Source organism: Mytilus edulis, chromosome 8 (assembly GCF_963676685.1).
Source record: "Mytilus edulis chromosome 8, xbMytEdul2.2, whole genome shotgun sequence".
Lineage (NCBI taxonomy): Eukaryota > Metazoa > Mollusca > Bivalvia > Mytilida > Mytilidae > Mytilus > Mytilus edulis.
The window spans coordinates 4,511,352-4,583,440 of record NC_092351.1 but is presented as its reverse complement, the minus strand read 5'-3'; the positions used below and the strand labels follow the sequence as shown (position 1 = coordinate 4,583,440).

At 33.0% G+C, this 72,089-nt stretch overlaps 1 protein-coding gene across 1 annotated transcript; it reads left to right on the top strand.

Moving 5' to 3' along the window:
• Positions 1-25,733: 25,733 nt before the first annotated feature.
• On the top strand, positions 25,734-68,189 carry LOC139484645 (cholecystokinin receptor-like). The gene is made up of 3 exons (XM_071268470.1): positions 25,734-26,580; positions 65,746-66,120; positions 67,159-68,189. Exons 1-3 carry the CDS (start codon positions 26,235-26,237, stop codon positions 67,659-67,661), a joined length of 1,224 nt encoding a protein of 407 aa, XP_071124571.1. The 5' UTR covers positions 25,734-26,234; the 3' UTR covers positions 67,662-68,189.
• Positions 68,190-72,089: the final 3,900 nt, after the last annotated feature.

Sequence of the window (72,089 nt, the reverse complement as noted above, 5' to 3'; positions counted from 1 at the left end):
GGGAATACAACTTTAAAATTTTGATGGATTCAGTCGAGGATTATGCCAGGCAATGGGCTAAGCGCGAGAAGGAAGACGTAAACACTCTTTCCGAATGGATTAAGGCAGTGAGGTCGTTGATACAAATCAGAATTAAGAAACTGAATGGGTCCATTAATGCCCATGCTACGTCAATCTTTAAAGACCCAAATGTTGCAAAACACCTATCCGACCTCCATGACAAATATGTTGTTGTCCCCGCAGATAAAGCCCCAAATAACATCGTTTTTGTGTGTAAAAGTCACTACATCAACTGCTTGATAAACGAATTAGGTATTGACAATTTACTTGGAAACTCAACATATACCCTCACGACACTTACCAGAGAGGAAATCCTGGATAATCATAGGTCTGTTCTATGTTCCTTTGGAATTTCAACCAAAGATGAAGAACTGGATCTTTCATCACTGTATTGGATACCTAAACTACATAAGTGTCCTTAAAAACAACGGTATATTGCTGGGTCTTCCAAGTGCTCCACGAAACCTCTTTCTAAATTATTAACATCTATTTTATCAGCAATCAAAGACGGGCTTCAAAGTTATTGTGAAACTGCCTATTCTAGAGGTGGCGTGAATCAGATGTGGATACTTAAAAATTCAAAAGATCTTTTAGAGTACATACAATCTAACTCTCTTTCATCTTGTAACAGTATTAAGGTGAAATACCACCAAATCATGGTACGTCACATCCGGTTGTATACGAAAGTAGGTCTAAAAAATACTCCCTTGAATTTGACAGTTGTAGGTAATTAATCCTACATTTTATTGCAGTAAAAACATTTCTGTGTCATAAACATATGTCTTGGGTATTTCAAAACACCATTATTTTTTATTTTGGATTTCTATAGAAAATTTTGTGATCTTGAGGTTAAATGGTGACTAAACCTTGTACACAGATAAAATAAGGGGAGACATTTGATTGGTTAACTTCCAATGATGGTTATTTTCTTATATGCAATGAAATGTTAAGTGAATTTTTTTCTATAGTACTGGACAGGATAAAACTTTACTCATGCCAAGTATTTCTTTATTTGAAACAAAGATAAATTCTGCACATTTTTTTGAAAAGTGCAAATTTAACAAAGACTAATAGGGGAAAATCAATGGTGGTATTACACCTAATATGGGAAGCTGTACATGCACCTTTGACCTTGTGAGTAATCTCATGTGTTAAAATTTCTTGCTATTTAAGTGAAATATTACCAAAAATGAAATATTCTGAGTGGATCGAGTCTTCATCTTACAGTATTTATATATCTCAACTTACGGTGTTTATATATCTCATCTTACGGTGTTTATATATCTCAACTTGTACGATTCGCTCGTGTATGTAACACTGTTTTAGATTTTAACGAGAGAAATTTATGTATTACACCAGGGTTTTCGATATCACAAACTAGTCAAAACATTTACTAAATTTTATCATCGGTATAAAGACATCATTCGTAAATATAGCTCAACATGCAGACTTCTAATACGTTCAGGTATTTCACATCCAATATTTTATGGAAATATTCTTTATAAAGCACAAAGGTGTCAGTATTCACCTCAGAAACTTACAAAACCTTTGAATAGACTTATTAAGAAGGGATATAATTACGATACTGTTGTCAAGTCATTAAAGATTGTATATTTTGGCGTAAATATTGAGTCACTGATAAGGTCTTTGCATCGGAACTAAACACATTTATTCTAAAAACAGTTTTTGGCATGACACGGGTTATGTTCTTCTCATATATGTTATGATGGTATGATACTAAACCCCTAACGGGAAGGATTGTGCCTGATGTTTATATGATGAAATCATAATCTTTCAGTCAGTTTAATTGAAGTCTGGAGCTGGCATGTCAGTTAACTGCTAGTAGTCTGTTGTTATTTATGTATTATTGTCATTTTGTTTATTTTCTTTGGTTACTTCTTCTGACATCAGACTCGGACTTCTCTTGAACTGAATTTTAATGTGCGTATTGTTATGCGTTTACTTTTCTACATTGGTTAGAGGTATAGGGGGAGGGTTGAGATCTCACAAACATGTTTAACCCCGCCGCATTTTTGCGCCTGTCCCAAGTCAGGAGCCTCTGGCATTTGTTAGTCTTGTATTATTTTAATTTTAGTTTCTTGTGTACAATTTGGAAATTAGTATGGCGTTCATTATCACTGGACTAGTATATATTTGTTTAGGGGCCAGCTGAAGGACGCCTCCGGTGCGGGAATTTCTCGCTACATTGAAGACCTGTTGGTGACCCTCTGCTGTTGTTTTTTATATGGTCGGGTTGTTGTCTCTTTGACACAGTCCCCATTTCCATTCTCAATTTTATCCAAATCATATTTTATGATAAAATTGTCTTGAAATAGGACTCTACCATGAGTATTCAGTTGATAGTCTTTTTTTTTGGGGGGGGGGGGGGTCTCCATATTTCTTATATTCTGCTATGATAGAACATTATCCTAGGAAATACTTAAATAAATATATAGTTATAAGTACATGAAATTATTTTTAATGCTGTCAAGATAAATTATTCACTAAAAGAGAAGCCTTTTATGTCTGGAACGCGGCGTAAATTTAATTTTTACGTTAGGACTTATTGAAACCTCCTTGGAGACAGTAAACTTTTATATGGATTGTTCATTCTGCTAAACTGCTTCAATTACTCATTTCTTATAATATTTCTACCATAAATGAGTGAAAGTTACCCCATTATTTTTATTTTTTGGCCTGAAAAGTTGAAATTTGAGGAAATAAGAGGTATAAATTGACCAAAAGAGACCTTATCAAGAAGACAAAGAGGTCCATTAGTGGTATTTATCTTCCTAAAATCATCGTGTGTATCATATTTAACTGTTTGTAGGCAGATAAGATAGATATTTGATCATTTATTGGTCCACACTTTATTCTATCTTGATGCGGCTTGGTTTGGATTTGTCGAAGAAATTTTGCTCGAATCGCTGTAGATGTCGTCTTTCATTATTTCATTTCTCAAACTATTGAACTGATTATGTCAAAACTTGACAGATATGCTTGAAATAACCAGTATATCAAAGGAAAAAAGTTACATTGAGTTTATTGAACAATAATGTCTTCTTTAGGTGTAATACCACCAAATCATGGTACGTCACATCCGGTTGTAAACGAAAGTAGGTCTAAAAAATATTCCCTTGAATTTGACAGTTGTAGGTAATTAATCCTACATTTTATTGCAGTAAAAACATTTCTGTGTCATAAACATATGTCTTGGGTATTTCAAAACACCATTATTTTTTATTTTGGATTTCTATAGAAAATTTTGTGATCTTGAGGTTATATGGTGACTAAACCTTGTACACAGATAAAATAAGGGGAGACATTTGATTGGTTAACTTCCAATGATGGTTATTTTCTTATATGCAATGAAATGTTATGTGAATTTTTTTCTATAGTACTGGACAGGATAAAACTTTACTCATACCAAGTATTTCTTTATTTGAAACAAAGATAAATTCTGCACATTTTTTTGAAAAGTGCAAATTTAACAAAGACAAATAGGGGAAAATCAATGGTGGTATTACACCTAATAAACATTTGACTTTTCTACTCTGTACACAAGTATTCCACATTCCAAACTAAAAGACAAATTGAAAGAGTTGGTATTACTTTGCTTCATAAAAAAGAATGGCCAACGTAGATACAAGTATTTTGTCTTAGGGAGGGATAAATCCTACTTTGTAAAGAATCACTCTGATTCAAACAAAAAATTCTCTGAAACTGATATTATCAAGATGCTTGATTTCTTGATTGACAACATATTTGTTACGTTCGGAGGACGTGTTTTTCAACAGACTGTCGGCATTCCAATGGGAACAAACTGTGCCCCTCTACTCACCGACTTGTTTCTTTATTATTATGAGGCACACTTCATGCAGAAACTTCTTAGGAAGAAAGATAAGAAGTTAGCAATATCCTTTAACTCTACTTTCCGCTATATAGATGATGTTCTTTCACTAAACAATTCAAAATTTGGTGACTATGTGGAACGCATCTATCCAATCGAACTAGAGATAAAGGATACTACAGATACAGTTAAGTCGGCTTCATATCTTGACTTACATCTAGAAATTGACAATGAGGGTCGGTTGAAAACAAAACTTTACGACAAAAGAGATGCTTTCAGCTTTCCAATTGTGAACTTTCCATTTCTAAGTAGCAACATTCCAGCAGCACCTGCATACGGGGTATATATCTCCCAATTGATGGGGGCTTGCATTTCCTATCATGATTTTCTTGATAGAGGTTTGCTGCTCACAAGGAAGCTATTACACCAAGAGTTCCAAATGCGGAAGTTGAAATCATGCCTTCGTGAATTTTACAGAGGCCATCACGAGTTGGTTGACCGTTATGGAATAACCGTTTCACAAATGATATCGGATATGTTCCTTACGTCGTAACTACAATCCCCTTCCCTTTCATGAATATGACCTACCGAATTAGACTATTTACCGGATTTGTAATCATATAAGCCACACGACGGGTGCCACATGTGGAGCAGGATCTGTTTACCCTTCCGGAGAACCTGAGATCACCCCTAAATTTTGGTGGGGTTCGTGTTGTTTATTCTTTAGTTTTCTATGTTGTGTCGTGTGTACTATTGATTTTCTGTTTGTCTTTTTCATTTTTAGCCATGGCGTTGTCAGTTTGTTTTAGATTTATGAGTTTGACTGTCCCTTTGGTATCTTTCGTCCCTCTTTTGTTATAATTCTTTGATTTTGTATTTTAAATTAAATATTGACATTCCAATGCTAAGCTTTCAACTCCTTTTGTTTTGATAGAGGGTTTCTAGTTAAAACAGAACTATTAAACAAAGGGTTTTCAATAGTAAATATGTAGAGATCCTTTAGAAACTTTCCCGCACACAATCATGATTTGATGACTAAGACATATGGATTAATTTTATCTTGCTATCAGGTTAAAAAGTTTATCGCTAAAGCCCTTCTAAAACAATGGAATCGTGATCAAGACTATTACAAAACATTGTTCTGTTCAAACTGCTCACAATTTTTCTGTTCTACCAGCTGAGCTCAGCTAGAATGGTAAATATTGGCTATGGTATAATAATAAAAAAGATAGTTTGTTGGTTCTGCTCTAATCTGTATTTGGTACGCCATAACTTACGTATTTGAAAAGCCAAATATAAAATATATGACACCAATACGTCTATACTTTTTTGACAATTTCAAACCAATGAAAATGGCTGTTATATGTTCTTCATTTTTCAAGTGAACTGTTAATCTTTCATCATGATTATCATACTAGTATTTAGTAATAGAACTTCATTGTCATAGAAGATGAAGAAAGCCAAAACCATTTCAGTGAACTAATATAATGGTGTCTGGGTATCGATGTGTTGTTTAAATTTATTAAATTGTTTTGTGTAATTTATAGTCAGACACGACATTAGAGACCCCTGAATCAATAACAATTAATGATCTGTCTGTATTTCAATATCACAAAACACAAATATTGGTACGACCATTATTATAACCTACTCCATCTGTGTGACAATATACCAAGTAGTCTGAAGTATAATATCTTTAAACACTCTTGTTTTTATTTTATGAAAGAGACGAATATTTTTGAAGACATTAATCAAGATTAAAATTCAAACAAGCAAAGGAAATAATTTTGATAGGAAGGAATTTCTTGACATGAAGTTATCAAATTTGTCAAATTACACGACATGGTTAGAGTTTAAAAAAAAAACAAAAAAACTTTGATTCAGCGGCAGTGAGTATCTGTATGGTATGCAAACCTATTAGGAAAAAGAAAATTTTAACTATGACTATTATTCTTTCAATGTCAAAATTTTGACATTTGCAGTCTTAAACTTTTTTCGACTTTAACTCAAAATTTTCACTTTTCAAATCTTGCAATTTTGACTATGATTAAATGTTAAAAATTATTTCATAACGTTGATGGTCCTACATATGTACCTGTATGAAACATAAGACAGGATATATGCTTCAGTGATTTATCAACTCCCAAATCTCACCAACATAAAAAAAATAACCCAAACAAACACAAAATTAAACAGGTTACCGAACAAAAAGGCAGACAGAAACAGTTATAAAAATTAATTGTGAATACCAGACATAGACTTTTACAGGTGGCCTCCGAATTCATAAAAACTGCATACTACATGTGTAGCCACAGAAAGGATTTCTTGGCGTCAAACAAGAACTTGGATATTTTATTTTTGTCAGACATTTTATCATTTTATAGTGGATTAGGAAACAGGTTTTGCAACTTATATCAATCCCTCTCCACTTTGCGGGTGCGAGTGCTTCCTTGTAGCGGCATCAGCCTACTCTTTTTCGAAATCTACAAGGGTGTCTTTTACGTTCAAGATATATTGCTCTCTCTCTCTTAACACTGGGTCAGCCAATTATCGTCCCCTTCCGACGGACTATCATCGTTTCTCAAGACCATACTCGGAAAGGGTGTCGAGGGAGAGCCGAAAGTTCAGTTAAATTCATTTTATCATTTAAACCCTCCTTCCATAATCAGTAAGGAAATGTCTGTACCAAGTCAGGAATATAACTCTTTTGATGTGTTTGAGCTATTGAGTTTGCCATTTAAAAAAGGACTGAATTTTCATTCATGTTCGTTTTTGTTTTGCTTCTTTTCAGTACGGTATGCATAAGCTCATTATTGAAGACCGTACTGTGACCTATTATTGCTTAAATCTCTGGTCAAGAAGTGTTTCATTTTTAGTCGTACTACATCACCTTCTTTTCATATACTAGTAATTTATAATTATTAAAACTTGATTATGAAACCTTATATCTTTACAATCAACAAACTAATTTTCCTATACTTTCTCTTAAAACAAAGCGTAGAAGCCACACAGTTGTGTTATACTTTTGTCTAGACATAAGTATTATCCGCATTGTAAAGCACAAATTATATTGGAGTCGATTTCTATATCCCATTGTCTTACATAACATAGTAAACGAACAGATGCGTAAAAGAATAAAATTATTTACCGTTTAATCTTAATGCCATTCTAAAATTCTACTGGGGACAGTTTTAAAACAGTGTTTGCTTCATTTCATCGCCAATGAAATTGAAACACAGTCGTTAAAAGTACAATCCAAATTTTTCTTTAAAGTTTTGTAACTTTTTTTTAGTTCTTTTTACGTTTTTTATAGTTGCAAATATGCAAGATAAAACATTCAGACACTCTTTTTATATGGCAAGGAAACATGTATAGCCCACTCGTATACATAACTTCTCGTTCTAATCAAATAAAAAAATCCTTTTCGTCATAAAAATCGAATTCCTGTTAAACAACATACTCACAGTAAATCTTGATACAACATAAAATATATGCCACATCTATCCGATAAAACGTACCAGTAACGTCAATTTCCGAAAATAACCTAAGACTAATATTTCCTTCTTGTTTAAATTTCCGTAAAACGTCAAGTAACGGAAGGATAACCAATTAATCTGTCTGATTATCGAACAATATTAAAAAGACGACATTGACAATGTTTTAATTTGAAAGGCTCCGTTGTTTCATTAAGTTAGTATTATAAGGAGATTGGCCACTGACATAAGAAAACATCAATATAAAAGGAGATAATAAAAAAATAGAGAACGAGTTCAGTATATGTTATAAGTATTTTATTGGCATTTATATTGTTTAACTAGGTTCTTGCTTTTATACTTATAACACAATAAAACTAAAATCATTAAATTGAAAATATAACGACAGCATGTACATGTTGATTGCTATCAAAATTATTGTTATGTTGGAGGAGTTCACTGAGGTGAAGACTCGGCTGACTTAAATTAACAACTATTGATCACCTTCAATAAAAAGAAGCCATACTACCTATATAGTCAGCTATAAAAGGCCCCGAAATGACATATGTAAAGCAGTTTGAAGAAAAAACTAACGGCCTAATAGTTACCAAAAGTACCAGGATTATAATTTAGTACTCCAGACGCGCGTTTCGTCTACATAAGACTCGTCAGTGACTCTCAAATCGAAATAATTATAAAGCCAAACAAGTACAAAGTTGAAGAGCATTGATGATCCAAATTCCAAAAAGTTGTGCCAAATATCGCTAAGATAATCTATGAATAAGAAAAATTAATCCTTAGATTTTTGAAAAATTCAAAGTTTTGTAAACAGGAAATTTATAAAAATGACCACAGGATTGATATTCATGTCAACAGCGAAATGTTGACTACTGGGCTGGTGATACCCTCGGGAACGACCTTATTTATGTACAAAATAATGAACGAAAAACAAATACACGTATGATATACAGCAACAGACGACAACCACTGAAATAAAGGCTAGCATTATCCACATTTCGTAACTATAAGGGGAACGGAATGTCTACATGAACGTATAAACTGAAAATAGTTTCCCTATTCCTTTTAGCAGTATTATCACAGTACAACATTAGAATATTGTTCATAATGACATTTTAATTAACAATATCTCTGACGGAATATAATACATACAATTTTGAAATGAATTGCAAAATTGTTTGTCTAAACGTGACATTCTTTTTTCAAAAATATGGAGAGTGCATATGTATCAATGTAGGAACTAAAAACACAATTGTTATTGAAATTTGTACACGCATCCCTGTTTTTGGTTATTTATTCTCCAAAGTACATTATATTTACATTAGGAATACAATTGAAAATATAATACAGATTATGTAAGTTTATTTGAAGCAGTTCTGCTGTTTATATGGAAACATTAATCTATAATGCCTTATTGTGAAAAATGTACATAATCTACAAAGTCTTACATTTACAGTAAACATGATTAAAAATAAATGTTTATGGAGAAAACAATGAATTCCTTTTGTAATTCAATTGGCTATTTTTTTTATTCGTGTATTTTTTTGTAAATAATTGAAATGGTGACAAAGACTTCAAAATGGCCGTGTGTTTTCAAGTGAAATGGCAGATTTTAACACCACGGGGTTGATGATGAAGTCGAAAGACAAATATACCTAACTAGATTAATCTGAGGTAGGGTCATTCTCCCTTGAAATTCTGTCACATCAGGACCATTTCCTTTTTTTTTAAATCCTCACTCGCATCCTTAAACCACGACACTCTAGCTCGTGTTAGTCTCGGGAGTTTTCTGCGGCGTCTATTTCGCTGAAATAGTTTATATTATTGTTTAGGAGGTAGCTGTAGCCCGCATGTGGATGCGTTGATGATTTTCTCGCTGCATTGAAGACTCATTGCATTGGTGGCTTTGAGGCTATTGTTTTGCTCTTTGGTTTGACAAATTCCTTGTTTCCATTTTTTGTTATATGTTATGAATGTATAAACATATAAAGGTGTTGCATATACGAGCTCATAAATATTTCTTTAACTCGAATTATTCATACATTTGCGTCTCTTTACTATCATGACATTAGCACATTTTCCTTTTATCAGAAGACAATACGGAATTGATATGCCTGGAAGTCCAAAGAATCCATTTATCTTGTGAATCTTAATCAGAAATAATAGTACAGATATTAGCGATGATAAACACGATCTTATTCATTATGTTTTATTTGTTCTCTTCCGGAATAGAAAAACCTAAGGGAAACCAGATAACATGCTCGGAGCCTCCTATAATGGATGACCATTGAAATATCTAATCCTCTTATAAATCTCCCGCCTTAATGTACTGATGTCAGCTAGGAAAACAACAGATCATATAAGTGGAAAGTCTTGTAGTCTTTTAAGATGGAACGAAGCTGCACACAATGAATGCTAATTAATAAAGCTTTGAAAAGTCGACAAATGAAGTCAACATGGAATGATATATTCATGCAAAACAATAATCTTTGTCTATAAATAGCACTATCTCTTATAAATTACGACCAATGTTAATATACTGAATACACATATAAAATTGAGAAAGGAAATGGTGAATATGTCAAAGCGACAACCATTCCATCTCGTGGCCAGTACACATAAACCTTAATGTATTGCAATATAAGATCATCGTGTAATATTCTATCTCCTTAGGCGGATCTAGAGGCGGGCCTGCTCGGCCCGGGCCCCCTTTCGTGGAAACAATTTGGTTGATAAAAAGGGAATCACTGAAGAATGACTGGAGTGCTCCCTTAAGGAAGTATGAAAAGTTCTTGATGCGCCACTGATCTCTACGTTTAGTATTTTATTACACTTTTTGTTAAAATTTCAAGATGACACCAGAAAATAAAGCAAAGAATTTTAGAAGTTTAGTTTAGTCTAACTGTAAATTGTATTTTTGGGTAGTTGGTGATGGTGTCACATATTCATAAGTGCTTTACTAAAAAATAATTTAAAAAGCACGAGGTTGATTGCATTGGAACTGTCATATCTTTTGCCAATTTTAAAGAATTTCCGTATTTCCGGAGTTCGGTATTTTTGTTATTAATTTTACTTTTTATGGTTTGTGAATAAATTGCCATTTAATGGGCTTCAGTGGAAATTATCTGAAAACCTACTGTTGGCAAATAAATAACCATTCAATGAATGAAGTCACATAAATGTTCATGTATTTAAATAACAAAAGAATAATCGAAGATTTAAAGTCTACGAGGTGATTAAGTATAAATGTAAACCTTTAACAAAGGATAGCATCGTTTACATTGATTATATCAAAGGCACAGAAAGATAGACTTTAATAAATAGACACACAGTCAACACTTCATTGATAGAACAATCCCTTACAGATTCAGAGCAGCGCTATTCCGCTGGTAGACCGGTGCACTTTGTTAATACTTCATTGATACAACAATCCCTTATAGATTTAGAGCAACGCTATTCCTCTGGTAGACCGGTGCACTGTGTTTTCACTGTGTATACTAGAGTTGTGGAATGTTTGTATTGCGTCCGCTCCCATGTTGTGTTTGGTGGTCTTAAAAAAACAAACAAAAGACCCCTAAAAAAAAAAAAACAAAAACTAAAATTTATCAATGCAGTTTTTGTCAACTTTCTATTCAGATCCCAAAATGTGTCAAAATTATACATACTTCGCTGTTAATTACAAAATAAAGGTCAAATGTTCCCAAATGTGCTGTTGTTATGCATGATTCCTGATTTACCGTTGTCCTTTCTACATACTCGCAGTGTAACTTACCAAAGTATACACAACAGTGTAATAAATGTAGCGGAAAAAAATTTATAACCGAAATAAGAACTCTTGGAACATTTTGATAAGCGTTGCCTTTTAGGGAAGTTGGCTCTGAAGGTATATAATTTGATAGCTCAGTAACAGACGTTCGAATATTTGTTGACATGGCAAAGGCCTAGGTGAACTTCAACTGTCCTCTAAAATTTTGTTGCGATGCAGGTTCATTTTCGTACGTTTTAACTATTCTATTATTTGAAAATGAGAGTTTTTCTTTACGATCTGATCGACATGTGATGGGTATCAAATTAAACATTGCAGCCGAATGCAGTGGAAATAAGTTAAACAGATGCTATCACATACGAATGATTCCCAATTTCTACTGCAGATACATCCACACTATATAATATATTCTAAATCGAAGCAAAATGAATGAGCCATGATAACTAAATTAAACTTAATAGTCTAATGCATAATATAATGTGATTTTATTAAAAAAAAAAAATTATATGAGTATGCGTTTAAAGCGAACAAATTAATTGGATACACTTTAAAAACCAAATTAAGAATAAAAAGAAGCAAGGATTGAAAGACCATATTATTCTGATGACTTAGGTTCTGATGATGATGTTTCGTGCAAGTATCATTTAAAGAACCTTAGTGAGCACGCTCCCAAGTCCCCACATTGTCACTGGACAAATAAATAATTGTAAGAAAAAAAATTGAATCATACTTTCCTGTCGATATACACATCTACATAGTATGTCCTTATTATCTTCAAAGTTTCATGAAATTTTGAGGTGTTTCAGAGGAGTTGCGATGACAAACTGTTGCAGTAGCATATTGAAGCAAATAAGTTCAAAGGGGCGTAACTCCTAAAAAAATCTGAATCATAATTTCCTGTTGATATGCACATCTACATAGTATGTCCTTTTTATCTACAAAGGTTCATGAAATTCTGTTTTGTGGTTTCAGAGGAGTTGCGATGACCAACTGCTGCAGAAGTATATTGGGCCAACTAAGTTCAAAGAGGCGTAACTCCTAAAAACATTGAATCACAATTTTCTGTCGATGTGCACATCTACATAGTATGTCCTTATTATCTAAAAAGATTTCATGAAATTCTGTTGTGTGGTTTTAGAGGAGTTGCAATGACAAGAACAGGAATGACAGACTGACGGACTGACTGACGGACGGACGGACGGACGGACGGATGGACGGACGGACGGGTCAAAAACATTATAGCCTTCCGCAACTTTGTTGCGTGGGGTATAATCACTCTTTCCAAAGATACCGTAATCTGTTTGAAGTAATAAAAGAATCTAGAACATATTTGAACATTGGGAGATTTTATCGATTCAAAAGCTTAAAGTCTCCGAAAATAAACAGTTATGTTTAAAAAATAAAGTTTTCGCAAAGCTCGTAAAGCCTTTGCGTGACATTTTGTATGCGTAGTGTATTTTTGACAAAAGCCAAAGAAATGATTACTATCTGCAATATCAAACCAAAAACGTAATATTCTAGTATACTGTTAGTTTTGAAAAAGGTCCATAGTTTAAGACTGAATCGGGAAATTACAATTGAATCAAAATATGTCATTTTCCTTAAAATGAAATAATGATATCTTGACCGTTTCGCAACAGATTATGCAGGTGTACTTTGTACACATACATGAAGGAAAAGATGAAATGAGTACTCAAGCGCATTATTCTGTTGTGCTCCTATCGATCATGGCTTATTTTTTGTTAACCCTTTATTGTTATAGAAAAATGCTTATACTATTAAAAGTGCTGAATAACTTGAAACATTTTACCATCTTTAAAAATATGGAGAGTGCGAATGTATCAATGTAGGAATTAATAACACAATTGTTATTGAAATTTGTACACGCATCCCTGTTTTTTGTTATTTATTCTACAAAGTACATTGTATTTACATTAGGAATACAATTGAAAACATAATACAGATTATGTAAATTTGCCTGAAGCAGTTCTGCTGTTTATATGGAAACATATTAATCTATAATGCCTTATTGTGAAAAATGTACATAATCTACAAAGTCTTACATTTACAGTAAGCATGATTTAAATAAATGTTTATGGAGAAAACAATGAATTCCTTTTGTAATCATTCAATTGGCTATTTTTGTTATTCGTGTATTTTTTTGTTAATTAAAATGGTGACAAGACTTCAAAATGGCCGTGTGTTTTCAAGTGAAATGACAGATTTTAACACCACGGGGTTGATAATGAAGTCAAAAGACAAATATGCCTAACTAGATTAATCTGAGGTAGGGTCATTCTCCCTTGAAATTGTGTCACATCAGGACCATTTCCTTTTTTTTCAATCCTCACTTGCACCCTTAAACCACAACACTCTAGCTTGTGTTAGTCTCGGGAGTTTTCTGCGGCGTCCATTTGCTGAAATAGTTTACATTATTGTTTAGGGGGTAGCTGTAGCTCGCATGTGGATGCGTTGATGATTTTCTCGCTGCATTGAAGACTCATTGCATTGGTGGCTTTGAGGCCGTTGTTTTGCTCTTTGGTTTGACAAATTCCTTGTTTCCATTCTCTGTTATATGTTATGAATGTATAAACATATAAAGTTGTTGCATATTATATTCAGTTTGAAACCGTTATTTTACTTATACGAGCTCATAAATATTTCTTTAACTCGAATTTTTCATACATTTAAGTCTCTTTACTATCATGACATTAGCACATTTTCCTTTTATCAGAAGACAATACGAAATTGATATGCCTGGAAGTCAAAGAATCCATTTATCTTGTGAATCTTAATCAGAAATAATAGTACAGATATTAGCGATGATAAACACGATCTTATTCATTATGTTTTATTTGTTCTCTTCCGGAATAGAAAAACCTAAGGGAAACCAGATAACATGCTCGGAGCCTCCTATAATGGATGACCATTTAAATATCTAATCCTCTTATAAATCTCCCGCCTTAATGTACTGATGTCAGCTAGAAAAACAACAGATCATATAAGTGGAAAGTCTTGTAGTCTTTTAAGATGGAACGAAGCTGCACACAATGAATGCTAATTAATAAAGCTTTGAAAAGTCGACAAATGAAGTCAACATGGAATGATATATTCATGCAAAACAATAATCATTGTCTATAAATAGCACTATCTCTTATAAATTACGACCAATGTTAATATACTGAATACACATATAGACCATTCCATCTCGTGGCCAGTACACATAAACCTTAATGTTTTGCAATATAAGATCATCGTGTAATATTCTATCTCCTTATGCGGATCTTGGGGCGGGCCTGCTCAGCACGGGCCCCCTTTCGTGGAAACAATTTGGTTGATAAAAAGGGAATCACTGAAGAATGACTGGAGTGCTCCCTTAAGGAAAGTATGAAAAGTTCTTGATCCGCCACTGATCTCTACGTTTAGTATTTTATTACACTTTTTGTTAAAATTTCAAGATGACACCAGAAAATAAAGCAAAGAATTTTAGAAGTTTAGTTTAGTCTAACTGTAAATTGGATTTTGGGGTAGTTGGTGATGGTGTCACATATTCATAAGTGCTTTACAAAAAAATAATTTAAAAAGCACGAGGTTGATTGCATTGGAACTGTCATATCTTTTGCCAATTTTAAAGAATTTCCGTATTTCCGGAGTTCGGTATTTTCGTTATTAATTTTACTTTTTATGGTTTGTGAATAAATTGCCATTTAATGGGCTTCAGTGGAAATTATCTGAAAACCTACTGTTGGCAAGTAAATAACCATTCAATGAATGAAGTCACATAAATGTTCATGTATTTAAATAACAAAAGAATACTCGATGATTTAAAGTCTACGAGATGATTAAGTATCAATGTAAACCTTTAACAAAGGATAGCATCGTTTACATTGATTATATCAAAAGCGCAGAAAGATGGACTTTAACAAATAGACACACAGTCAACACTTCATTGATAGGACAATCCCTTACAGATTCAGAGCAGCGCTATTCCGCTGGTAGACCGGTGCACTGTGTTAACACTTCATTGACACAACAATCCCTTATAGATTTAGAACAGCGCTATTCCGCTGGTAGACCGGTGCACTGAGTTTTCACTGTGTATGCTAAAGTTGTGGAATGTTTGTATTGCGTCCGCTCCCATGTTGTGTTTGGTGGTCTAAAAAAACAAACAAAAGACCCCTAAAAAAAACAAAACAAAAACTAAAATTTGTCAATGCAGTTTTTGTCAACTTTTTATTCAGATCCCAAAATGTGTCAAAATTATACATACTTCGCTGTTAATTACAAAATAAAGGTCAAATGTTCCCAAATGTGCTGTTGTTATGCATGATTCCTGATTTACCGTTGTCATTTCCACATACTCGCAGTGTAACTTACCAAAGTATACACAACATTGTAATAAATGTAGCGGAAAAAGATTTATAACCAAAATAAGAACTCTTGGAACATTTTGATAAGCGTTGCCTTTTAGGGAAATTGGCTCTGAAGGTATATAATTTGATAGCTCAGTAACAGACGTTCGAATATTTGTTGACATGGCAAAGGCCTAGGTGACCTTAACTGTCCTCTAAAATTTGGTTGCGATGCAGGTTCATTTTCGTACGTTTTAACTATTCTATTATTTGAAAATGAGAGTTTTTCTTTACGATCTGATCGACATATGATGGGTATCAAATTAAACATTACAGCCGAATGCAGTGGAAATAAGTTAAAGAGATGCTATCACATACGAATGATTCCCAATTTCTACTGCAGATACATCAACACTATATAATATATTCTAAATCGAAGCAAAATGAATGAGCCATGATAATTACTAAACTAAACTTAATAGTCTAATGCATAATATAATGTGATTATATTAAAAAAACAAAAATATATAAGTATGCGTGTTAAGCGAACAAATTAATTGGATACACTTTAAAAACCAAATTAAGAATAAAAAGAAGCAAGGATTGAAAGACCATATTATTCTGATGACTTAGGTTCTGATGATGATGTTTCGTGCAAGTATCATTTAAAGAAACTTAGTGAGCACGCTCCCACGTCCCCATATTGTCACTGGACAAATATATAATTGTAAGAAAACAAATTGAATCATAATTTCCTGTCGATATACACATCTACATAGTATGTCCTTATTATCTTCAAAGTTTCATGAAATTTTGAGGGGTTTCAGAGGAGTTGCGATGATAAACTGTTGCAGTAGCATATTGAAGCAAATAAGTTCAAAGGGGCGTAACTCCTAAAAAAATCTGAATCATAATTTCCTGTTGATATGCACATCTACATAGTATGTCCTTTTTATCTACAAAGGTTCATGAAATTTTGTTTTGTGGTTTCAGAGGAGTTGCGTTGACAAACTGCTGCAGAAGTATATTGGGGCAACTAAGTTAAAAAAGGCGTAACACCTAATTAAAAACATTGAATCACAATTTTCTGTCGATGTGCACATCTACATAGTATGTCCTTATTATCTAAAAAGGTTTCATGAAATTCTGTTGTGTGGTTTTAGAGGAGTTGCGATGACAAGAACAGGAATGACAGACTGAGGGACTGACGGACGGATGGACGGACGGGTCAAAAACATTATAGCCCTCTGCAACTTTGTTGCGTGGGGTATAATCACTCTTTCCAAAGATACCGTAATCTGTTTGAAGAAATAAAAGAATCTAGAGCATATTTGAACATTGAGAGATTTTATCAATTCAAAAGCTTAAAGTCTCCGAAAATAAACAGTTATGTTTAAAAATAAAGTTTTCGCAAAGCTCGTAAAGCCTTTGCGTGACATTTTGTATGCGTAGTGTATTTTTGACAAAAGCCAAAGAAATGATTACTTTCTGCAATATCAAACCAAAACGTAATAGTCTAGTATACTGTTAGTTTTGAAAAAGGTCCATAGTTTAAGACTGAATCGGGAAATTACAATTGAATCAAAATATGTCATTTTCCTTAAAATGAAATAATGATATCTTGACCGTTTCGCAACCGATTATGCAGGTGTACTTTGTACACATACATGAAGGAAAAGATGAAATGAGTACTCAAGCTCATTATTCTGTTGTGCTCCTATCGATCATGGCTGATTTTTTGTTAACCCTTTATTGTTATAGAAAAATGCTTATACTATTAAAAGTGCTGAATAACTTGAAATATTTTACAATCTTAAAAAATATGGAGAGTGCATATGTATCAATGTAGGAACTAATAACACAATTGTTATTGAAATTTGTACACGCATCCCTGTTTTTGGTTATTTATTCTCCAAAGTACATTGTATTTACATTAGGAATACAATTGAAAACATAATACAGATTATGTAAGTTTGCCTGAAGCAGTTCTGCTGTTTATATGCAAAAATATTAATCTATAATGCCTTATTGTGAAAAATGTACATAATCTACAAAGTCTTACATTTACAGTAAACATGATTTAAAATAAATATTATGGAGAAAACAATGAATTCCTTTTGTAATCATTCAATTGGCTATTTTTGTTATTCGTGTATTTATTTGTTAATAATTGAAATGGTAACAAAAACTTCAAAATGGCCGTGTGTTTTCAAGTGTAATGACAGATTTTAACACCACGGGGTTGATGAAGAAGTCGAAAGACAAATATACCTAACTAGATTAATCTGAGGTAAGGTCATTCTCCCTTGAAATTCTGTCACATCAGGACCATTTTCTTTTTTTTCAATCCTCACTTGCATCCTTAAACCACGACACTCTATATATATAGCTAGCTTGTGTTAGTCTCGGGAGTTTTCTGCGGTGGTCCATTTCGCTGAAATAGTTTATCTTATTGTTAAGGGGGTAGCTGTAGCTCGCATGTGGATGCGTTGATGATTTTCTCGCTGCATTGAAGAATCATTGCATTGGTGGCTTTGATGCCGTTGTTTTGCTCTTTGGTTTGACAAATTCCTTGTTTCCATTCTCTGTTATATGTTATGAATGTATAAACATATAAAGGTGTTGCATATTATATTCAGTTTGAAACCGTTATTTTACTTATACGAGCTCATAAATATTTCTTTAACTCGAATTATTCATACATTTGCGTCTCTTTACTTTCATGACATTAGCACATTTTCCTTTTATCAGAAGACAATACGGAATTGATATGCCTGGAAGTCCAAAGAATCCATTTCTCTTGTGAATCTTAATCAGAAATAATAGTACAGGTATTAGCGATGATAAACACGATCATATTCATTATGTTTTATTTGTTCTCTTCAGGAATAGAAAAACCTAAGGGAAACCAGATAACATGCTCTGAGCCTCCTATAATGGATGACCATTGAAATATCTAATCCTCTTATAAATCTCCCGCCTTAATGTACTGATGTCAGCTAGGAAAACAACAGATCATATAAGTGGAAAGTCTTGTAGTCTTTTAAGATGGAACGAAGCTGCACACAATGAATGCTAATTAATAAAGCTTTGAAAAGTCGACAAATGAAGTCAACATGGAATGATATATTCATGCAAAACAATAATCTTTGTCTATAAATAGCACTATCTCTTATAAATTACGACCAATGTTAATATACTGAATACACATATAAAATTGAGAAAGGAAATGGTGAATATGTCAAAGCGACAACCATTCCATCTCGTGGCCAGTACACATAAACCTTAATGTATTGCAATATAAGATCATCGTGTAATATTCTATCTCCTTAGGCGGATCTAGGGGCGGGCCTGCTCGGCCCGGGCCCCCTTTCGTGGAAACAATTTGGTTGATAAAAAGGGAATCACTGAAAAATGACTGGAGTGCTCCCTTAAGGAAGTATGAAAAGTTCTTGATCCGCCACTGATCTCTACGTTTAGTATTTTATTACACTTTTTGTGAAAATTTCAAGATGACACCAGAAAATAAAGCAAAGAATTTTAGAAGTTTAGTTTAGTCTAACTGTGAATTGGATTTTGAGGTAGTTGGTGATGGTGTCACATATTCATAAGTGCTTTACAAAAAAATAATTTAAAAAGCATTAGGTTGGTTACATTGGAACTGTCATATCTTTTGCCAATTTTAAGGAATTTCCGTATTTCCGGAGTTCGGTATTTTTGTTATTAATTTTACTTTTTATGGTTTGTGAATAAATTGCCATTTAATGGGCTTCACTGGAAATTATCTAAAAACCTACTGTTGGCAAATAAATAACCATTCAATTAATGAAGTCACATAAATGTTCATGTATTTAAATAACAAAAGAATACTCGATGATTTAAAGTCTACGAGGTGATTAAGTATAAATGTAAACCTTTAACAAAGGATAGCATCGTTTACATTGATTATATCAAAAGCGCAGAAAGATAGACTTTAATAAATAGACACACAGTCAATACTTCATTGATAGAACAATCCCTTACAGACTCAGAGCAGCGCTATTCCGCTGGTAGACCGGTGCACTGTGTTAACACTTCATTGATACAACAATCCCTTACAGATTAAGAGCAGCGCTATTCCGCTGGTAGACCGGTGCACTGTGTTAACACTTCATTGATACAACAATCCCTTACAGATTAAGAGCAGCGCTATTCCGTTGGTAGACCGGTGCACTGTGTTAACACTTCATTGATACAACAATCCCTTACAGATTAAGAGCAGCGCTATTCCGCTGGTAGACCGGTGCACTGTGTTTTCACTGTGTATGCTAAAGTTGTGGAATGTTTGTATTGCGTCCGCTCCCTTGTTGTATTTGGTGGTCTAAAAAAACAAACGAAAGACCCCTAATAAAAACAAAACAAAGACTAAAATTTATAAATGCAGTTTTTGTCAACTTTCTATTCAGATCCCAAAATGTTTCAAAATTATACATACTTCGCTGTTAATTACAAAATAAAGGTCAAATGTTCCCAAATGTGCTGTTGTTATGCATGATTCCTGATGTACCGTTGTCATTTCCACATACTCGCAGTGCAACTTACCAAAGTATACACAACATTGTAATAAATGTAGCGGAAAAAGATTTATAACCGAAATAAGAACTCTTGGAACATTTTGATAAACGTTGCCTTTTAGGGAAATTGGCTCTGAAGGTATATAATTTGATAGCTCAGTAACAGACGTTCGAATATTTGTTGACATGGCAAAGGCCAAGGTGACCTTTAACTGTCCTCTAAAATTTTGTTGCAATGCAGGTTCATTTTCGTACGTTTTAACTATTCTATTATTTGAAAATGAGAGTTTTTCTTTACGATCTGATCGACATATGATGGGTATTAAATTAAACATTACAGCCGAATGCAGTGGAAATAAGTTAAAGAGATGCTAGCACATACGAATGATTCCTAATTTCTACTGCAGATACATCCACACTATATAATATATTCTAAATCGAAGCAAAATGAATGAGCCATGATAACTAAATTAAACTTAATAGTCTAATGCATAATATAATGTGATTATTTAAAAAAAAATTATTATATGAGTATGCGTGTAAAGCGAACAAATTAATTGGATACACTTTAAAAACCAAATTAAGAATAAAAAGAAGCAAGGATTGAAAGACCATATTATTCTGATGACTTAGGTTCTGATGATGATGTTTCGTGCAAGTATCATTTAAAGAACCTTAGTGAGCACGCTCCCACGTCCCCACATTGTCACTGGACAAATAAATAATTGTAAGAAAAAATTGAATCATAATTTGCTGTCGATATACACATCTACATAGTATGTCCTTATTATCTTCAAAGTTTCATGAAATTTTGAGGGGTTTCGGAGGAGTTGCGATGACAAACTGCTGCAGAAGTATATTGGGGCAACTAAGTTCATAGAGGCGTAACTCCTAAAAAAATTTAATCACAATTTTCTGTCGATGTGCACATCTACATAGTATGTCCTTATTATCTAAAAAGGTTTCATGAAATTCTGTTGTGTGGTTTTAGAGGAGTTGCGATGACAAGAACAGGAATGACAGACTGACGGACTGACGGAATGACGGACGGTACGACGGACGGACGGATGGACGGACGGACGGACGGACGGGTCAAAAACATTATAGCCCTCCGCAACTTTGTTGCGTGGGGTATAATCACTCTTTCCAAAGATACCGTAATCTGTTTGAATTAATAAAAGAATCTTGAACATATTTGAACATTGGGAGATATTATCAATTCAAAAGCTTAAAGTCTCCGAAAATAAACAGTTATGTTTAAAAATAAAGTTTTCGCAAAGCTCGTAAAGCCTTTGCGTGACATTTTGTATGCGTAGTGTATTTTTGACAAAAGCCAAAGAAATGATTACTATCTGCAATATCAAACCAAAACGTAATATTCTAGTATACAGTACTGTTAGTTTTGAAAAAGATCCATAGTTTAAGACTGAATCGGGAAATTACAATTGAATCAAAATATGTCATTTTCCTTTAAAGGAAATAATGATATCTTGACCGTTTCGCAACAGATTTTGCAGGTGTACTTTGTACACATACATGAAGGAAAAGATGAAATGAGTACTCAAGCGCATTATTCTGTTGTGCTCCTATCGATCATGGCTTATTTTTTGTTAACCCTTTATTGTTATAGAAAATGCTTATACTATTAAAAGTGCTGAATAAATTGAAACATTTTACCCTCTTATAATGGAACAATATGCAAAAACTAATCAAAATTCGCCAGACCGTCGCAAAATATCTTTTTTAATATCTTTTTCAAGATTAAATAATTTTCATATTAACCTAAGATCATGATTGGTTTATAATACTATATGAACTATTAGATAGTTGTTTTTAAGGGACATTTTTGCACAGACTTTTGTTTATGGTCTATGTCTAAATCAAACTGCGAGAAAAGTTCTAGCTACAATTTATAATTATCACTGCAATAGGTGCAAAATTTAAACACCTTGGGTTATTTTTGCATGCATTATAAAAAAAAAATTAAAAAAATTGACGCAATTTCTCGAGAGAAAAGAGGTAATGTTTTAGTATTTTCTAAAAAGTATTTTCTAGAGTAAAGAATAATAACAACGATAAAAAAATGATAAAACACCCAAATCTCGACCGTAAAAGCATTATCCTTTTTTCTGGTTTCAAAAGAAGACAGCCGGGATTTGGCTCTATCTTACTTGCAACGACAGTATACTATAGTTGTTAACAATTGACTACATGTATATCGTTAAAGCAAGTTAGACCTGTATTCTATTTGGATTTCCCCCTTTTCTTTTAAATGTGGAACGGGAGGGTGGCGTTTTATTTTTTTTTTGATGTGGTTGGTTGCTTGCTTGTGATTTTGGTAGTATTTTGTTTATTTTGTTTTGTTTTGTTTTTTCTGTTGTATTGTTTTGTAACAACGTTTTGATTTTTAATACAATAAAAAAACTAACAATGTTTTGACGCTAACAAAATGGTCTCAGATTTTCAACAACAGTTTCTTGGAAATAATGGATACAAAGAAAAACAAACCAAAGAACTAGTCTTTAATAGAAGCATGATTTGTGTATTAGTTGTTAGTGGCTTTGAACTAGCTGTCAGTAATTGCGAGTACTCTCAAATATGTACATAGTGTCTTTTTGTTGTTAGGATGTTCTTATTTTCTTCTAGCTCGATCTGTTACAGTTACACCACTGTCCCGGATTAAGGGGAGGGTTGGGTGCCCTTGCATGTTTAATCCCGCCACATTCTATATGTGCTTGCCGCTTGTCCAAAGTCAGAAGCCTGTAGTTAAGTAGTTGTTGTTTGTTGTTTGTTGCTATTGATCATTGTGCGTTGTTTATTTATTGTTTTGTTCAGATCTGTTATTGTTATGTCGCACCACTGTTTCAGGATTATATATACGAAGTTTTGGGCGCCCACAACAAGGTTTACCCCCACTACATTTTGTATGTTCCTGTCCAACCTGGAGCCTGTAATTGAGTGGTTGTCGTTTGTTGCTGTGTTATATACATGTACTTGTTTTGTTCATCAATTTGTACACAAATAAGGCCGTTAGTTCTCTTGTTTGAATTATTTTACATTTGTCATCTAGGGCCTTTCATAGCTGCCTAATATGCAGTGTTAATTTGCTCACTATTGGCGGCCGTATGGTGATCATGACCTATAGTTGTTAATGTCTGTGTCATTTTGTCTCCTGTGAATAATTGTCTTATTGGCAATCATATCAAATCTTCTTTTTTTTATAATAACCAGCACTTTTTATTTATGATACACCCAGGAAAGACATCGTTTTACATGTATAACGCATACATATTATTGCTGTCGAAATGTCCTTCACCGCTATGTTAATGCTGAAAAAATAGCTTATGTCATAAACTGTAACTGTGGCATGATAGTAAAAATATGAACAAAGACCATTATATAGTTCCCGCAACAACATGTTCACACAAGAATGGCGACATAAAATGGTCAACTGCATATAATAGAAAACATGAAAGTTTTTGGTCAAATTGGTCAAATGGTCCTAGAGGAACTAATTAAACAATTTGAAAATGATACAATTCGATAGGACACACTATTATGCCTTTTAGATCTCGTTTTTTGGCTTACTCGACGAAAAACTTTATATAATGAGTCGCAGCTGATATTTGGCAATATTATCTTGCAGACAACTCGATAACCTGCATTGATAAAGTCAACATTAAAACAAAAATGGCATTATTCTTTATATATAATCCATATTTAAGTGCTGATCAGTTGGTGCTACAATGCTGCTTGTTAAAACAAAAGGTGGGTTAAAATGCTATAAAGCAATACATCCATAAGAACGGAGGCATACATTAAAATTGTCTTTAATAAAAGTAGCTTAAGCATATTTCTTTTGAAGAACTTGACTAACTATTTACCCCAAAAGTCGTCAAGGTAATTTACGGCTTCAACTCCCGGCGTGCGCTAAATAAGTCAAAAATCAGAATTTTAATTTGTCACCCCAAAATATGAAATTTCTAATATTGCCTCGCCTCAATTATAAATAGAATTGTATGCCAACTTTATTTTAAATGCATGTAATAGTTTCAGACAAAAAGAAAACAACAGAGACGACTTAGATACAAGATATATAATGTGAGAGCAAATATATATAAGAAATACAATAGGCTTTATCCGAATAACCATTACTTTTTTACCTTGATAAACCGCCCATTTACAACAGTATGTTGGCAATCCGAAAATACATAATAATTGACAGATAATAGAAGTGGAAATAATTCAGAAGATAAGTAGCACATATTATAAGATATTTTAAGCATTAGCTACACCCGGAGGATGTTTGTCCTAAAGAATGTATTCAATTAACACCAATTAAGATATTATTGTCAATACAGAATGATAGTTTATGATAATTAAGGAGAGGTGCATGTCTTTTAGCGATTTGATGATGATTGATAAAGGGTATTCAGTTTCATTTAACGACATCTTGGCGTAAATTGAATGTTTTGTAGAAAAGTTGAACAACAATAGCATGAAGTTACGAACTGAAAACAGACGGTAAATCATCAAATATATATAAGACCCTTGCTGATAAAACACGTTTTGTCTTTCTGAAACTATTCATACATGTATTTAACTTTAATAGATCAAGACTCCATTTTCTATGTAAAATGCTCTTGCTAACAGATTTGTAAACACAATAAATACGTTCTTTTGGGATCGTGAATAGTAAGAAATAACGCATATTTATCACATATTTGTAAAAATCCTTTTTTGTGGGATGGTATTGAAATAAACGAATTATAGCCTAAAATAAATTCTGAAAGAAGACTGACTAATCATGAAATATTTCTTCGATACTGGTTTCGATACCATGGACAGTAAAATATTACGTAAATACTAATTAGCACATATTTGTTCCAAAGATATTGAAATAAACTGCACAATAACATGAAACAATATATTGAAAGTAAAATAGCCAATCATTATCTTTTCAATACTGGTTAATCATCAAATATATAAGATCAATGCTGACAAGGAGTTTTGACATCCTCAAATCGTTATATCGAACTTTAATCATAGACATATATTTCATAATCTATCTGTAAGAACTGAAGATCTTAAAGTATTCTCGTTTTATGCTTAACATTTTTGAACAGACCTACATGTGAAAAAAATGTATGCAAGCAAATAGTTATTAAAATGAGAAGTACACATACATTTTTCAGGTAAAACATAAAACAAGGAATTGCGGTGTTTATTCCTATACTGTTATAACATAAGCAATATTTATTTCAAATTCAAAACTGAAATATGTCGTCGATGACATGTTTATTATATAGTTAAATCACCTGGAATGTAAACATGGCATTGCAAACTTAATTTCACGTGCACTATAACCCTATCCCAGTCTGTCAATTTAGATAAGAGATCGAAACTGTTATCTATATTATACCGATTTACTGCCTATTGGATTAAAGATATAAATGCAGTACTTGCTAATCATGATGATTTACTTTTAAGTGACGATTAACTCGACCTTTCGTCAATTGCATGACCAATACACAGAAGTGTTTATGATTTAACAGATACATGTACATAACATTCCCACAAACGTGACAGAACCGACACGGGGAATCTAGATTACGGTACATTCCCACAACGTAGTAACACCAACAACGAGAGTTTATCATTACTTTCCCTATATTAACTGCATCAGTCTTATTGGAAACGGTCTTAATATATATTTCAGTGATACATTTGTTCGGGGAATACTATGATTATATTTGTTCAATACAATGAAAGACAACATATCCTAGGACTGACACGACAGAAGTCCGTTTATAATTGACACAATTATTGCGAACCTCCAGGTTCACGCTCCATAAACTCATCGAACGATTAATAATCTGGTTGCTTCTCTTTAAGCCTAGCAAACGTTTACATTATCACAAAAGTAAAAGAAAATTATTGTTTTTCTATATTTATATTTACATTTTCCGTTTGACAATTGATAATTAATTTAAATGAATATTCATAGAATGATATAAACAATGCAAATCAATGAATGAAGAAAATTAGAAGTTATCGATCTGAAAAAATCTCATTAATTTGAAGGTACTTCTTGGAGCAGCACATTTCGCAATATACAAGATAGTAAATAACAACGAAAAGATAGAGAGAAAACTCAGAAGTATGACTGCGACGAACATTACTGTTGAAGACCTAGGTACTATACTGAACATATCTATGACTACCCCACCGTACCGACGGAGACCGATACGTTTTGATGCGAGCGGAGAAATAAGGATACCCCTTTATGTTATTATATTTCTGTTATCAGTCATAGGAAATGTGTTGGTTATCTTGACTTTAATTCAGAATCGTCGGATGAGAACAGTGACAAATGTGTTTCTATTAAATTTGTCCATCAGTGACCTGTTGTTGGCCGTGTTTTGTATGCCGTTTACTCTCATCCCATCACTTTTGAGGAATTTCATGTTTGGAGAAGTAATGTGTGTCCTTATTCGATACTTGCAAGGTACGTTATTGTAATTTATCTTCTTTTATTTTCATTATCATTGTATTTTTTTGTCTTATACGTTTATTTTGATTTTATATGTGAAAATTTTAAAATTTGGTCGTGAAATTCAGAATATTAGAAAATCAAAAGTAACTCCTTTAAAAAGCTATCAACGATGTTTGGTTATTTGGATATAGGACTATGGCCATTGTTATATTATGGTTCGTTTCTGTGTGTGTTACATTTTGGCGTTGTGTTTCCGTTGTGTCGTTTTTTTAAACTATAGGACGTGTCACGGTACTTATCTATCCCAAATTCATGTACATGCATTTGGTTTAGATGTTATATTTGTTATTCTCATAGGATTTTGTCTAATGCTTAGTCCGTTTCTGTGTGTGTGTGTGTGTGTGTGTGTGTGTTACATTTTAATGTTGTGTCGTTGTTCTCCTCTTATATTTAATGCGTTTCTCTCAGTTTTAGTTTGTTACCCCGATTTTGTTTTTTGTCCATGGATTTATGAGTTTTGAACAGCGGTATACTACTGTTGCCTTTATTTACGAGTAAACATTAAATTCTACGAAATCAAAATATACAAATGTACGTATAGACTAACAAATTACATACAGTCTTTTTTTGTTCATCAACGATAACCTTTAAACCAAGTTAGAAAGAAAAGCTGGAATATCACTTTTTTAAAGTCTTGTTCAGAAATATTAAGTGCACATATATACATGTAGGTAGAATTATTTCTTCAGCTAATAAATGAAAGTAGACACAAAAAATACAGTTCTAAGTGATTTAAATATTTTGCATATAAATGAATACATTTCAATTGTTAGATACCGTAAACAGTTTATTTGTCAACGACCTGAACACATACAAAATAATAAGAACATTTGTCTCCTTTGATCAAGATACTGTTGATATAAATTTGAAATGAAATAAATGTGATCGAAATCCGTTTTCATTTCATAGGAGTGCACGCTTATCAATCGTGTTATTTTATTAACATTTTTATTTCCAAGAGCCATAACTCAAACCATATAAAAATATAAAGATGTGGTATAATTGCTTATGAAACAATTATCAGCTAAAAAACCAAATGACATAGAAGTTAACAGCGTTAGGCAACCATACGGTCTGGTCTTTAACAATGAGACAAACTCATAGTCAGCTTTCATAGGCTTCGAAATGACAAATGTAAACCAATTCAAACTAGAAAACTAATTGCCTGATTTATGTAAAAAACGATAGATCTACACGAAATGCAAATATAATATAATTATTTTTCGTTTAAATATATTCTCATTATCAAAAAGATAAAAACGAATAATAAAGACTGAACGCCTAGGAGAGATATACATGTAACCAAAAAATAATTTCACTGACTCTAGCTTACGCGTCATTGCCACGATTGAAACTTTCTCTTAATGTCGGGCATGAAAAATAAAAAAGCAGATGTATATAGAAGTAACTACAGACGCTATTTACAAAAATTGTATTAATTAGTATGTGTAGATGACGGTAAAAATCACATCCGCTTCCTTCTTGGACAACGACTTTACATGAAAACATAATAATGAATTATTAAATAGGTGTTACTAGTAAACATGTAAACAATCATACTAAGTCTTGTAATAATAATTCTTTATTCCGTAAGCAAATATACAGCTCAAAGGATGAAATACATACACAAATTTAATAAAGTTTACATAAACATATACAGCATTAATATATAGCGGAGTTTGGCATACAATTTACATTTGTAATAAAGGTACATAACAAAAATCAAATGTAAATATAGAAACGAACAAAATGTTTTCGTTAATAACCACATATTGTTAGAGTACATTCTGTCTAAGAGTCTTCATTTCTTAATTAGTGACGCTACCACTGCTACTGAACTTTTTGTTCTAATTGGACTGTCAGTCATTGATTAGTGCATAACGAGTGGTCTGCTATGTATTTTTTTTTCATGTATGACGTAGCATGGTAAAAGAGAAAATATTCTAAAGCAACCTCTGTTGTGACTTTTTGTATTTTAAAAAATAAGAAAGCGTCATGCATGTAGATATACAATTATATATATATTTTTTTTAGATGTTTACTAGTTTAAGACATCTGTATTTGAGAGATTAGTATTCAGTGAATTTTGATTTTGATTTACATTTCAATTTTATTCTTTTCTTTCAAAAATGCGTGAATTTTGGGAAGAACGTACTCTATCCGTAGTCTCAGTTTAAGATCTTTTGAAATAATAAGAAATGGCAGTAGCCTAGCTATATCCAAAAACATTTGCTAAACTAAAACACGAATAAAATAACGTTCATGCTTATATAGTGTATACCAACTATTTCCAATGCCTGACGCCCCATGTCATGAAGCTACAAATATTGTACATGCGTATGCCTACACGTTGCCTTGATGGTGACCCATTTTAAAATCCTGCATCCGCAACTGAATGCAGACATCTTTATAAGTTTTGAAATCACGTGACACCACAATGGGCAAATACAATGTATGTATTGCACTGAGATAATTAGCAATATGTCAATCCATATTCTTTCAATAATCCTATTACTTTATTAACAGTTCGAAGGCATAAGAAACTAGAGAAACGAACCACATTAAAAAGTTTCCTCGGCAGATATAATAATTTGTTGAAGAAATCAGCTTTTAAAACATTATGGATGATTTCCTCAAAGTTAACAAAAAGATGCTCGTGGCTGTATTATAATTTGTATATCCTTTACTGATCATATTTCGTACTGTAACTTGTCATTAATTCAATAGGATCCAAACGTGGCATGATTATCAATGAGACAACTCTCCACAAGAGACCAAAATGACAAAAATACAGTATAAGAAATAGCACATTAATCATGACAATAGAATAAGTAGACAGATCTCTCATAAGCAAAAAAAAAAAACCCTAACTGTAAAAATATAAGGACCTGTTACTTTATGTTTGTTTGTTGATAAAGTCAATATAAATAGAGTGCCGATGAGAAAACTTTCCATTCAAGTCAATATGTATCAAAAGTAAAAACAATTATAGGTCAAAGTACGGTCTTCAACACGGAGTCTCAATGGCTCACACAGAACCGCTAACTAAAAAGGGCCCAGAGATTGATTTTTTAGAGTATTTAAACGATCTAGTCTAACGATGTATATTGCAACAAAAAGTACCTGTTTGCTGAGTGAAATATTTCTAAAGATTGACAAAATGCCTAACATCACATATAACTAATGAGACATGGTCCTGCTTGTACAGGAATGCGTCGTTCTCGTTATGATACAAATATCGAAAACTGCATCCTGGAATATAACAGAGAAATAGAATAATTATTAGTTGAAATACGAAAATTATTCTCTGCGGTTACAAAGACAGTGTTAATAAATATTCCGTATCAACTTCACAAATTTTACATGATGGTCTTGAAATACGGTACTGACGATGTTCATCATCTCAAATACATGTTATAATTTATTTTTATTTGTAAAGTATCACTGATTGGTCTATTTTTGATAATATCCAATTGAATGACCTCGGTATTCATTAATAGTTATCCCATAAGGACGCGGTGTGTCAGTGTAAGATCATCCCGATGGCCGGAGGCCAGAGGGTGATCTTACACTGACACACCAAGTCCGAATGGGATAACTATTTTACATCCCAGCTGATTAAGAATATACGAAAAACCATTTACAATTCATAAAATCTAGTTTAGAACGCCACACAACCATTATAATATACTTTATATATTACTATATGATGTATACCCTTTATGACCCCCAAACACGATGAGTAGATATCAAATAATGTCAACTCGCCCCACTGGCCAATCGTCCCACACTATATCGCCACTTTATGAAAAAATCGCCCCACTCTTGTAACCGACTCGCCCAACTTTAAAAAAGTGTAAAATCAAATTGAACAATCAGTCTTACAACTCATTTATTTAACGAAAAGGGTTTAAACCCCACTGAGTAAAGGTCTGTCAACTCGCCCCAGTTATAAAAATATCTTGCTTCCTTTAAGTATGTTAAATTTCTGATAGTTCGTATCCAGTCGTCCTGGTGTAGTGGTATGTGTCGTGGCTTGATATGCTAAAGGTCTTGAGTTCGAACCCCAGCATATACACTGGATTTTTTCTACGTGGATTTTGATAGATAGTCTTCTCCGTATAATTAATTATAAGTTTTATACTGGATATGTCATTCCCGCCAAAATGTTACAGAACAAAGGAAAGCATGTATAACAAAGAAACTTAAACTGGGGTGATCTGGGAGGGGTGATCCGGCTCAGATCACCCCAGTTAGAACAAAGGAGCTGGGATGTAATAACTCAAATCAATGTGTAATGAGTTATATTCTAGTAATTAGGATAATAACACAATAAGTACTGCTGTACCACTAATTTTGTCATTTTGACCTATTACGTCTGTTATATACAGGTTTAGATTGCTATAAAACCAGGTTCAATTCACCATTTTCTAAATGCGTGTGCCAAGTCAGAAATATGACAGTTGTTATCCATTGGATTGATATGTTTGAACTTTTGATTTTATCATTTAATAAGTGACTTTTCGTTTTGAATTTTCCCCGGAGATCGGTATGATTGTTATTTTACTCTTTTATATATGCTAAAGGTATTGTTTAAGTTTATCTTTCAAATGGAATAAACAAATGTACAGGCAGACGACAATTGCTCACTGTTAGTCACATCATTCTGTTCTGGTATTTTAATTGTAGAACAGTATTAATCATCTAGAAAATCTCTATAAAATGGGCTCAGTGTGGATGATGTTTTGAATTTTTCAGTGAAATATTATACATTTATTTCCCGTGCCAGAGGGAGATATGAAGATTTGTTCACCAAAGAATAAAGCCCTCGTGAAATTTGATTTTTCGAGGGTGAACAAACTTTAAGCTTCATATCTATCGAGGCCAAGGAAGCATGTGATAGTCTCAACCAATCAAATATTGTATAAACTATCAATATGTATAAACAATGGAATAAATTCAGATATTATATATACCAGCAGGCAAAATATGCACTTTTCATTTGTCTACAGTCGACACCGTTACTGAAAATGATAAAACAGTGAAAACGAACAGAAGATATTGCAAAAGTACATGTTTGAGACTTTCAATTGATTTATTAAAAAATTTAATAGCTCAGAGACAACTTGTTCTAACTGAAATATTTGTAGACATTTTTTTGTCCTCTTTGATAAGGCAAATTAAAATTTTGGAATACACATAAAACTAGAAAGATGGCAGTCGTTTACTAACAATTAGTATCCATTTGGTATCTCCCACCTCTCCATGACATCATTAACATTTTTTCTCGACCTAAACGTTATTGATAACATCTTCTGTGTATGTTTGCTTGAATCAGTGTGGTTCTTCCAAAAAATATGTATCACAATTTTAATTTTGCCGGATGTAACGCGCTCATAGAAATAATTTGCTCATGTGACCGTGACGTCATTAACGTATTTACATGATTTACTCCGGTTTAAAATGGCATTAAGAATTAAATTATAAGAATTGACTGTAATATTTTATCTTGAATTTCGCGAGTTATTCAGTGTGCACCACATTATTGATGTTATTTCTTATAGACAGAAACAAATGTTACAGTAATTCCTTAATGATCGTACGTAAGGAGTCTGTGTTTGCAATTCCAATATTTTGTATAAAAGCACTGTTTAATGAGTAGATGAATCAGATCTTTCAATTTAGCTTTCATTGGGGATATTGTTATAAAGTGTAGAAATATGTAAAACTTTGATTTAACTAACAATTTTGGTCAATGATTTGAGAGTAACTCATGAATCCACATTTCATTGAAACCGATTGGTTGAGTGCACCATAACACGAATTTTTAAATGTTGTGAAAAAGTTGGAAAAACAAAAGTAGTTGTTAATACATATGATTGATAAAAGATCTAAACGCTCCGATGATACAGTTTTCTTTATAATTCTTCTGTGATGTTAATGTATCCAGTATAAAGACGGGACATTTCCTGCGTCATCTTTATGTTATATCAAGGGAAGGATGAACAGATTTGTGATATTCTCAATATGTTTCCATCGAGAATACCATAGGGGTATTTGTGGATATTAATGGCCTTGTCAGTTTATTCTCGACTTATGAGTTTGAATGTCCCTTTGGTATATTTTGTCACTTTTATCCTATTTTGTGACACATACTTTAATTGAACGTATACAGCATTGCGACTGGTCATAATGTAATTCCGTAATTACGTCCTCAAGGTTAATCTAAATGCGATAGTTCTACAGCCTTAATTATAATGTTGATTGTTTTGTTACAGTTGTATGTTTAGTGGAAATAGTATTGTTAAATATGAAAGACAGACAATTCAAACCATACTTAATGTTGAGTACATAATCTAAATAGCCTTTAACGTTAATTGAATTGAATTGTTGAACATTATTTGTTTACAAATACCGTTTTGTAGTTTGAAACATTTTGTTTAATATTTGAACACGCAGTTATGGGTACAATTAGTAGAAAACTTACAATTCTAAATGCATCAACGCCTAAATACAAGTCATTCAATAAACTTATTATAACTTTTTAAATAAGATTCGTCTAGCAAGTTATTTATTTAAGCAGTCAGTATAGTTTAATATCACATAAAACTGCATTGCTCTCAATTAAAGGAATAATATTTGAATTCAAATTATCTATTTGAAAGACACTGACACACTTTCATTTATTACAATGATCAAGATACAAAAAAGGAACATTAAACCTAATATAATCAAGAGACTGTTACTGGTCATATAATATTATTTGGCCTTTTTAACTTTTTTTGGATTCGAGCGTCATTGATGAGTCTTTTGTAGACGAAATGCATGTCTGGCGTATATACAAAATTTAGTCCTGGTATCTATGATGAGTTTATTAGTATTAAGATTTCAGATTCCAATGACTGTTCTAATAGCTTTATTTATCAATCTAGTATAAAAGAGACGGGGTTTTCTATAATTTGTATGGGTTTCCAACCATACCAACAGAAATATAAGGTTTGATACATTTTCAGCCATCGCAAAGGAAAATATTAATTTTCAGTTAAATAATAATAACGGAGTACAATGTATATACAGTTTTGCTACATATATCGAAAACCTGTATACAAAGTAAAATATATTTGAATTTGAGGATTCTCGGTGCACTTTCGTGTCATAACTGGTCCATTCAGGTACTTGTAAATGAGATGTCGATGTAGGTCTTATTTCAACTGGTTCTTTACATTCGATATGTCATGGTCCAGTAAAAGAGGGACAAAAGATTTCAGAGAGACCAGTAACAGTCTCTTGATTATATTAGGTTTAATGGTCCTTTTTGTATCTTGATCATTGTATGCATGTAAAACTTTTATTATCATTTATTCACTTAATTATCTATCGTATGTATAGTAATTATCATTCTACAATAAATAATATTCAAATTTAATACTTAGCATCCCAATACACATAAAAGGTGATGTATGAGGGTAATCAGTATCAGGTCACCTAGAGGCATCCGACGTGTTTCTAATGACCAACCAAAACATGTTATACAATCGAGGCAACAGTAGTTTAACGAGAACCAAATCGTTTATAGCAATTAATAAAGTAGACATAAATCATGATAAGTAATTCGGTGATTTCACACTCCAGAGAAAGACGACGGGAGTATGGAATGTTTCGTTATGTTGCCAATTGCTGATAGAGTCTAAATGTTCTAACAAATATGTCCACCCAGCTGCTTGTTTTTTGTGTTTAGGATCGATGTGAATTGGTCCAGGGATGCAAAGTAGATATTGAAATTGATTTATATATTTTATCAACATTTGATTGGGAACTTATGTAAACAAAGTAAAATAACAACAACAACAACAAAAAACGAGCTACAAAGAAAATTTAAAACGGAAAAGCTCTTGTCAACTGACAACAAACTCAATGTCATGATCAAGTTCTACTATATTTTACATGTACTTTCAACTACATGTTCGACTTTCGTTGTGCACTTAGTTAAATTAAATTATTCGTTTGTTTTGATTTATACAAAAATGTATTAAATATCTATGTATGTTTACATAGTTGTGACTCCTGGATTGTCACGTAAACCAATTATGTTTGTTTTAGTTGCTTATACAATTTTTTTCTGACAAAATGGTAACCCATTTCATAGGAGGAGGTCTTACAAGGTAGCTTCGGGAAATGCTTGTATTAAGCTAGGAATATGACATTTATTTTTTTAATCTTTTCATTGATTGATATAGTCGAACTATTGATATTTTCAGATTTAAAGGACATCATCTTTTTTTTTACTTACCTTGAAGTTTGGTATTATGTAGATACAATTTTGATTTTGGAAAAGAATAAAATTATAAAAAAAAATTCCAATGATGTATAGTACAGGGGAGTTTGTAAATAATTGTCAAGTATTTCCTTCGATGACAATGATTTTATAGATAAGATGATGATGATGATGAATAGCTTTTTTACATCCAGAAGTAAATATAACATGCACATTAACATATGAATGTTAGATGAACATGAACCTTGCTTTTACCAGATCTGCATTCATAGCCTGGTTTATTATGCTAGTTCACAAGGTGGCCATCTATAGGACGACTTGTACCTGAGACATTTTTTTTTCACACCGAGTCCAACAGTCTTCATTGCGCGATCAGTAGAGTCGTACGTCTTACCATAGCACAGTCTGAGATCAAACCCTCAACTTCCCACACTCAATGCGAGATTGTAAACTCCTACTGACATTGAATTTATTATTCTTATCTATTATAAAACCCCGAGGACCAAAAAGACAAATTAATTTTTTCTTCCTTTGAAAGTTACTCATATAAATTTTGAACCAAAGAGATGGATGATAGATTCCTATCACTAACAATAAGTGTATCTTTTCTATTCCCGTTTTTATCAGGCAGTAAGGCAAACCTTATATTCACTTATTAAATATTGTTATTGTTTATTGTTATTTTGTTTAAATCGCTGTAAAAATTGTATAATCGTTCATTTGTATTCTTATGAGAAATGCTTTCATGACAATCAACAAATTGAAAATGTAAAATTGGAACAATTTTTATTATAACTTACGTAAAGAAAAGATGTGTAAATCACTGGATCTTTGTTTCGTTATTAAAGAATATTGGAACCTTTAATATAAAAGTATAAAACAATAATTCAATTAAGAAAGTACATATTATGAAAGATAAATCACATCAAACAGTAACTTGTTCTTTAAAAAAAAGATACCACAAAATAATATGCTTACCTAATCAAATATTGCAAAAATTTCTTAAAACATCTTTATCATTGTTATACGTCGTTTGATGTCATTTCCCTTGATATATGGATTTGGTGTAAAATAAATATCCTGATTTTTTAACCATGTTCTTTTATAAATATTGGCACAGATTGTCATTTTAAAACTAAAATGCTATTACCACCGATGATAGTTTCAATTTTCAAATTGTTAACCTTCCATTTCTCAGCAGTAACATACCATCTTATCAATCTTAAGAAATCTCAAGAAGTACTCTTATTAACAGAAATGTTGTCCTTACACAAAAATACGTGATCGTCTTCATTTTAGAGAAAAGGCGTTACCCTGATATTTGTTTGTCTCCCTAATTGTATCTTCTTTAAAAAATTATTAGATTTGACCATCGATAGAAAACTGTATTCTCAATTATTAAAACAGAGGTGACTTTTGAATAGATGTTTAAGAAACATACATATATTACTACATTTTTGAATTACAAATTGAAAAGAAAAGGACAGTGTGTCGATTATAATGGGGCAATATGTAAAGTTGGGATTAAGATTTATTAATAAAAACAATTTGGAGTATACACCAATGAGATAGTAACCCATCGACTTAATAAAAAGATCTTCATCTTAAGATTGTTATATATACAGGAGTTTTGTCAAACTCAAATTTCAATATAATTAAAAATATAACGTAAATCTAGACATCTAGCCATTGACATATGTCCAAGTATCTTTTGTAACTCTATATTAAAAACAGTTAACCAACGAAGTTCTTTAATAAATAAAAGAAAATAAAAAAAATAAAGATCAAATAATAGTAAAAATATGCGTCACATATCCGACTGCAAATAAATACAGATAGCAGTATGTGATTAGTTCCGGGGTTTCACCCTTTTCCTCTTTGAATAACCTAATCAGAGTAATAATAAACATACATATAAGAAAGTATCATTAATGCCGAGTTATTTACAGCTTATTTTTATCAAAAGGAGAAATAAGTGAAATAATTTAATCTCCTCATTCCGATAAACATGTTATCAAAAAACAGATAAGATATTGCTTATAGGTGGTTGCCACAGCTGTTCAAACGAAAGATACGTTAAACAATTACTGTTATTTCTTATATTTACCAATACATTCCCTTTATTCTTGATCTAACTGTACTCTCGGTGGTTTATTTTTGTTTATTTTCCAATTCAATCTGATCGTGTTTACACTGTTTGATGTCATGATACTTAGACCGTATTCACATTGACCTAAACTCGGTGTTGTGTAAGTGTAACTCACACGTAAACTAAACAAAATTACGTTCCCATTGATAAAACTCAATGTTTAAATGTAGTGTAAAACATGTTTTGTCTATGTACTGGCCAGAGAAGACAAATAACTTCAATATGTTTCATGCGTACTTTAATTCGTTACGATAAACTGTAAAACAAAGAAAAACAATAATCACAAAATGTGTCTAGAAAATAGAAAAAACATTATTAATTCACATAAAGAGTCCAATGAAATACTAGCAAATACAACCAGTGAAAATCGTCAGAATATACTCATATTATTACACAATAAAAATCCTAATGTTTATGAATTAACGTAATCTTGAAAAGGTAAATAATGAATGTGCGTGTTGAGTATTCATCTTTAAAATAACTATGAAAAATAACAATAAGTTACTCTTATAGCAAATCACTTCTTATATCATGAGATTGCAACATAAAATTCATGTCAATAATCAATTGTGAAATTTGTTAATAGCACGTAAAAATATGTAACACAAGCCGGAGCTTTTAGCTCAATTACGTGGCAATAGCCATCACCAAATATATGCAAATTACTAATGAAAAATCTATACAAAATAACTTTAATAAACCTTTCAAATGAGCTTCAAAATGAGTTATTACTTCTCAAATGTAAATCTTAATAGATGCAAAGTGTTTTATACATGTACGATACATAGAATCTGTGAAATGACACAACTGCGTATGCAAATTAAAATGTACAATAAAATGCAAGTTTTCAGTCTCATTTACCCAGTGTAATATGAATATCTTATTCTATGCTTATTTATACAATTATATGAATATTATTTAATAGAGAATTCTTACCAAAACAGAAGTATCTAAACCAAATTTCTCAGTACATATAAATTCATCTTAACTCGTGTAATCAAAAATAGGTATGCTTCCGGTGTGTGGAAAGCAAACGTAGTGAACTACTTAATGGTCAAGTCGGCCCATAAGGGGTCGGCCCTAAAGCAAAATATGACCTCTACATCCCAGCCCTCTAATTGTGGAGCTACATGCGAAACAATTAAAAAATACATATATAAAAAGTCTGTACTCAAAATCATAATAAAGTCAAATTCACAATGTAGTTAATCACACTCTAGAGTAACACACAGTTTGTCTACTGGACGAGTAAGTACATTGTTTCCAATCTTTACTTTCACTTGACGCACGAGTCCGTTGCGGTCTGGAATTATTTCAGTAATCCGCCCCATGGGCCATGAATTTCTCGGAGCATTTGAGTCAACCACAATCACAATGTCCCCAACCATTAAATTTCTCCTCTCTTTATGCCATTTCTGACGTTCTTGTAACATGGGAAGATACTCTCGCACCCAACGACTCCAAAATAGATTTGCAATATACTGAATTTGTCTGCATTTTCGACGGCAATAATTGTCCGTTTTACTGAATAGTCTAGGAGGTAAGTATGCTTTGCGTTTCATAAGCAACAGATGATTTGGCGTCAGCGCTTCCAAATCACTTGGGTCATCTGAATTCATCGTATCAATGAATCGTCGTAAAACATTGATATATGAACTAGTATCTAAGGATGCAGCTACCTCCAAATGAATAGCTTTACTAGACAGGTAAGTAAAAATCGCACCATAGCGTTTGATACGACATCTACGTTGTTTCACTTCAAAAGGACCAAAATAATCTACTCCTACTCTCGAGAAAGGTGGTTCATCAGGCGTAATACGATCTGATGGCAAATTAGCCATCTTTTGTTCACCTACGGGCGCACTTAAACGACGACACACAACACATTTTGATATCAATTTTCTCACAGCTGAGGGTGCATTTATCAACCAATAAGTTTCACTAGGGTGAGCTAGCAAATGATTTCTACCACTGTGTTGTAAATCGGTGTGTATTTTTCTAAGAATCAATTCAGAGATGTGGTGACCCTTTGGTAATATAATCGGATGTTTACATTTTCCCGGCATGTTTGACTCTATTAAACGTCCTCCTACACGTAAAAGATCCCCATCTAAAACTGGGTCGAGTTTTCGGATATTACTTGTAGCCTTGACTGTTTTGTTACCGGAAAGAGTGTTAATCTCATTAGTGAATTCTTGTCTCTGGACGCAAACTAAAATTGAATGTTCGGCGTCCTTTAAATCCTGAAGTGATATTCTTTTAGTATCTTTCGAATCCGATTCCTTAACAAGTGTCATTTTGTAGTCTTCTTTCTTATTACTGACACGTCTAAGTAACTCCTTACGAACTTTAAGTATCCATCCTACGCTTCTTTTAAGAGAATACCACGATAAATGATGTTCAAAAGGTCAAACCTATTGTCCTGATTTGGTTGACTAGTTACAATTGTACTTACAGATACCTTTTTAACTTCCGGGTCACTAGTGCAAACGATATCTAAGTCACAGTTCAATGAATCGGGTCATTCATTTGTCGATTTTAACAGCAAGTCAGGAGGAACAATCCATTGATCCATTCTAAGAAGATCTTCTGCGGAAACACCTCTTGGGGCTAGGTCTACGGGATTCAATTTGGTACTTATGTAACGCCAGTCAAAGATATTAGAGCCTTCATGTATAACTGCAAGTCTATTGGCTACAAATGTATGAAATCGTGATGTAGTATTCTAAATATATCGTAAAACTGTCATACTATCTGTCCAGAAATAAGATCGCTGTACAGGTATCTCTAATTCTTTCAAAATCATTTTGTTAGTTCTCACGGCTACTGTAGCTGCGGTGAACTCTAACCTTGGAATTGTAATTTGTTTCAGAGGTGTGACTCGTGACTTTCCCATGATGAATGAACAATAAGTGTTACCTTCTTCGTTCTCAATGCGCAAGTAACTTACTACACCATATCCAATTTCGCTCGCATCTGCAAAGTGATGCAAATCAGCGGCAACTATTTCACCAAAACCTGACGGTTTTAAACATCAGTTTACTCTAAATTCTGACAGTTTTACAAGGTCACAAAGCCATTGAGTCCACTTTTCAGATAATACTTGTGGGATTGCATCATCCCATCCAATACCGAGCAGACAAAGTTCTTGTAGAATACTTTTGCCAACTAGACAGAATGGCGCTAGAAATCCAAGCGGATCAAAAACACTACTTGTCATTGATAAGAGACCACGCCTTGTTGCTGGTTTGTCTTTAACATCAATGTTTGTACGCCTAATGCTCTATGTATTGGTAAAGAGTCTTGATCTAAATCTAAGTCCTTTATTTCCTTAGCTCGTTCTTCAACAGAAACAGAATTAATCACATCTCTGTCGTTACTAATCCACTTTGCTATGCGAAAACCACCCTGTTTTAATAAATTTTGAATGTTACTGATTAAAGCAATAGCCTTGTTTGTGCTTGAAACTGATTTTAGACAATCATCTACATAAAAATTCTTCAAAACAGTGTCAACAACTTGATTGTCAAATGTACCCTTTAGCTCTGATGCAGTTTTTTTAAGGGCATAGTTTGCGCAACTTGGCGAAGAGGTGGCACCGAAGAGATGAACTACCATTTTGTACTCTACAGGCTGTTTCGAATGATCACAATTTTCCCACCAAAGAAATCTAAGAAAGTTTGAATCATGAGAAGGCACACGGACTTGGTAAAACATACTATCAATGTCTCCCATGATCGCAATTTCTTCCTGTCTGAAGCGAATCAGCGTACCAATGAGGGTGTTTGTCAGGTTTGGTCCTTGAAGTAATTGATCATTTAATGATGTCCCTATGAATCTAGCTGCACAATCGAATACAACTCGTAATTTCATTTTCTTTGGATGAAATACACCATGATGTGGTAAATACCAGATACTACCATCATTTTGACCGTTGTCTTTCTCTGGTACTCTTATAGCATAGCCTTCGTTTATTACTTTATCCATGAATGTGACATACTGTTTGTGAAAGTCATGATCTTGTGTGAAACGTTTTGAGAGCGCAATGAGTCTCTGTTCAGCTTGTTTTCTGTTGTTCGGCATTTGTACATCTTTTGATTTAAATGGCAAGTCAATAACGTAGTGTCCGTTTACCAATGAACTTGACTTTGACACAATGTCTAAAAACTGTTTATCTTCTTTTGACGGTTCATTTTCGTCATCAATTGTCCTCTCACTAAAGTCATACTTAAAATGATTGCGAAGTTGATCCTCTAGACTAGGAAAAATCTGATTTGCTGTGATCCAATTACTTGATACAAACATTCCAACAACTTGATCGGTATTTACGACATCAAGGAGACATAATAACCCAGCCCAGTAAAGTTTTCATTGCAAATGGGCTATTATTAACACTAGTAATTACATCCCAGGGTTTCATAGCTCTTGGAACATTTCTACCAATCAATAGTCCAACATCACAGTTAACTCTGTTAAGTGGCACATCACACAAATGTGGCCATTTCTGTAAGTCATTACTTGAGACAATGTCCTTTCTGGAAACAGGCAAATTAGGTCTAGTATAGATAGGTGGCAAGCTAATCGCATTGTTTCCATTTATGTCGCAAACTTCAAGCCCTGAAATTACTGAACTGTCAACAACTTTTTCTTGTCCCATTGTGAGCAGATTTATTTGTGTTCCTTTTCCTTCAACATTGAGAAATCTGACAACATTCTCTGTACAAAATGAAGCTGTACTTCCAGAGTCAAGAAATGCATATGTCTCAACATATTTGTCACAGTTAATCGATTTTAATCTGACTGGCACAATTGGTAAGGCTTGACATCTTGATTCTCCAGCCCTCGTATGTGTACTAGCATTAATAGACAACGTGTTCGTAGTCTCTTCAAACACACTCTTATTTGACTCTTCGTTTTTCGGTTGATCAATTTGCCGTGGGTTAATGTGTAATATTGTTGGATGAGTTCTATGGCAGTTGGCACATGTAGCCTTATGTTAACAGACAGCCTTCTGATGACCAGACTAAAGACAGGCAAAACAGAGTCCTTTTATTTTCAAGAAATTGAAACGTTCCTTTAAATCCTTTTTTACAAAGGTTTTACAGTTGTGAAGCGAATGATTCGTTCCCTGACAAAATAAGCATGGTGTCACAAATGCAACCCTTATATTACCTCTTTGTGTAGTTTGTTCATTAGTTGGCTCCTTTATTCCTGTTGCAAAGTTTTTACGGACAAAAGTTTTTCCTGATGCCTTTGGGCTACTGTCAGCCTTTTTACCACTTTAGTTTGTTCCGCTTAACACTTCTTTACCATTATATATCGGGTCAATCGCTTTCTTTGCTTCCTTCTTGACGAAATTAACTAATTGCTGAAATTTAACTGTTTCCTTTCTTCCCTTTGTATCATAGACAATGTTTCTCCATTTTTCATGCAAGTAGTATGGCAACTTTTTTACAAGGTGTTTTAGATTTTCAGAGTATTCTAGGATTCTTGCTGCTTCAACATTCTCAACAGCGTAGAGACATTCTCAACAGCGTAGAGACATTCTCGTAAACATATCGAAAAGTCATCCAAGGCTTTAGCATTGTCTGGTTTAATCACTGACCAATCCAACGCTCTTTTGACGTACGCATGAGCAATGACGTCAGGATCTCCATAACGATCATTAAATTCTTCTAAAGCTGCTTCATAACCCTTCTTAGCATCTAAGTGAGAACATCCACTCGCAATTCTATGTGGCTCTCCAATAGTAAATTGTAATAAAGTTACAATTTCATCTTTAATGAGAGATTCTTCTAGCTCTTGATCCTCCCTCATGCTCTTTTCGAGAGCTTCTATGACTTTTACTTTGGCTTCACTCTCTTGCATTTCTGTCTTTATTTCAAGTTCTTCTTCTCTCATTCTAAGTTGTAGTTTTGCTTCTTCCAACTCTTTTTTATCTGCTAAAGAGTTTGCTCTTGCTATCAGTTCTGCCTTTCTCTGTTCTTCTTTTAACTTTGCAGTTGATAGTTGACTAGATGCACTCGAACTAGTTCTTGAGCGTCTACTGCCTCGTGATATCCGGGACATACTATCTTCTTGAGCAGTAGTCACAACTATTTTCGGAACTTGATTTGATATAAACCACTGTTGAACATTGTCATTTAGGATAATAAAGTTTTTATTTCTCTCTTGAAACCGCGCGTCATCCAATTCTCTATCATGATCAACTTCAAGAAGCTTTTGAAATTGTTCATGCGACACTAGTAATTGTTCATACAAAGATACCCATGTTGTATAGACTTGTTTCACCGCATCAGTATCCTTTGTTTCTGACGTAAGTTGTTCCAACTCATCACATACTCCATTTAATGATTTTAGCAATTTTGTTCGCTCCTTTTGCTTTAATTCCAGGTTGTACAACAAACCCTTTTCAGTCATTTTCCTTTCACGACTGTCTACAGCTTCAGCGTCTTGCATCTAATTCTGTTTTGTTTATGATGTACTGGCCAGAGAAGACAAATAACTTCAATATGTTTAATGCGTACTTTAATTCGTTACGATAAACTGCAAAACAAAGAAAAACAATAATCACAAAATGTGTCTAGAAAATAGTAACATTATTAATTCACATAAAGTGTCCAATGAAATACTAGCAAATACAACCAGTGAAAATGTCAGAATATACTCATATTATTACACAATAAAAATCCTAATGTTTATGAATTAACGTAATCTTGAAAAGGTAAATAATGAATGTGCGTGTTGAGTATTCATCTTTAAAGTAACTATGAAAAATAACAATAAGTTACTCTTATAGCAAATCACTTCTTAAATCATGAGATTGCAACATAAAATTCATGTCAATAATCAATTGTGAAATTTGTTAATAGCACGTAAAAATATGTAACACAAGCCGGAGCTTTTAGCTCAAATACGTGGCAATAGCCATCACCAAATATATGCAAATTACCAATGAAAAATCTATACAAAATAACTTTAATAAACCTTTCAAATGAGCTTCAAAATGAGTTATTACTTCTCAAATGTAAATCTTAATAGATGCAAAGTGTTTTATACATGTACGATACATAGAATCTGTGAAATGACACAACTGCGTATGCAAATTAAAATGTACAATAAAATGAAAGTTTTCAGTGTTATTTACCCAGTGAAACATGAATATCTTATTCCATGCTAATTTATACAATTATATGAATATTATTTAATAGAGAATTCTTAACAAAACAGAAGTATTTAAACCAATTTTCTCAGGACATATAAATGCATCTTAACCTCGTGTAATCAAAAATAGGTATGCTTCCGGTGTGGGGAAAGCAAACGCAGTGAACTACTTAATGGTAAAGTCGGTCATAAGGGGTCGGCCCTCAAGCAAAATATGACCTCTACAGTCTACATGCAGTCGATACTCGATGTAGGCCTTGTGAAGATTAAGTGTACACAAAACTATAGGCGTTTAAATCATTAGTTTCACCGTGTATATTCAAGGAAGAAACAATTTTTGAATAAAGTTGATATTTATAACAGTTGTTAATAATTAAAAGTTCTTTACAGAAATATTTAACTAAAATTGATATATTTTTTTGGTTTTTTTAAAACTTAACGTAGCTTTATTAAGCCCTTAACAAGACTCAAAGCAGGATCATTGCCGAACACATAATTCATTTGAAAATTAAGGTCTTTCCGAATCGACATGACTTGCACAGAAATGTTTGCCACTGGTCTTTACTCAAATAACGATTCACTCATAAATGCATTACTTAAAAAGTGTGAGGTAAATGTATTGTTTGTCTAGTACATGTATCTCGGATCCGTTAAATTAACATTATCCCCTCCCTTTGCCAAATACTCCTTGGAAAAGAAATGCAATTTGAAACAAACAGAAAAGATAGGAATATAGTGATCCATAATATATCATTCCTTCTTCTCCTTCAATCTCTGTACCGATGTAATGCATTGGCTTTATGAGAATAAAAATATATATTCTTCGATGTAAGCACGCTGCTGCAGCCTACGTTTTTAATGCTTAATCGAGACATCTTTATTTTTTTTAAACTACTGCAAATCATCAAAATGGCTTTCATAAAGAAGCAACCACTTAACTTAAAAAAAAGGGGGGGGGGGGGTTATTTTGTTAATTTATCTGAGCCAGAAATTTTTCCACGCAAACGTTTTATTCCGGTTTTTTTTTCGATGCGATGCTGGTAATCAATTTTTTTCACCATTTAACACTATAATGTATGGGGAAACTCTTGATTTAGAATATTTTTGTATCATCTGTAGGACTTTTTTTTTTTAATTGGAGTTCGGATTATTTCCATCGATCCCCCTTCCACGATTTGAAGTCAAATGGTCGTTCCCTTACTGCCAGAAAAGTTGTCTGAAAACTTGCATTCGGTTCTACGTAATGAACATTTAAATGACATAGAGTTTACAAGTGTGAATAAATCTTATGTACAGGTAATTGAACAAGGTGTATAGATGTGAACAAATTTAATGTGAAATCAATGTCCAGTACATTAAACTAATTGTAAACAAGTTTACTGTACATGGCGTTTGGTGTGAACACGGCCTTATATGACAACTATATTACATTCTATATGCTCATGGTACAAGTTAGTTTTTCCGTTTGTATTGTTTGTTTTTGTCATTTCGGGGCCTTTTATAGCTTACAATGAGATATGAGTAATGCTCAGTGTTGGAGGCCGTATAGTGACCTCTAGTTTTTAATTTCTTTGTCATTTTAGCTCTGGTGGAGGTTTGTCTCATTGGCAAACAAATCACATCTTGTTATTTGATTTGTATAGCCGTAGTTTAGGTTTCAGTTCGCATAACGAATTGATAATGCTCATTCATTAAGTATATTTTTCTCTCAGAACAAGCGTTTGAAAAGTATACCTAAATCATTAAAATGTATCAAATGACTATATACATATATATATATATATTTGATTACCATGATTTCCAAGGTTAACAATGTCATCAACAATAGATAATTATTAAATATTAATGCTAATGGTTGTTTTAACGAGAAAATGTTACTTATGATCGTTATTACTCTTACATGGGAATAATTTCTATTGGAATGTCTGGTTGAGAATTATACCATTTAAATTGCAAATCGTAAATAATCAATAAATCAGTAGTACTCCCACGCAGATCAAGTAGCCTGGCCCCTCCACTATCAAATATTGAACTGCTATGATGAAATATTCTTTAAAACAAACATATATATATATAAATGATATTTAAACGCATATTCAGAGTACACTTTAACACATACTTTGTATCCACTATAATCACAACTAAATACTCATAAAATAGATATGTATGAGGATCTTAATGCCATACAAAACACCTTAAAAGAAACCCAAATAAACTCTTCGATACTTCAAACGTCTACAAACACCACTGAGACACGTGATTAAATCATTGGTTTTAACATACCATATGACGGAACATATTTAACTGCTAAACATTGTAGAATGTAAACATTAAGGAAAGATTTTGACATGAGGTTTGGTGTTCAAACTGATGAACTCAAAAAGTAGCGTAACGTGTCGACACTTAATAAACCTCTAATACTATGCATGCTGACTAAACGCATTATAATGTTTACATTTAGTAGCTTCAGAAGTACATGATCAAAAAAGTTTGATGTCTTCTTGATAAGTAATTTGCACACGCAATCAATGCTCTCTCTCTCTCTCTCTCGTGTCAAAAACTACGTTTTATTATGTGCTGTACCTTACAGACATGCACATTTTTTTATACGAAAACATTAGAATAACAACACACCGTTCATATCCAGCCCTTCATTCACATCATCAAACCAACGAAAAGAGGAACTTGATGATTAAACAAATAATCAAAGTAATAAAATTCGAACGGAACAGAATGTTTGTAACTCATGAAATATAGTTATGAGCATTATTAAATAATCTTATAAATATTTGGGCGCAAAATAATGTTACAAATGTAAGCTTCTTTGACATTTAGTATTCAATGCTCTCCAAACTAATATTTGATTTTGCTTTAAAAAATGTTTTTTTTAGACATCCCTGATGAATCTCACAAAGCCGAAACATGCGTCTTGCAAACAAGAAGTTGAATCGACTGTCATACAAGTGAGAGGCTTAGCTAGCTTTAAAACCAGGTTTAATCAACCATTTTTTTACATAAGAAAATGTCTGTTCCAAGTCAGGAATATGACAGTTGTAATCCATTTGTTTGATGTATTTGAGCTTTTGATTTTGTCAATTGATTTATGACTTTCATTTTTGAATTTTCCTTAATGTTAGGTATTTTTGTGATTTTACTTTTTTTTATAAGCCTGGTATCATTGATTAGCGTTTTAAAACGGTTGGACGATGCCAGTGCTGGTGGACGTTTCATCCCCGTGGGTATTACCAGCCGTGTAATTTGTATTTGTAAAACGATGTCATATAATACTGATATATTTATATTTCTGTCAGATTACTGGTCATAAAACATGAAATTATATAAAACACTAGTTTTTTTCTATCCCAAGTATAGATTGCTTTGGTACCATTTTGTACAACAACATTGGGGAATTTTCGGTTTGAAATGCTTTTCAATTTTGTATCAGAAGTTAAAAATTTCAATTTTCTAATTGGTTACGTCAAATGTGCTATTTCATGATTTAGAAGCATATATTATGCACCAATTTTTGAATAATTTAAAACAGATTTTAAATATAGTTTCCTTTGAAATTAATCGTTCACATGGTATTTGACTGCATCTGTCGAAATATACATATTCGTTGATTAAGTTTTAGTTAAAGCTTTGTTAGCTCTTTGTCTACGTAACTTGCTTTTCTAGTTCCCTCTGGAGTTTATACGATTCACTCAGCTTTCTGTTTGTTAGCTTGCTTTGTCTCATCTCATTTGATTTAATAGGTTTGAACACCGCTAAACTGCTGTTGCCTTAATTTAGCATATTATAAATTATCCCGTTATATCTCCAAATTACACTTTTTATGGATTCGATTTATATTGTATTTACAAATTGAGTACCATGTGGATTAATGTGTAAACTGTAACCATTAATTGCATGTTAGAAACCAAGATCTATCTAATTTTATTTCAGTTTATTATTTGATGTAGAAAAATCCTATTTGCAGTATTTATTTATTAAATCATGTGTCTTCTCGTTAAAAAAGATTGGCGGAAGATATAAGAGGGACATTCAAGCTCTGAGATCAAAAACTGAACTGACAAATCCAAGGCTAAAAAAGGAAAAGACAAACATACAAATAATAGTACATAAGAAACAAAATAGAAAACTAAAGACTAAGTAACACGAACCCCACCCACGACGTAAGGAACATACCCGATATCATCTGTGAAACTGATATTCCATAATGGTCAACCGTAAATTTGTGAAGGGATGGACACCATTTTGAACTCTTGGTTTTATAGCTTCTTTGTGAGCAGAGGGAAAATCGTATCAATTGAGAGATTTCCCTCTGGTATCTTTCGTCCTTCTCTTATATAAACTCCGCATGCAGGCGCTGTTGGAATGTTGCTACATAGAAATGGAAAGTTCACGAATATAAGGAAGCTGACATTTATTTTATCGTCAATTTATCTTTTCAACCGACCTCAACTGTATATTTCTAGATGTCAGTCAAGATATGAGTCAGACTTAACTATTGCATACCGTATCTCTAGTTCAATGGGAAAGATGCGTTAGCATAATATGTCTTTCTTTAAATGGATAAACTTATTATACTACATGAATTTATTCATATCTCAGGTAAGATCCCGCATGGGTGAATATGTTCCGGACCATATTAGTATTTGGACCATTGGTCATGACCATATGCGTATACTCATATGTTCCGACCATACGCGTATGGTCAGACCCTATGAGTATATACTAGTTTGGTTATTAACGGGCCGGACCATATGAGTATTTGGACCATATAGGTATTTTTTTCCAATATGCATTAGAAACGTTTCAGTCATAAAATAAACTTTATCCTAAAAATCAGTGATGGTTACATGGAAATGTATTAATTTTATGATTCAAAGGCTACTTAAACATTAAATATAGATGCCACAGTCAGTTGATCATCACTAATTGTATTCTTGCATGTATGTTTAGGGTGACATTCAATTCCATCCAGTACCATAACCTTTCTGTATTTTTACATCTTGTTTGTGCACGTTCCTTTTCAGTTACACCTTTTGTTTGCGAGTGAAAAGCTAGCCTTCTTTGCAGCTGCGTGCAGTAATACAGAGGTTTCGGGCCATTCCGATGTGTCTATGTTTTTTTTGTTAAGGCTCTAGATCTTCAATATTGTAATATGCCTGCAGTACACCATATTCACAATACAATATAAATAAAATATGCCACAGTCCTTGCCGGTGACGTTATCTACTTTACAATCACATAAGCAACACGACGGGTGCCACATGTGGAGCAGGATCTGCTTACCCTTCCGGAGCACCTGAAATCACGCCTAGTTTTTGGTGGGGTTCGTGTTGTGTCATTCTTTAGTTTTCTATGTTGTGTCATTCTTTAGTTTTCTATGTTGTGTCATTCTTTAGTTTTCTATGTTGTGTCATGTGTACTATTGTTTTTCTGTTTGTCTTTTTCGTTTTTAGCCATGGCTTTGTCAGTTTGTTTTAGATTTATGAGTTTGACTGTCCCTTTGGTATCTTTCGTCCCTCTTTTACACAATAAACGTGGAAAATCACCAGTCGCGTTAATCACCGGTTATATGTAAAGTAACAAAACTTCCTTTTACAATATGTGCATTTGATTTCGACATATGCTTATGGTAAACAAAATTGTACTTACAAATTGGTAGTAAAATGTGCTGTATAAAATATAATACAATTACCTTTTTGAATGACGTGACAACTGAAAGGGTCATACCTTATAAAGAGTTTAAAAGTGTTTAAAATACACGTGTTAATTACCCCGACCATACGCGTACGGTCGGACGTTACGCGTATGGTCGGACCATATGAGTATATAGCCATATGGTCATGACCATATGGGAATGGTTCAAATACTCGTATGGTCCGGAACAGATACATGACTATGCTACTTTATTCAATCATGTGGCATACACTATTTCAAACAAACCTGTCTAACAAAATGATTGTATGCGAGTTCAAATAAATTATTTATTATCCGACAATGTCCTTATATTGTTTTTATCCTGAAATTACCCCCAAAATTTGTAACTTTAGAAATTAAAATCAAAACCATTGTCTTTAATTTCTCAGAAAAATCGACATCATTGAAACGTGGACCACGAAGAGGACCCCAAAACGAACTGGTTAGGAAACTAAAATATTCTTTTATCGCTTGCTCAACATGGACGTGGGGTAACAGGAGACTTTGTTTGTACAAGAACAAATAAAGTAGAAATTTATTTGTATACCTGTTATTTGTACAATTGTTGTGATTGTTGGTGGCTAATTGCAGGATAAATACTTAGTCTGTCTTTGTATTTACTAGTACTAGAGTCAAAGTATGAAGTATTTACTAGTACTAGAGTCAAAGTATGAAGTATTTACTAGTACTAGGGTCAAAGTGTGAAGGATTTACTAGTACTAGAGTCAAAGTGTGAAGTATTTACTAGTACTAGAGTCAAAGTGTGAAGTATTTACTAGTACTAGAGTCAAAGTATGAAGTATTTACTAGTACTAGAGTCAAAGTATGAAGTATTTACTAGTACTAGAGTCAAAGTGTGAAGTATTTACTAGTACTAGAGTCAAAGTATGAAGTATTTACTAGTACTAGAGTCAAAGTATGAAGTATTTACTAGTACTAGAGTCAAAGTGTGAAAATACGAATTCAGCTCGTGAGTTTATTATTATAGCTGAAAGTATAAAATGAAACAATATCATACCACATTTGGGAGCAGTGTGCGAATAACGTTATAACTTTTGGTTTAAACAATGACAAAGTAAGAAATAAAAAGGGTATATCCCTCTGTTTAGTTAGTCATGTCAACAAATAGTGCAGTTCTAGTATAATGTTATAATAGAGGTGTTTAGCTTTTTAAATCTAAACAGAAACTTGCATGATCGCATTGCATGTGTTGGATACCAATATCCGTGTAAAATAATTAATAGGATCATATTTTGTGACAATTTGAAAAAAAATAAAAATTGCAAGATGTACTATTCTATGATGATACACTTGTACACGTGTATTGCTATAACATTCGTGATAGGAAGCTTATGTTTGATATACATTGTGTTTATTTTTGGCAAGCATGCAGCGCATCGTAACTAGCCAATTACTTTAACCAAAAATGGTTTAGAATAAATAATGTTATATAACACAACACATGCATTTTGAAGGAAAAGTTTTGTTTACGTCAAATTTTGGTCCTAGATTTTAAGAGCTTAATTCGAGAATAAATTCTTTTTTCATTTTGCCCAAATTAGGTCTGGGAAAAGAGAGAACAGGTTTCAATGTACTAGGTATTTACGTCCGATTGTTCATTTGAAAAAACAGACATAATGTGATTAATCTTTTAGGCCGACGCATGCGCTTAACGTTTTCTTCAGAAAAACAATTGAAGGTTAGTTATTTCATTGTATTCGGTAGAAAAATTAGAATGCGTGATAATTATGGTGGCATTAGAAAAACGCGGATACGTAAATCATTCAACAATAAAAGCTATTTCCAATCAGGTCAAAGCTATGTTACACTGTGTGAAATAACGGCAATTAAATCTTAATATGAAAAGTAAGATAGAAAAAAGGGTCATATTGATAAATTGAGTATAACAAAACAGTGATGGAATTGAACTTGATATATCATTGCACCATACTAATTTTCAATTTGTAGGGCATCTAATTGCTTATCGAATATTACCTTTGTACTTCACACTTAAACGATTTCCAGTAATTGTACTGATTTAATAGTTATCCCATAAGGACGCGGTGTGTCAGTGTAAGATCATCCCGATGGCCGGAGGCCAGAGGGTGATCTTACACTGACACACCAAGTCCGAATGGGATAACTATTTTACATCCCAGCTGATTAAGAATATACGAAAAACCATTTACAATTCATAAAATCTAGTTTAGAACGCCACACAACCATTATAATATACTTTATATATTACTATATGATGTATACCCTTTATGACCCCCAAACACGATGAGTAGATATCAAATAATGTCAACACGCCCCACTGGCCAATCGTCCCACACTATATCGCCACTTTATGAAAAAATCGCCCCACTCTTGTAACCGACTCGCCCAACTTTAAAAAAGTGTAAAATCAAATTGAACAATCAGTCTTACAACTCATTTATTTAACGAAAAGGGTTTAAACCCCACTGAGTAAAGGTCTGTCAACTCGCCCCAGTTATAAAAATATCTTGCTTCCTTTAAGTATGTTAAATTTCTGATAGTTCGTATCCAGTCGTCCTGGTGTAGTGGTATGTGTCGTGGCTTGATATGCTAAAGGTCTTGAGTTCGAACCCCAGCATATACACTGGATTTTTTCTACGTGGATTTTGATAGATAGTCTTCTCCGTATAATTAATTATAAGTTTTATACTGGATATGTCATTCCCGCCAAAATGTTACAGAACAAAGGAAAGCATGTATAACAAAGAAACTTAAACTGGGGTGATCTGGGAGGGGTGATCCGGCTCAGATCACCCCAGTTAGAACAAAGGAGCTGGGATGTAAAGTTTTATAACAACAGTCACAATTTGAATAGAAAATGATGAGTATTTCTACCCATTGATGTTGGTAATTCTGATAATAAAAACGTCACCGAATAAGACAACTATTAGGTTAAAGTTGGAAATATTATCATGTGACAGTAAGCCAACTATCAAAGAAGTTCAATTTACACATGTCAAGCTGTCAGTAATGAAAATAATCATCGTTTAAGGAACCCCAAAAAAGTCTAAAAATATCAAGTATTTCAAATTATTCTCTTTACAGCTTTTAACTTTTCCAAAAAACTTTTTTTTTTATCAAATACCTTATACATTCCTCATATACCTTTAGTAAGTGTTATCAAAATGTTATCCGCAAGACGTTGGAATTATTTGAATTGACTACAAAAGTAGAATGAAAACAAATTTCTCATTTGAACAAAAACACAATTATTCTATCTCGTTTCTTGTCGACTCTTGTTAAAAGTATCCTGTACTTTCGTTGTTTCAACAAAAACAATCTTTCCTTTTTGGGTTTACCTAGGATAACGGTATTCTTGTTATTATACTTTTTGCAAACTAACATTGATTAATTGTACTTGTACTTTTCTTTTACCTTTTCCATTAACTAATCAGATGATATGCAAAAACTCTTAATAGGAACCAGGATTACAATTATGTACGGCAGAGGTGCATTCAGAAAATGTATTAACTTTTTCATTCTTATTTGTATGCTAAATTAATTTGTATGTTTTTTCCTTTCTTTTTTTTAAATTCGTTTGTTAGTTGTCACTACGCGCACCATAATTACATATAATTTTTCTTTTATCTAAAGCTTAAAATGAATATCATAGACTTAATGCTTCCGACATGAAGGTTTGATAAATGGATGCGTGCGTAGAATCATACGAATTAATGCACAGTTTGTGTACTTAGCGTTTTATATTTCTCATAAGGATAATAATTATATATTTGAACGTAAACATATTAAAACAGGTAGTTTGGGTTAGATTATAACGAAAATATTATGTGTTGTTTTGAAATTATATTCAAGCGACATTTTGAGGGTTGAAAATAATACATTTCCGATATCGAATTTGTATAATATCAATAAATATGAAAAATAATTCGTTAATCTAGGCTTTGAATACGCGTTGGCATCACAACTCAAATGTTGCTTTTTTATAGTGTCTTTTCATTTTAGTCCTAACCGTGTGAAAGGAGCGTAAGCATGAAAGTGTCATTAACTATTAAATATGTGAATTTTGTTTTTGTTTCAAACGTTTGCTTTAGCTGAAAATAACAAGAATGTGTCCCTAGTACACGGATGTCCCACTCACATCAACATTTTCTATGTTCAGTTGACCGGGCAATCGAGATGAAAACTCTAATTTGGCATTAACATTAGAGAGATCATATCATAGGGAACATGTGTACTGAGTTTCAAATTGCATGGACTACAACTTCATAAAAAACTGCCTCGACCAAAAACTTTAACCTGAAGCGGGATTGACGGACGGACGGACGAACGGACGAGCAGACGAATGGACGAACGAACACACAGACGAGAAAAGATAATGCCACTTTACTATCGTATGCGGGCATAAAAACGATATAACTTTTTTAGCATTCAGTTTAGTTCAATTTCACCAAAAATAAGTTAGCAAAGTACAATTTCGCTCGTGTATTATGGACTTGAATTGTGTCTTTGAACTTGTTAAACGTAATACGTGGTAATGGTTTGTCCATTTTAGAAGGTCAAACAGTGGCCTAAACTTTTCTCCTTCTGTGTCGATGGTATGTTGCAAACATGCAATGTACGCTACAAATTCTGGTGTATGGCACGCTTTATGGTTATACCTAATATGAGACATGACATTTGCAATTAAATAGATCTGTTGCAAACTGAGTCTTATCTAGTTTCAATCTATTTCTGTATGTAACACGAATTATACTAATGTTAATGATCGCCGTATTGAAAAATCTTAATGTTGTAATAGAGACAAGATTTCATTCATTGGAAAATAAAGGACACGTCTTCTGTGTACTTCCGGTGTGCATTGTTATTGGTATACTTTCATATGTAAAAATTGTGTCTTACACAACAGATTATTTCAGAAGTGTACTTTAGTTTCTGATGTCCTCGTTTTCTACAGAATTCATACTTGTTATTTTGCGATAATGTTAGTCGTTCAGTTTTAAACTGTACTGAAAACTTTGAATTGAAAAATAATTAATGTTGGTCAAGTGAAATCTTTTAAAAAAATCCAAAAATTGAAATACGTGGTAATGGTTTTTATTTTTAATTTGTGTTTAGTAAAATGATAACATAGTTTATCATTATACACTTGATTATATACCTAGCAGTCAGCAATTTCGTGATGACTTGATTTGATACTGTTTCCATTAAATTTCCGTATTCGAAATATTTAATACACTCAAGTTTTCTATCCTATGTATATCAAGTAGCTGGACTTGTTCTTGTTTTTGACAATAAACTAGGTTCAATCCACCATTTGTTTCTTAAAATGTCCTGAACTAATTCAGGAATATTGCAGTTGTTATCAAATAGTTCGTTTCTATACGTGTTGGCGTTTGTTTTTGTTAAACTTTGGTGTTCCTGTTGATCCTTTATTTTCTTCTCATAGTGTTTCCCTCGGTTTTGGTTAGTAACCTGGATTTGTTTTCTCAATCGATCTATGATTTTTTAACAACGGTAAACTACTGTCGCCTTTACTAACACAGTTTTTTTCAAATGTTTGGCTTGTAACGCTCTTTAGTGAGTCTATAGTAATAAAGGCAAACACTGCATACATGTTTTAACTCTTATTTCTTTGATTAGATTTAACATATGTGTTGGAATCTAGTATTCAGTAATTCTGAAATTATAATGTAACACAAACATCGATTCAGTAAGTGTTAACTTAGCATCAGTTATAGCCTCGTTATAAGATTGTTGGTTATTTCATTTTCAATCAACTAAAATGAAAATATATTATTTCAACTGGATATGTATTGGTAAAGGTTAATAAATATATAAATCGTATCTTATTTTATGTATTCTTCAAACCAGGAATGCAGAAGATTCTAAAACGACGAATCATGATCATTTAGTTTTATTTTCGACTTTATAAAATGTATTAAAATACACGAAGGGACATGACATGGATGTATATGAAGAATGAGAATTTTTTTTTGCTTGATCAAAATTATTTACTCAAGAAAACAAAAGCAAATTAATCAAATGCAATAACTATAAGTATGTGGTTTATTTGTACTTAAATTAACAGTAGAGTCCTGGTGTGTAAACAGTTATTTTAAAAATCCTACGGAATTTCTACCTAGGAATTGACAACATTAGTTATTCAATTTTTGTACCTTTAATGCTTTTCAATTTTTTACTTATTTGTCCTTCTTATATTTTTGTCTTTGTTTCGAGCACTACTGTAGACATTTTTTAATTTGCCAATTTTAAACAGCGACATGTCTGGTGTCACTTGTACTGCTATCACAATGTTTTTAGATGGTTCTATTTCCAACAAATAATTTCTCGTCAGCGATACTCGAAGCCAAAATAATTGCACATATCTAAACTTCTTATACGAACATTGACATGCTGGTGTAACCGAATATCACTTAAAGTAAACCTCAATTTGGTATTAGGAATCGGAGCTCTTCGTTGTCGAGATTCATTTCTTCATTTAATTAATTTCCTGTGTTGTTTACACCACATTTGAATAACTTCGGTCATGATACCCGCAATGCAGTCTTTTTCTAGCACATCTATCGACCTACTTATAAACATAACCTCAAACAAGCCAATTTTTCCCCCAAAAAACAAAGATTTCAATGTTTTTTTGGGACAGAACTTTTAAAAGCCAACACTCATTACCATGCTGATCTTACAACAACAAACCAAATGTAAAGCCAACAAGAACAGATCATCCTTGTTATGCCAGGGAGATGCAATTGAAATAGCCCGGCAAATGCAGGATATACGTTTTATTGTTGATCAAGTGTGATGGTAATTTGATATAGTGACAATTTTTGTGGTTTAATTTAAAAAAAAAAAAAGTGTTATGCCTTGAAGATTTGGGACACAACTTTAATTTGTATTCTGCGGTCAGCATAATAGAGGTGGTATCATAATGAGTCGAGGATTCTTGTTAGAGACATCAAACATATGTGGTTCATTATGTTTTCTTCTGAATTGGCAAATGCGTGCGGCTTTTCTCCTTCTTTAGCCTACAGTTCGTAAATTATTTAAATTAAGTATCTAAACAGACGAGACAGATTGCCTTTTCACACAGACAACCTTTTATACGGAAAAACGTGCACTTTTCTTTGTGACTGTTTTTATTTCTAAAACGAACAGTCCCAGAAGTACAAAATAATGTTAAAAAACGGACCTAAAAGTCAATGACACATGCAAAGGCAGTTACCAGGCTACCAGAGGCGTTAGTTAGAAAAAATACCATCAACTATGTTAACAATATTCCGGAGAAATTAAAAAATGTCATTGTATAATCTTAATATTACACTTTTTGAAAATAATTTAACCTTAAATGAAGAGTAAACCCTAACAAGGTATGTTCAGTTAAATGAAACGTGTGCTATATTGATATATATCTGGTTGCACGCTAAAATGCGAGGTCGTATCAACGCATCTAAATATATATGGGCCAACATGTTATGTAATCCATAGAAAGGTAAAACATCTCAAAAACGGCAAAGCACATTTAAAAGAGTAACAAATGATAATAAAGGGACAATCACACTCATATTAATCAATAAACTGACAACACCATGGCTACAAATGCTCAAGACCACCAGACAAACCATTATACACAATACACAAAGACACAACAGTAAAATAGTATTATAGCACACACAACAAAAAACACAGAAAAACTGAGCAACATGAATGGGGTTTCTCAGGTTTCCTGGAAGGTAGGTAGATCCTGCTCCACATATGAAAATCGTCGTGTTGCTGATGTTAGTACAAACCCGGTGATATGTCTTTCTTAGTATACGGTTGGTCACATTTTGGGAAAAGGGGAGAGGAAAGTAGCTTCTGATTAGTTATTAAGAAATGTAATGTGAATAGATTTTCAATTCAATTCATTTCTCAAAAACAAATTGTTTTTAATATTTGTTTATGTTCAGAATTTAAGGACATTTAAATTTACATTTTAAAGACTGATAATAATCTTACGATCGTTAACATTATGGTTGCTCGAAACAATGTCCTTCTCAGTATATTGTCCGCAATATTTACTAATAAACTGCAAAAATCTTTCCGTCTGATTGTTGTTTTCAAATTTACTTTTTGACTTCTTGTTCTAAAATACTTCAATATTTGTGTTGAAGTCTATGCATGCATCTGTCAAACCGCGAATTAGCGAAATGGTTAAAAGAAATTCTCATAATCAGCGGTTATGTATAAACGCAAAAAATACCTCTTTTAATGACAAGAAAACAGCCAATATCTTCTGTTCTTCAAGCACATTAATGCGGGGTTCACACATTGCCGATTATTGCTCCCGTTTGAGATCAGACAGCGATACGACACGAAAAGTGAAAAAGTCGGATTAGTATCCTCAATTATCTGGAATGTCCTATTATTGTCTGAACGCAGTCGTTTTAGTTCGTAACAGATTCCTACTGGTCGGGAAGGGTCCGAATAGTTCGGCAAAGCACCCCGACAGTTAGGTGCGTCCCGTAACATTCGGGGAAACTCAGCCGATTTTTTCTAGTCGGATTACAATCGTGCCTATGTCGTGACAGATTCTGCTGTATCGGATCGAATTCCTAACAATGTTCTGTGTATTCGGGACGGTGTCCTGTGGAACGGGAATGATCTGGAGAAGTCCCGACAATAACAGAATACAATACGACTGAGACCAGGCAAAGCCGTTTGCAATGCGATAGAGCGGACCGTGATAGGATTACGTTCCGACAGTACCCGATCATCCCGATTATGCCGACAGTTTTCGAACGGATAACTTCCGTCAGCGTCGGTTCACTGTCTTGTCACTATCTGATCTCTGTCGGATTACATTCGGTAGAATCGGGACGCAGTCGTGACAGACTCGGTCGAATTTTACCTGGCGAAAGATACAAATCGAATTTCCATCCACGATTTACACGATCTTGATCAGACTTTTGACAAATTTTAATCGGGAATGGTCCTGTCAAGGACGGCAGTAAAAATCGTGAATGTATGACCCCAGCTTAAGGCACAAGTTCAATAACGTCTAATGTATTCCTTGATTGTCGTAAAAATCAGTATGACATTTATCTTTACATCTTTATTAAGCCGTCAGGACTAATATAAATACCATCTCTTCTGTCTATTTTAATGACGTAATTAGTTATTTGATGCAATACAAACACTGTTTATTTAGAATTACGTCATTGAAGATTGCGTTAATTGTCATTAGCCGTTAGTTTATATCTTTAGTAGCAAATTCTTGAAAGATATGATATGATTTGAGGATTATATAGTACAGGCATTAACACTCGTTACAATTTTAGGCCATTAAAAAACGAGTATCCATATATTGATAATAAAACACACCTTAAACTAACAAGTTATGAGTCGTTTACTGGATGGTTTGATAACCATTTATCGAAGATGTAGGTGGTGTGAGTCAATAATTCGTCAGACTGTATTATTGTGTTCTGCTTTGTGCATTAGCACGCAAGACAATAATTTGACAGTCTATGCTGAAATATAGAATTGTATTTGACATGGTTTTCAAGAGATCAAAACGTTTACGTGTTGATACATTGTATCAAGTTAGACACATGTAATGTGTTGTTTATTTGTTTGTTGTGTTTTAGCTTTTGATTTTTCCATTTGATTATGGACTTTTGAATTTACCTTGGAGTTTGGTATTTTTGTTATTTCGCTCTTTATGATATAATCATTACAATGATTTTAACGTCAATGGTATATTTTGAGATAGTGTGCTCTTTCTTTTCTTTTTCTCTATTTGGAAATGTTAATTGCTTATTGCACAAAAGAAACAAACTGTTGCTTCTTCATAGTGTTAATGACAGAATTTTTTGCTACTTCAAGTGCAATATTAGAGGCTTTCGGTTTGTTCTTATTTTACTAGTACTTTTATTTAAATATTATTATAAAGTTCGTACAGCAGAATGCGAGTATCCTTTGATTCTGATTTTTAGTTCTTGCCTATAGAAATATACATTTCGTTTCCATACGATGAATATCAGTGTGTCAAATTAGAGTTTTGAGCTGATCTGTTACAGCTGTCATTGTAATGAATGCTAAAAAAGATACGATGTGCTTGTTAATCAATTAATTATAATGTCCAATAGTTATCAAAGGTACCAGGATTATAATTTAGTACGCCAGACGCGCGCTTCGTCTGCTTCTGAATGCAAAGTGTTTGTCTTATTTGAGATCATTTACAATGTAGGACATTTGTTTTCGTAAACATACATTTTGAAAGAAACCCATTAATGACCATTACATATATCTACGATGTACTTGTTTTTTTCTAAACAGCTGTGCAAGTTGGAAATCTTGTAGGAATTAATTACATTGATGGTTGTCTTTTGATAATTCAATTTCTTATTAGATGAAACGTTTTTTGCAAGTTTATGAACATGTAAACTGTACGAATTAACTCACAGCCTTAAATTGTTATTCGTTTTCGACTTAAGTGGTCAAATTAGACACCGAGACAAATGGATTTAATCCTATAAAACAGGAAGTTTGTGGCGATGGCAGTGTACAATATATGTTTTTACATTTAAAGCAAATAAAGCATGATACGATCTGCTAACATTTCTAGCCATTGTCTATGTGAAAAATTCTACGCTGTGCTCAAATGGAACAATAAAAAACAAATAAGATGTACAGCAACAAACGACAACCACTAAATAAAAGGCCTTTAATTGGAACAGGCACATATAATGACGTGGGGTTGAACATGTGTGCAGGTGCCCCTCCTTTACTTTGGACAGTGGTGTAACAGTACAACATACGAAAATATACCGAAACACAGAGTGGACTAAACAGTGCACTAACACTTCTCCATAACAAAAAAAGAAATTAAATACGGATTTGAGAAACGATCTACAATATTAGAAGATCTAAGTGTATCTTTCTATGATTAATCTTTATTTCATGTTTATTTTGTTTTTGAAATTTATGGCATTTATGTCCCAAAGTTCTTAGTGTGTTACATAATGACATTCCATTAGAAATATACACCCTTATGTTCTATACATTAACACGTTTTAAAAGCGTTGGCATAGAAAGAAATGAAAAATTCAGTTGTTTATATTTGATAGTTTAAACATATTTAATTATAGTGGCTTTTGATTTGCAACTTATATTAATCCCTTTCCACTATTTGATAAACAGTGTACCTCAATTATCGTTAAGCAAAGAGCAATATTCATCTGTACTTCCTAATTATATCAAAATAAAAATAACACTGTTTCTGTCTATCATTAATATTATGACGATATTTGATATTTTACGAAATAAAACATCGTTTCTACGTTAGAATGTCAATGAAGATTGTCTTTATGGAAATATAGTAATAGTTTATTAGTTTTGGTATCAAATTACGTAACAGCTTCATATGATTTCAGGCAATACCAATGTTTATTAAGTTAAAACCCTCAGACAAATTGCGTATATTTGTCTGATAGTGTTTGATTTTTTTAAACGTTGTTGTTTTGTCTTTAGATGTAGGTAAAGAAAAGTATATATGCCGCTTTATTAAAAATCCTATTCATTTTCGACACAATTTGTATTCATAGTCAAAGCTTTTTTGTTATATATTACCTTGGATGTTTATCATGAATATCTTTACAGCCGAAAACACCTCTTTGTTATTTTGTATATTATACAAATCCAAACGCAACTTTTTTTAAGGGGCATCCTCACTTCCGTATTAATGTTGAGCGAGTGGTTGTAAAACTATAATACTATATTGCACTAATTATTCGGCAAACTAAATTCTTATAATTGATAATTAAGTCTGCTGTCATTGGGGAATTGTGATTAAGTACTTACAAAACAAACATTGATTTCTAGTTTATCCTGCAAAATGACGACCACTAAGACGCTTGATGAGCGTTAATGGTGCAGGGGTATAGGCGATCCCGTCTATCTGGTAATGACGTCATAAAGGCACGCATAATTGACGAGTTTTTGCCGTTGGAGATTGTATTCGGAAGTGGTCTATTGATGCCGTCCGATCTTCAAATACAATATTGTTATCTCCATTCTAATGAAACTGATAGAAAATACCGCAATGTTCATTCAAAATCGGTCATACGTGGTCTACGCTGTCGCGTACATTTTCCTAGCATCAAATTCACAATTGTGAATTGATGTCATGGTAATTGGTGACGCTATCCAATTGAAATGAATGTTACAATGAATGCGTGCATTTCCTATTATGATTCTTTTGATAGCGGGTTGCTGCTCACAAGGAAGCTATTAAACCACGAATTCCAAATGGTGAAGTTGAAATCATCCCTTCGTAAATTTTACGGACACCATCACGAGTTGGTTGACCGTTATGGAATAGCCGTTTCACAAATGATATCGGATATGTTCCGTACTACAATCCCCTTCCCTTTCATGAATGTGACTTACCGATTAAGACTGTTTACCGGATTTTTCATTACATAAACAACACGACAGGTGCCACATGTGGAGCAGGATCTGCTTACCCTTCCGGAGCACCTGAGATCACCCCTAGTGTATGGTGGAGTTCGTGTTGCTTATTCTTTAGTTTTCTATGTAGTGTCATGTGTACTATAGTTTGTCTGTTTGTCTTTTTCTTTTTTAGCCATGGCATTGTCTGTTTGTTTTCGATTGATGAGTTTGACTGTGACAGTCCCTCTGGTATATTTCGTCATCTTGTACAAACGATGTTGCATTAGAATATAGAATTTCGACTTATCATTTGCTGAGAACAAAGTTTTTTCCAGAGCTTGGGAAATATTTTTCTCACACAAATCGAGAAATGTAAAAATAGCATGAAATTAGAGAAACTATATTCTCAAATGGAATATGACAAATTATCTATACTATTAAACGAGAAGAACTCATTTTGTGTGTCGCTTCTCTTCCTTCCACAATAAATTAATCGTCATGCCTCTGTGTTCTTTAGGTAATATACATAGTCGCATTTGTCATCAATTCTTATGATTATTCAGATTGAGTTATTTGGGGAGAAAAACGACAAAATAAGTGTCCGGATATTGTTTCCGTAATCAGACTGACTTTGAGTCATAGATAAGACTTCCGGTTTTAAACATGCACAAGAACAACCAATCGTATGACAGATTACAAAAATGAAAAATAAATAAGCCAATCAGAGCGTTCTCCACATCATGTTTTTTTTAGATCGCAAGAACCACAACTATTATACCTCCTTAAAGACAATCATGTTTTCTCGTTTATCCACCTGTAAACTACGATTATACTGCTATAATCTACAGAGACTCTCTGTATTCTGTCTACTTTTTTCTGAAATATTTATATATTGAAATAAGTAAAATATGTGGAAACAAGAATGTGTCCATAGTATACGGATGTCACATCGGCACTATCATTTACTATTTTTAGTGGACCGTGAAATGGGATAAAATCTCTAATTTGGCATTAAAATTAGAAAGATCATATCATAGGGAACATATTTACTAAGTTTCGAGTTTGTTGGACTTCAACTTCATCAAAAACTACTTCGACAAAAACTTTAACCTGAATCGGGACAGACGGACGGACGAACGAACGAATTTATTTCATGTTTGAAGCGGTGCAAATTTTTAATTCAATTTGACTTTAACTAAGAAAATGCATTGTAGCAAAAAGAAGAATAGTTGTGGTATAAGGCCAGAAACACGAAAAATAATTGAATTTAACAGAAAGGAATATCTTTTACAAAAATCATCCTACAACAGTTTACAAGCTGTATATTCCCGCGATTTCGCGGGTGTGTTCTAGTCATACTTTAAATTTGAACGTTCCTGATAGTTAACATCATTTGTAATTAGAAGAGTTGAAATAAATTACTGCAGGAAAGTTAGTTCAGCTGGTGTCAATATTAAACGTGTGATATTGAAATCAACTCGTAAGATTGCGAAAAAGTTTCATAAAACGTAACAAGGAAAAGCCAAATCAGACCTCTGGCCACTAATTAACGTCTGTATTATCGCAGTTCCGGGTCGACGGAAATAAATTAGTGATTTAACAACAATGTGAATTAGAATGGTTGATGATTCTGTGTTCCAAATGTTGCGAACATAGAATACAATTCTAACTTGTCATTTAAGTAAATATATATGACAACAATGAATTATACAAATACAAATATGTCTAAAATATCGTGAAGTGTACAATAGACAATGAATGTTGAGTTAAATATTTGTCAAATCTATCGTTTTGCTTTATGCCGTAAATTAATAAATAAACTCATCATAGATACCAGAACTAAATTTTATATATACGCCAGACGCGCGTTTCGTCTACAAAAAACTCATCAGTGACGCTCGAATCCAAAAAAAAAAAAATATAGCCAAATAAAGTACGAAGTAAGATATTAGGAGGTCAGCACATCCGTGTAAGACTTGGTATTTTACCACGCTATTCCTATAATAATCGTCTATTTGTTTAGTACTTTAGTGGTTTGTCTTGATGTTATACTACAAATGGAAATTATTGTCATTTATCAATTTTATTGAATAAAAGTGACAGTTCAATTAGTTTGAATATTATGTTACCATTTCATGATCCCTTTCTTGGCAAACGACAAATAACTTTCGCCACATCATCTCTTTTAATGACAAATATGTAACAAAAAGATAAAATTGATATAAACCATTATATTTACCATAGAAGATTTTGCTCTCGATTAATAAATCATTAAAATCAGAAAGATAATATCTTAAAGTTGATTTTTTGTTAAAACACATCATCCAATTTACAAAGGATATTGTTCAAAGCAAACTTTGTGTTTCAGATTTATAATTTCAGTGTTAATCAATAAAGAGAGAAAAACAAAAATAAGAAGATGTTGGTATTATAACCATATCATTGAGGCAACACTCAGAAAGAGACCACATGACATAGAAATTAACAACTATAATAGATCATCGTAGGATTTTAACAACGGGAAAAATCCATACAACATAGTCAGCTACAAAAGGCCCCGGAATCACAAATGTAAAATAATTCAAACGATAAAATATCGGCTTTCAAAACACAACACATAAAAGGTTGACAAACTTATCTGAGAGGGGCCAAGTGCTTATTTAATATAAGTCATTCCTGCTTCACAAATGACACCCGGCCGTCGTGTTACTCCCGTAATACAACTTTAATGGACTATATTTGCGCCTAGGCTACTCATAATTGCGGTCTAGTGAATGCCTCGTACGTGTTTATAAGACCTGGGATATACATTTGATCTTCTAAATTTTCTAATCCTCAAATTAAACCGAAAACCAAAGAATAACTGACATTCAAAAGATATTTTCCAAATAACAAAACCTGTATATTACATTTGCGCGTATAACCATTACATTTACGCACACCAATCATAGAACAATTGTACTACAAGAAAGAAATTATATGGTGTTAACCAAGCAGTTAATTGCTGGTCCTAACTATCCAATTAAACATAACTACTGATTGTTATTTATTTAACAGAATTTGTCAATAATAATTCAAGATAATAATATAGAGTACAAAGACACTCTCATTGCAATTTATTTTTAGTACAGGGTAATAAAAATCGTTTCTGTTGGCGAAAAGAATTTCGTTTCAGCAGTGTTTGAGCGATTATTATGATGGTACACTGATATTGTTATTAGAAAAATAGTTTGTGTCTTTCATTTTAGATTTCTATATGTCCTATTGATTCTGCAATTGATAGCGTGTATCAAACACATACTTAAGACTTTATACTACTTATTCTGAAATGCTATTGTAAACTCAATCTAATATTACTTTTATTTTTCAGCTGTCTCCGTCTGTGTTAGTTGCTATACACTTGTTGCTATTTCCATGGAACGTTTCTTCGCCATTTGCTACCCACTCCGGTCAAGAAGGTGGCAGACATTGTCCCATGCGTATAAATCTATAATTGGAATATGGATTTTTGCTCTTGTACTAATGATACCTATAGCCGCTGGACAAGAAATTTTACCACTTCAAAATGGAAATAAAGCATGCCGGGAGATATGGTCGACTAAGCTGAAATCATTATTTTTTGCATATAGTATCGCCCTAGTCGTGATTTTGCTGTTCATTCCAATTTTGGTAATGGGATCAGCGTATGGGGGCATATCGTATAAGCTTTGGTTTACTATTAAACAACAAGTACAGATAAAGTCAGGTAATAAATGGTAAACAGTGATACCTGGAGATATGAGTTTAATCATACCGTAGTTACCCTTATTCTTCACCATCATTTAATATTGTATTTAAAATATAAGTACAACCCAGTCTTATTGATGATTATCAGACTCAGTTTTCCAGCTTTCAACTTTCTATGATCAATATGAAAAAATAATCAAAGAAAACAATATTGAAGTAAAATGCGCTTCATCACATAAGACTCATTATTGACGCTTGAATTAAAAAAAAAAAATAGAATAAAAATATCAGCTTCGAAGTTGCAGAGCGTTGAAAGGCATAACATTTTTTTCAGTTGTGCAAAATTCAGCCAAAGCCAAATTATTTGCACGAAATGGAAATATAAATAATATACGCGTATGAACACTCAACACTTTACATCTGATGCATGCGGGAGGGAAACGTTCCTAAACAATTGTATCATTATATTGGTGTCAAAGATATTAGAATTATAACTTAACATGCTAGCAGATAATATTCATCGGTGGCTGTCGAAGAGAAGAACACTGAAAACCATAACATTTCAAAATGAAAGCCATTTCTTCATGAGGTCATGAATACTTAGAAATGATTTTACATTTTGATAAAAATAGACGTCCAAAATCGATAGCCGTTTATACTACCCTTGAAGTAAAACATTTCTTAATAGGTTTCTTTATCGATGTATTTTACACTAACTGTACTTAGACAGTGAAGACAATCACTCAATTTTTTTATACAGATACAAGCAAATCTCAACTGAATGAGGGCAATTTTATTCACCAAAGAAACGCACTACGTAACTTTGTAAGAAATAATTAGTCTCAGACCGTTTTTGTAATTCTTATAACGCCTTTTTTATTTTTTAGCCCACTTGAAGCTGATGTATAACTTACATATTGCATGATTAATTCAACTTATTCTTTCATCAATGCAATTTATCACAAATTGAACACTTTGGAATAGAAAGTTAACATATTTTAGTTATAGCAAAGTTTCCTTTTAAACCTTGTCAATTAATTCGTTCATTTTTTTGTAGAATCTACAGACAGAATTTTGGACGTGAAAAGCGAATCTGAATCAAACTTCAAGAAGATTAATGGAACAATTAACATAAGCCTACGTCAGTCGAACCAGCGTTCCAGCAACAGTAACAGGAAACGAGTGATAAAGATGTTGTTTGTCGTCGTTTTTGAATATTTTATCTGCTGGTCGCCATTGTATATATTGAACACGTGGAAACTGATCGACTATATGGATATACACATGCGCATGTCTGATATAGCCTGGTCCCTGGTTTTGCTATTATCGTACACATCATCCTGCATACATCCTATCACCTACTGTTTTATGAACAAAAATTTCAGAAAAGCATTTAAGGGAGTCTTCCGTTGCTGTACATTAAAATCTAAAACAATAAGTAGATCGTGTACTGAAGTAAGTCAGTTGAACTCTACCACTTCACCTTTGAACCGACCAAGATCGAAAGATAATACTGTATATAAAGAGTTCAGTGATTTTAAAAGTTATAATAATGATTGACATTGTTCGGGGCACATATCGATATCAATCATTTGGCCAAGTTTGTAAATTTGAAAACGTATCCGCTATATGTAGAAACAAAGTCCTATCGGTGTAAAATGTATTTTTGAAAACCGAATATGCATATGCACCTGAATATAGTCTTCAACTAGAAGATCGTGAAATCGTCTAGTCCGTGTCTCTATCCAAATACATCATACACATTTGCTGGTCACTTTTACATTGATAATGAGTCACTGTACATGCACTAGACTTATTAAAAACAATCACAAACATTACATGTAGGTTGTGCTCATCCAGCTTTTGTTTTACAGTAAGACATATGTTCTTGTTCGTCAATTGCAGTACACTTTAGGAAAGGAAATGCAACTATTGAACTGTATCTTAATTAAAAATATTGAATGTTACATACAAATACGGGGAAAATAGAAATAATCATTAAATAATTAACATTTTTGTACACCTTTTATTTGTTTTATTGTATATAAAGCGAATTATGTATACTTATAAATAAAATCTAAATTTGAATCCAGATGTTTATATCTCTGTATGTATAATGTCGAGCATGTAGATCTAATGAACATGTGTAGATTGTGAAAAATTAATTTGCATGCCCCGCCTACGAGAATATAGGTGCATGATATTTCTGTTCTGGCCATTCGTGTTATGTTCTGTTCGTCTTTCTTGTATAACGTATTAAAAGATTTCGGGTCGGATAGATATAGGAAGATGTGGTGTTAGTGCCAATGAGACAACTCTCCATCCAAATAACAATTCATAAAGGTAAACCATTATAGGTCAATGTACGGCCTTCAACACGGAGCATTGGCTCACATCGAACAAAAGCTATAAAGGGCCCCAAAATTACTAGTGTAAAACCATTCAAACGGGAAAACCAACTTTCTATATTAAAAGGAAGATGTGGTATGATTGCCAATGAGACAACTATCCACAAAAGACCAAAATGACACAGACATTAACAACTATAGGTCACCGTCTGGCCTTCAACAATGAGCAAAGCCCATACCGCTATATATAAAAAACGAGAAACGAGAAACACGTATAAATTACATAAACAAACAACAACTACTGTACATCCTGAAGTAGGCCAGGTGCAAACATTTGCAGCGGGGTTAAACGTTTTAATGGTACCAAACCTTCTCCCTTTTTCTGAAACAATAACATAACATCACAACATAGAAAATCACACAATAAAATATCAATTGGAAGGCTTAACTCAATCAAAAAATTGTGTTTATACTAAGATGTTAATATGTTCACATCATTACAATTAGAAATTATGTTAGTTAAGATGTGTTTTTTTTCAAATATTATGTTATAAAGTGAGTGTGGTTTGCTTCCACACTAAACTTAAAAATTAGAAGATATGGTATGATTGAAATGGAACAATACTTCTTGAGATACCAGAAAAAGGTAGATGGTATAGATTATAAGTCACCGTGCGGCCTTCGACAATGAGCAGAAGCCCCATATCAAGCTATATAAGGCCCGTACAGTTACTTTGAGCGAGATTTCCTTCGAACACAAGTTTTTTTAGTGTTTGCTGTGTTTTACATATGATGGTTTTTTCTATTCAAAATATTTTAAAAGCTGAACTAATGAATACAGATATTTTAAATAAGATTCGATGATAGTCCGTGGGAAGGAGACGATAAATGGCTGACCCGTGTTAAGAGAGAGTCATATATCTTGCACGTTAAAGACACCCTTGTAGATTTCGAAAAAGAACAGGCTAATGCCGCTACAAGGCGGCACTCGCACCCCCAAAGTGGAAAGGGATTAATATCCCAATCCACTATAAATAAATACGTTTAAACTAAGATTCATTCTCCAGGGACGTACTAATTAGATACGAACTTTAAGGGTAATTATTTGGTCGAACAATATGAAAGCGTTTTTATCCAATTAATTTTATCTTCTTCAAAGAATGCTCTGTAAAAAAAACGCCAGGGACTTTCAACTGCACAATTCACAATATGTTATTAATTATAAAGCTACGTATCATTAATGAATAGAAGATCTCCAAGCTTATAAGTATGATTCGGATATCCTTTAAAACAAAGTTATCTTCGATACAAAATCTGAACTGCTTTTTAAGATGTTCGTTAAAAACAAAATTTATAAATAATGATGACTTTTATTCTTAAAAATTGAAGTTTTAATGGAAATCTGCAGATAAAAAAGACACATAAAACTCAATTATAAAAGACAGCATTCTTAAGACGAGAATACTGATATGGTTTGTCATGAGAGTAAACAAAATAACTCTTTATATAATTGCATCGTTCGAAGAGTTTATACCTTTATGAGAACGCCCGCACCAACTCCTGAACTGATGATCCCTCGGTGACTGACACACAATAAGGAGTTTTTACCTTCATGAGAACGCCCGCACCAACTTCTGAACTGATGATCCCTCGGTGACTGACACACAATAAGGAGTTTTTACCTTCATGAGAACGCCCGCACCAACTTCTGAACTGATGATCCCTCGGTGACTGACACACAATAAGGAGTTTTTACCTTCATGAGAACGCCCGCACCAACTTCTGAACTGATGATCCCTCGGTGACTGACACACAATAAGGAGTTTTTACCTTCATGAGAACGCCCGCACCAACTTCTGAACTGATGATCCCTCGGTGACTGACACACAATAAGGAGTTTTTACCTTCATGAGAACGCCCGCACCAACTTCTGAACTGATGATCCCTCGGTGACTGACACACAATAAGGAGTTTTTACCTTCATGAGAACGCCCGCACCAACTTCTGAACTGATGATCCCTCGGTGACTGACACACAATAAGGAGTTTTTACCTTCATGAGAACGCCCGCACCAACTTCTGAACTGATGATCCCTCGGTGACTGACACACAATAAGGAGTTTTTACCTTCATGAGAACGCCCGCACCAACTTCTGAACTGATGATCCCTCGGTGACTGACACACAATAAGGAGTTTTTACCTTCATGAGAACGCCCGCACCAACTTCTGAACTGATGATCCCTCGGTGACTGACACACAATAAGGAGTTTTTACCTTCATGAGAACGCCCGCACCAACTTCTGAACTGATGATCCCTCGGTGACTGACACACAATAAGGAGTTTTTACCTTCATGAGAACGCCCGCACCAACTTCTGAACTGATGATCCCTCGGTGACTGACACACAATAAGGAGTTTTTACCTTCATGAGAACGCCCGCACCAACTTCTGAACTGATGATCCCTCGGTGACTGACACACAATAAGAGGTATCGATCCAGAGTTAGAAAAATGAAAATCATATTTGATTAATTATTGTGGTATAAGTATAAAAAAACAAAACAAATGTGTATAATAAATAAGGTATGAAAAAACACTTATGTGTATAAAAGAGGGGCAAAAGATAAGAGACACAATCAAACTCATATACAGAAATTAACTGTTAACGCCATGGCAAAAAAAAACAAAAACAGCCAAACAGACAAATAATAGTACACAAATCACAGCGTAGAAATTTATACTAAAGACTAAGCAAAACGAACCCCACCCCCAAACTTGGAGCGATCTCGTTTCGAGATCGTAGATACGCAATGTCATCAGAGTCAGACAGCAGAAAATGTCAAACTTAAAAATGACCCACCAAAATCTGTGATGCACTGAGAGTTTTATAACACTTACTAATGAAGTTAAAAATGAAAATGAGGAATGTTTCAAAGAGACAACAACCCTACCAAAGATCAGAAAGAAAACAGCCCCACCAATGAGTCTTCAACACAGCACGAAAATCCCACACCCGAATGCAGTAATATACATTTTTTAATTATCTAAAGTTACTAAATTCTCAAATGTGTAACAAGTTTCAAGAAAAAGAAAAACTTACAAAACAACGTTGTTAGTATTACTGTCTACATGCTTTTAAATGCATGTATGTTATGTTAATCAAAATTTATGGTTTGCTTATTTATTCAAACATATTGTATTGCCTAGACAGACAAGATCATACACAGGGTTTCTAACTAATGTAACAATATATATGTTACAGGCATTTTCTAAATTTAGGCATTTTGTAAAATGACTGAATTTTCAGGCAATTTAGAAAATGCCTAACCTTGACAGGCATTATACAAAATGACTAAAAATAACTAGTCATTTTGTAAAATGACTGAAATTTTGAAGCAAAATTCCACAAATTGCTTGTTGAGTTTCAATAGAAGGAGGATATCATTGAAGGTTTTTTTTTTGCCTTATGATAGCTTCTTTTAGTGACACTACGTTAAGTACTTACTCACTCACTTACTCACTCACTTTAATGTTGGTATTTCAGATACCAACATTAAATTAATGATTATTTTGTCAAAATGGCAGAAAGACAAATTTTTCTGTCAATAGAACAAAATTAATCATCCTTTATTTTAGAAAAT

Excerpts from the sequence above, each read along its gene's own strand:
- LOC139484645 (XM_071268470.1), top strand. The coding sequence starts at position 26,235 with ATGACTGCGACGAACATTACTGTTGAAGACCTAGGTACTATACTGAAC. Across the intron at positions 26,581-65,745 it reads CCTTATTCGATACTTGCAAG|CTGTCTCCGTCTGTGTTAGT; the intron begins GTACGTTATTGT and ends TTTATTTTTCAG. Across the intron at positions 66,121-67,158 it reads ACAAGTACAGATAAAGTCAG|AATCTACAGACAGAATTTTG; the intron begins GTAATAAATGGT and ends ATTTTTTTGTAG.